A 68,491-nucleotide genomic window follows, 5' to 3' on the forward strand; every position below is an offset into this window, starting at 1 on the left:
ACCTTGTCCACTGAAAGGTTGAAGACAAATTGAATGCAGAACAAGTTAGTAATAGGAGAGTTTCTGAGCAGCATTGAGATTCAATCAAAATGACTGTAAATTGAGGGCCAGACCTGCTTACACACAACGAAGAGGCACTGTCTTTCCTCCATGCGGCCTGATTGATTTCACAGGCAAAGAAATACTTAAGAATACCAACCAACTTGATCTACAATTCTTACCAGAACTTGTGAAAAGCTTCAAATTTGCTGAAGAGGGGCTGACACTTTTCAGTTTCGAAGCTCCAGAGGTATTACGATCCGCATTCAACCACGCTGCTCTTGCTTAACTCCACATGATCACGACTAATTATTCGAAATGATTTCAGGATGAAACGTTATAAGAAATCACTTCATGAACTAAGCACTTAGAGGCCGCCTAATAAACAAGAACAATCATTTTGACCCGGCGACAAGCGAATACCATAACAGCAAACAGTATTTGGCGAACACTCTGAGGAACCGATCAAAACCGTGGGTCGGAGACGGGGGATCAAAAGAAGCCGCCTAGGGCCTAGGAGACACCGCCGAAGAAACGCAAGCACACTGCGCCGCTGAGATGCGCAAAGCTCAAAACAGACTCCAACCTGTCTGACCGCAGTGTTGCCAGACGTAATATAATTGATTCTGATAAAGTTTCCCACTCTCTCACGGCAACACGGCAAAATTATTTGGCAACGTCATCAAAGGAGAATGGAGGGAGCGGAGGGGGGATTTGTTATCAGTTTTCGTGGCCACCCTTCGAAGACCTTGAAATCTGCAGATCTGCACGTGCACGCTGTTATGGGAGATTGCAGAGCCTGACGGACACCTTCTGCCAAGGCTGATTTTTCGGGTTCTCTAGCGCCTGAAATATGCTGGGGGAAAAACCTAAGGACGTTCCTGTGAACTTACCCTCCGTGGACAATTTGGTTTTGTCGAAGGCCGTTTAGAAAAATAAGTCGGTTTCTGGTAGAGTCCACGCCATAGGTTTAAAGTACACCTTTTCGAGTGCGACTGAAGATCGGCCGTCTTGCTTCCTCCATTAACTTTCCATGGGGAAATGACGTCTAAAGACTTCTGTTGCAGTCTGAAAATGTATTAACTTGTTTGGCGTGGATTCTAGGGGGGTGGGTATGTAACTTATAATTCAAACAGAGAGGAAAAAGAGAAAGACTGATGTTGTCGAATAGGATGACTGCAGATTTCCTGGAGTGTTCGGACTTCGGAGTGGTAGGAAAATTTTGAGTGCAAAGAGGGGAGAGGAAATTACTACCACTCTGCTCTCCCTGAGTGACACCTTAGCCATGATAAGTTAGTGGGGTAGAGAACTATTCAGAATCTCTAATAAGAATTTCCTGCTGGTATAATGGGTAAAATAAAAGACTCTCAATACTGGTTAGTCTTCAATTGGTAAATAGGTACAACATGGGCAGCTTGCAACAGCGCAGTCACACATTCGACAGTGTGAGTCGGAAATCACATAGCTCGTTTGCGGTGTCTAAAAGTCTCCGCCTCCATGTTATTTTTCTAACGGGAAACAAATTGACATCATTCCTTGAAGTTTTCGCAGAATTTTCTTCGCACAGAGAAGAAAAATCACAGCAATTTTAAAGAATTGCCATTGAGTAGTTTTCCGTTTGAAAAATAAAGTATGACAGGAAGTCTGCAACGTCGCAAACCGAGTTATGTGATTGCCCACATACACCGTCGATGTACAACTTCTTTGACTTTAGACACTTAGTAAAATCAACTATAGGTCTATATACTATAGGTCCTACGGACCGATCATTGAAATTTAGTGTTTGTCGGGCGCACATAGATGACATGGGTTAAATGGTGAGGCGTGATTGGCCAGCTATGTCTTATCGCTGCTTTGCAGTGCCTGTCAGGTGGAATGGACGACATACTGTCGTAAACTTAAAAGGTACCGATAGCTTGTCGTGAGTTCAACCCGACATAGGCACGACAAAGCAGCGATAAGACATAGCCGACCAATCACGCTCCGCCCTTTAACCTATGTCATCTATGTCCGCCTAACAAACACAAAATTTCAGTAATCGGCCCGCTGGTCACCACTGTAAGAGTTCATCTAGTTATGTGGTTGGTGAGGGTGATACCACTCTCTCAATATCAGCCAACCCGTGCGAAGACATTCTAAGCTGCTATCACTCTTTGAGTCCCCATGAGGCGCATGCCAACTGACTTAGTAGTCAGCACATGGCCACTAGAAAATTTCTATTCGAACCCCTCGGGTCAAGCAAACTGTTTCACGGCAGCTCATGTGGTTATGAAACTCAATTGACGCAGGGAGGCTGAGTCGGAACGAGCATGTGCTCTCGTTCAAAATCATGCTGAAGGGAGCAAAAATGATTCCTATCAAAGCCACACTCGCATGAACACTGCAAGTACACTTCTCTGCAAGACATCCAGATATGAATATGAGACTGAGAGAATCTGTCGGATGGAAGCAATGCTCCGTGGGTATATAACAGCTGACAAGTTCCATGCCTCATCTCCCATGAAACAGAAATTAGTAGGTGCTCGGTTTTATGATAGATTTTCAGGAAATAGTATGGACAATTTGGTATTACGGCAATAGTTGGGACAGTCAGAGATGATAAAGAGGTCTGAGTTTATTGATCAAGTCAGACATGTGCTTGGGCTCAGGTTCCAACAGGTAGTTGATACACAGAAATTTTGGCTTGAAAATAGGATGATGATTAATGAGGACTCTCATTAACAGCAATAGAGCTAAAGGTAAAAGTAAATGCATCGAATCGGTTGGTTGCAGGCTAAACATCTAGAAATAACAGATACTTACACGAGATGAAACCGCAGTTGACGGCAATTAGGGGTTGTGGTGATAAAAAAAAAAAAAAATGGCGTCGGCTTTGCTATTTCTTTCCTTTTCGCCAGGCTCAAAATCCTTTATTGCAACGTTGCGCTGAAAAACTGCTGAGAGCCAATGAAAACATACGAGGAATGTAACGTAAGCGCTGATTGGCTATTTACACCAGTCTACGAACTGGCGCTCTCTAGTGGCAGAATACAAAAATAACCGCGAAGGTTCAATTTAGCGGGTGGTCCACATCCTTGCCGCAGACAATGCCCGCCGCGTATGCTGTGGATATGGAATTTCCGATGAAGTACTTACTTTCAAAATAGTTGTTTTCATCCGTGCTCAGCAACATAATTCTTTCTCAGCCGCTGGAGATGCTCTACATAGGCGATTCTTGCAAATTACAATACTTACTGGGCTTTAAAATGAGTTTCAGATAATAACTCGAGATCTGATTGTAACCATAGAACTAGCTCCTCTAGCTGAGTTCTTCCTGTTTTTGATAGTCTCTTTGATCTTGAACGGAATATGTTCTTAGGGATTAGCTAATGACAAATTCAGAAAATTTTGAAGTTTTTTTACTGAGAAAGTTGATGGATCTATTGTACACTAGCAACCAACCCGTGCTTCGCACGGTGATAAACCGTCATTAATGAAATTACACCATGTTATAACAATAACTTTTGTATTAATATATTTTACTATACCTATTATGCCCATATTTATATTTTTTAATATAATTATTCAGAAGCTACAAAATATTTTTACATGTGGGGGCTGTTGTTGTACCCATCAGCAAAAACAAAAAACATGTTTGCGAGTATCAATTTTGTAAATATGGTAGTAATTTATAGACCCAGCAGTCTTGAAATTAAAAAATAAATAACTGTTGTAAGAAGATGTATTTATTAATTTCAATAAATAAAAAAGGCAAATTTTGAGATGTTGCTCTACACTAAAAACATTAAATGAAAAATCATACAAAAGAATAAACTTAAAAAATATAAAATCATGAGTGTGACAGACATTTTGAGATCTTGCGCTAGACCTAAAAAAGTAGTTAAGTTATTTATTTTAATTGAATAGCAACTTGAATTGACAATAAATTTTGAAAGAAGATATAACATGCTCTGAAATTTTGGAAATTGGAATTGGAATTTTGAATTTATCATCATTTAATAACAATTTAAATTTATAATCTGGAAAAATTAAATTATTCCGGAAAATAATTTCGGACTTTTAAATGTGAAGTACCAGTATTGTGATGCCTTGCATTTCAAAAAAGAGGAGGTGAACGGCCATTTTAACAGATGCTGTCATAATGGTCTTCTCAGACTTGCCGAGCCTGGAATCGAAGACCAACTTCGCGACCTCTTCTCCAAACCTATTTTCATGACCAACATTTTGAGGTACAACAGTTGTATGGCTTTTGCATCTCTGTCTGCTTCCAAAGCTCATATAATTTTGAACCAAATCTTCTGCTATTGAATACGAAAAATCATGGAGAATTTAAGTTTTATGTTGACCAGCTTCTCGAAAGAAAAATAAAATTTCTAAGGAAGTCTGCAACGTCGCAAAAGAAGAAACGTCGTCTCTCATTTTGCCCAAAAATATGTATGTATAAAATTGAAGGCATTATGACTGGCCTCTCTCAACTTATATTCGTATGTAACGATAAACAATGGGACGCGTTTGCTACGGCGCCTTGATACAACTATATAACCTCGACGGATGTCCGTATTGCGTTCAAAAAATTGAAGGCGTTTTGACCCCCTGCTCATACTACCTGTAGTTGATTCGATCGACAAACGCGTTGGTCGGCGGTGACGGGGACTTGATGCATTTTTTTAAACTTGATGGATGTCCGTATCGCACCGACTGTAGTGCGAAACCACGTATCTCCGTTGCGGTGTTTCAAAATTTCCCGTTCCTAATTCATCTCTTCCATGAGAAACAATCCAAATTTACGACTATAAATTTTGAACCAAATCTTCTGCAATCGCATACGAAAAATCATGGAGAATTTAAGTTTTATGTTAACCAGCTTCTCGAAAGAAAAATAAAATTTCAAAGGAAGTCTGCAACGTCGCAAAAGAAGAAACGTCGTCTCTCATTTTGCCCAAAAATATGTATGTATAAAATTGATGGCATCATGACTGGCCTCTCTCAACTTATATTCGTCTGTAACGATAAACAATGGGACGCGTTTGCTACGGCGCCTTGATACAACTATACAACCTCGACGGATGTCCGTATTGCGTTCAAAAAATTGAAGGCGTTTAGACCCCCTGCTCATACTACCTGTAGTTGATTCGATCGACAAACGCGTTGGTCGGCGGTGACGGGGACTTGATGCATTTTTTTAAACTTGATGGATGTCCGTATCGCACGACTGAAGTGCGAAACCACGTATCTCCGTTGCGGTGTTTCAAAATTTCCGTTCTTAAATCATCTCTTCCATGAGAAACAATCCAAATTTACGACTTTAAATTTTGAACCAAATTTTCTGCTATCGAATACGAAAAATCATGGAGAATTTAAGTTTTATGATGACCAGCTTCTCGATGGAAAAATAAAATTTCAATAATTTTTCCATCACAATACTGGCACTTCACATTTAAAAGTCCGAAATTATTTTCCGGATAATCATTTTCGATAATATTATCAGTGCTCTGCCGAAATGAATTGAGGTTATTTCCCTGTTCACCCCTACGTCGTACATTATCTATCTCACTGAGATAGCCATCATGCCGCACTTTGCGTCGCGCGGATAAATTGCGAGAAACATTGCCACGCTTCGCCGGACGCCCACGTTTTCGACTCCGATCCATTCTCAATATTAAAACGAATACGCGCACTTTACTAAAAATTCGGGATTCTTCATACACGACAAATATTAACAAAATTCAAAAGACGACGCGCACGAAAATCGGATTCTCATAAACGACGATATCCATGACGACGAACGCCTCGGGCAGCCGAGTCATCAGGTGACCGAGAACGAACAATTTACAATCCTCTAATTACATCAACTTTCAAGAATGAACGCAGAACATTCTTAACACATATGAAAATATAACGTGAAATTACAGATTTCGTGATTTCGGCAACACTGCTCCGGTTCGGAATCTCCAAAATTAGACAGAAAAAACAGCTGATCGAGACGCAATAAAAGAAGGGAAACCACGACGACCAGACGACGACGATCGATCGCGGAACACCGCTCTAACACACGAGTCACCCTTTTTTAGCGTGTTTTCAACCCTTAGAATCAAAATTTCGAAAATCGGACGACGAATTGCACCCCTTCAGCACGAACCGCACATGCGTACAAAGTTTCAAGGAAATCCGCCTTCGGGAAGTCGCTGAAACATTGGGTACAAAATTGGGGCCTCTCCTTTATAGTTTTAGAAGATTGTTGTCACGATTGAGCAACTTTAATAAAAATTATTAGGTAGCAGCCTTAGCTGCATAAGAAAAACGCAATTCAATTCTTTGATTGACTGTCAGTCAAATGCAAAGAGATTGACCAGCATAAAGCTTTTAAAATGCTTAATTACTTGCAAGTAATGGAATTAATATGAAGAAGTTAACACAATCTCAGTGGTGGTTTAATACTTATACTGTTAGATCAAGTTGTGGAGGTGATTCACCTTATGCACAAAGTTAACATGCTCTGCCTGAGCAAATGTTTTAATTCCAAGAAATATGTGTCAAAAATATTTAGGAGTAACATTGTCACTCCTAAATTGCTTCATGTTTCATTGCTCCAGAAATTATTCCTGTGATTTAACTTGCAGTTTAAGGTTGACTTTTTTTTAAAACAATTGAGTACATATCCTCACAGTAAAGCTGGACCATTAATGTATGAGGGTGGATGCGTATTTTAGAGAACTGCGAACCTATATACCAACAAAGCGAGGAAGAAGATAAAAAGGATGATAAATACAACCCCAATCTCTCTTGCAAGTTTTGCTTTGATTCATAGAAAATTTATACGTTGTATGGCTAGGCCCAGAACCCAGTCAAATTGCGAAGTGGCTTATTGACTCATGAAGTGACCACGGCCCTTTGTTCACAGCTGCGGTTCTTGAAAAATTCGGCTTCTGCCCAGTCAAATTGCGATGAAATTCATGAAGGTAAAAATTTTGGTACACCAATATTGAAATATCAATGGCAAAACTGCAAAAATACATCTCTCTCTGTGCATTGCAGATTTCCTATCATACGTTATTTTCCACACAGAAAACTGCTGAACGTCATTTTTCTAAAATTTCAGTGATTTTTCTGCTCTATAAAGAGCATACTCTGTGAAAAGCCCCATTCAAGCCATAATGTTGATTCGCTCTCCTTTTAAAGAATAAAATAGGAGCCGAGATACGTTTAGTTTCACCGTTGATATATCTCGATATATAATTAGAAAGACACGAGGGAGTGTCTAAATGCAGAATTTCCAGATTTTTAAGGTCCATTACAAAATTCAGATGTATAAACGAGGCAAAAAAGGGAAGAGCGATGCTAAGAAATCAAATATTTTATATTCATGAAAAGGGAATCTGCAGAATGATAAGACTCTGATTCAAGTATAGGGAAGTATATTTATTTAGTGAACATAGGAAGGCGTTCTTTTGAAATTAAATAAAATAATGAATGTATCAGCAGAATAAATTACTCCATCAAAGAAGGATACAAATTTTGAATATTACAGCTGTAGAGTAAAATAAAATTATACAATTTGAAGTGTCAGACTGAAAAAAACCTAAATTACTTCGTCTAGAGAGGGATACAAATTTAGAGTATTACAACTGTAGAATAAAATAAAATAATACAATTTGAATTTCAGATTGAAAAAGTGCTCAAGAACCTGAATGGTAATAACCATCTACTGAGGTAACGATCGAGGAGAAACAAAGAAAATATTAATCCTGCTAATGAGGAGTTTAGGAAAAATTGAGTAGCTGAAAAACTTGATGAGAATTTTACAATATACTTAAATTTTCAAAAACTATACACATTTAATGAAAAAAAGGACCATACAGAGCAAAATCTTGATTTTACAAACCAAAAAAAAATAAAATCTATCACCTTTCACGACAAAAAGAAATAGCTATTGAGTTCGAACTATAATTGAGATAAAAGACTGATTCTTTTAAGACCTCATTCTTGACAGATAGAGGTCTTACAGAAATGAGGCCTAATAGTCTCAAAAAAGATTGAAAAAACACAGTTAAGAGAAAGTCAGTATCAGTAACCAGGCAGTAAACTATTGACGTGATTTTTCAGAATTCTAAGCATTAATGCGTGTCCTGAAAATCTTGAACCACTTGATTAGAGAATAGAAGCACTCTCCTAAGGTCTGTTTCAAGTTTTGACGGAGAGCATCCATCTAAAATTTCCAAGTCATACTCTTGAAAATTGTGAGACCCTTTCAGACATCCAGTGCAACTAGAAGAAAGTAAATTGAGGTGAGTGATTACAAATGAATCAACGTTTTACAAAGAGAAAAATAGGCAAAAAGCACAGTATTTCTTCCTTTTAAAATTAGTGAAGTTTCGTAAAAGAAAGGCTGACTTATTCCATGAAACTAAGAGTTGAAGTCACTAAAGAGGGGACAGCTAAAACATTGAATTTTTCTTCTTTTTATTAAGTTGAGATATAAACTGCATTTCTTATCTTTGCATCATTCCTCTTAACTTTCAAACTCATTCCATTACTAGTACTTGTCATTTGTAGCACTTAAAATGCTCCTGGTTCTCTGGGTCACTTAAAACTTATTTCACAATTTCAAAACCTTTGAGAAAAGATTTTCGTCGGCTATTCATAATGGTTATTATAATAATGAACTTTTGGGACACCTAACATTGTAACAATTGATTCAAGAATGAGAAAAACATGGATGAAGATAGGAGCATAGAGAAAAAAAAAGGAGGTGTTTGCATTTCGGGCATATCAGACTTTTTTTGAGGACGTAAGTCAGTACGGTGACTTTTGTCATCAATTTTCTTGGAAATGATGTATTTTATAGACAAAGTGTTTGAAATTATATCATGAGTTGATTTAAGCAAAAAAATCGGACGCTGTGGTCCGTTTTTCATACTTCGAATTCCGGATTTTGCTGACCAGGTTGTACCAACCTACGACAATCCTCAAGATGCAAAGCACCTCCTTTTTTTTCTCTATGAGACAGAAGCAGATCCGGAAGGATGGCAACACTGGCTTTTCTCTCTTTAAACCTGTGTTGAATTAGCGATTCTTATCAGAGCACTTGGGAGAGAAACAGTGCTGCCAACTTGCTAGATCCACCAGTGGACGAAGAGAAGAAATCACACCAGAAAAATAAGGTTTGTTGTTTACAGAAAGAAATACTTACAGCACAATCTGATTCGGAGACACAGGAGGTAAACTTCGGTCGAATGGATAAAATACAACCTGCAAACTCGGTGAGTTAGGTTTCAACCCTCGCACCAATAACAGAGTTTGGTATATATATCGGACTTCAGCACTTTGATAAAAACACCTGAACGTCAGAAATAGAAGAGCAGAATGAAATTAAAAAATGGGACACAAATCAATTAATGTGACTGATGCAAAATTGGAAAATCGAATGCATTCTTAGAATACTGGGGGAAGACACTTTTGAGATGGTAAAACTTTGGTGCTATACCAAAGGCTCTTTAGTTTATGCATACTATTATCGGTTTTGTCTATTTATCATTCCAATTCAAAACGTAGAGAGAGTAAAAAAGTATACAGGACAAACCTATGCATTGAATTAAAATTTCTGAAGGACTGAGACTTTTCTTGGCTGAACTCCACTTCAAGACATCTTCAACTGTGCCTAAAATTATTCGCATTGTTTCATGTTCCTAATCCAAAAAAAAAACCAAATGAGAAACAATTTGAAATTAAACTTTGGAAAAAGTTAGAGTTTTGTTTGGATGGAATTAAGTAAAAAAATCACGCCAACACTGCAAAGCTTCAAAATCTTTTACGCTTTTTCAATGGTTTGGAGGGAAATCAAACATTTTCATTCAAAAATTTTGTGCAATTACGTAAGTATAATCTTCTTATTTTAGTTGATGAAGAGGAATGTCTGTGCCTCTGTTAAAAACTTACAAGAGTTAATTTGAGCATGGAAGCTCATCTTGTGCTGATAAAGACTGATCACGTGAATATAGACTTTCATCGAAGAAAAATTTTAAATGTCGAGAGAATCTTAACTCTAACTTTTGGAAAGAAAAACTATTATAAGTATCTAACTCTTAAACTTCATTGATCTCAGACGCATTTCAAGGCCTCTTTCAAATCTATTTTCTCAAAATTAGACCACAACTCACCGAGAATGGACTTTTGATGTCACTGATTTTAATACTAAGAGAGTCGTAGAGAAGGTCTAAAAAAACGCATAGAATCGATGCAATTTGAAAAAAGTGGATTTTTTTACTGTATGAATTTGATGAAGTTAAAAACTGGAACTTACACCTCTTCCTCCTTCTTTCCTTAGAAGGAAAGATGAGCCTACATCCATTGGTACTGGAGTTTCAAGTTCTTTCTGTTTTGTATGGCTTTTAGTTTTAGACCATGCTGCACCATCTTCATGCTCGTTTTCCATCAAACTCTTAACTCTTTTATTTGAGCTTTCCATAGCATTCTGAGACACATTAGAACACTGCTGACTGCTGAGTTGATGAAATGCGAGAGGTTTTCTCAATATTATAGGATGGCATCTGTGAACATCCAGATGTGGAGGCAAAAGAAACATTTTGAGAGGCAGGAGGAATATTTTTTGGCTTTAAAGCATCCCGAGTGCTATTCTCAGTGGATGTGTTTGCAATTTCAACTCCAGGGAGATGCATATTTTCTTGATTCATAAAATTTTGGGTGCTTTGCGAGGCAGACATTCTGGACTGGTTTTGACTTAAAGGTGACATAAAGTTGAACGGTGGAAAGCTACTAGGATTGAGGGTAAAGGCAGATCCAGATTTCAATGCACTCGGGCCAGATTGAGAAGGCATTGAGTACATCATAGGATTAAAAGGCTGGCTCATCATATTTTGGAAAGGCATGAATTGCGGTGGTTATGGCGGCATGAAGGGGACATTGAACAGCCCCTGGGGCATGAACATGGGATTCATTCCAGCATGGCTTGAAAAATTCATTTCAGGTTGGTTCAAAGAACTTGAGGAGGGCTCATTATTTCCTGTAGAACTCCTGGAAGAAACAAAAAAAGAAAGCTAAAAAAATGAGAAAAATACAGCTTCCAAAATATGAGGCATGGAGAGGCACAAAGCTTTCATTTGCAATTTTAGGCAAAGTACAGAGTATATGATAAAAATGATTATTCTTTTTACTCTCAATATAAACGGATTCCTGTACCTTAAACCAGTGGGTTTCTCCGAAATGATTCAATGCCCACTATGATTTTCGCCCACGTATTCATTAATTTTTAACCGTTGCAAAAACTCAAAATGAGATACTTACTTATTTTACTTTTAGTTTGCCAAATTGACCCGAAGCTAGCTGTACAGAGCTGTAAGAGGAAGAGGAAGTAGAGGAGGAAGAGGAAGAAATGAGGAAGAAAAGAGGAAAGAAAGAGGAAAGAAAGAGGAAAGAAAGAGGGAGGAAAGAGACAGAAGGAGAGATGGAAGGAGATGAAGGAGAAGAATAGGAGGAAAAAAATAACAAAAGAAAATAGAGAAGAAGAGGAAGAAGTAGAGGAGGATATGTTTCCTTTCTCGGTAAATTTTTTTAAAATGAGGCGGCAGGCGGCTCGCGTGGCAAGCGGGGAGCGATTTGCCCGACGACCGTGACGGTTTGAATAGCGAGCTAATCAAGGCTAGTTGCTGTATAAATTCATTGAAATATGGTAAAAAATACAATACTCAAAAATATTGAGCGCGTGGTGCGCATACCATTCACACGTGTCAATACATGTATGACAGAACACGGATAACAGTTAGATTTCATGCGGCGCGCGCGTTGTGTCACGCCCGTCAATTTGAAATCTCCCGCCAATTTTTAAAACGTCCCGCACAGACTTTTGACGGCATCTCACCATTCAGCATTTCTCATTGGCGCGCTTTCTCGTGTTTTTATTTACTAAAAAATCGCCTTCGCTTTTGCTTTGTCCTCGTGGTGTGCGAAGTGCGAATTATCTGTGAAATACTCGTTTTAATTGATTTTTTAGTCATATATTCCTCTGAAACTGAATGACTAGATATTTCAGGATAAGAAGAACCTCAGTGAATTTGTGATTTTCCGTTTCCGATTCCCGTAGTCACTATGGGTATTCAGGGTTTATCGAAACTGATTCAGGATGTCGCTCCGGGTGCAGTTAAAGAAAGTGAAATTAAAACGCATTTTGGTAAGTTTCTCATGCAGCATCTGGTGAAACTTTAGCACATGGTATCTCCTCTTTTATTAAATTTAAAAATCTCTAAAACTGCCTAAGTTAAGAACTTTCTTATCAGGGGAATGACGAGGAACCTCTCATTGCGTTTATGGATTTGAAACCTGTCTATTCTTAACGTGTATCCAGAAGACGCATCTTAGACGCATTTTAATGGTATCTCAGATGCATTCATTGTAACGGATGCAATTGCAGTAAAGTGTAGCTGCTTGATTGTAAAGAGTAGAGATGCCCTCCATCAAAATATCTCTGATCACTGCCAAATCTTGAATAGGGTTTTTTTTATCTGAACTGCAGAGGATCATGGATGATCCACGTTACTTTCTATCCAGGGTTACTGTTGTGGTCCAGCCCCTTTCTTGTGTTTCAGTGGAATGCGTGGATCGTTCCTCTGAAATGGGTTACGTGCAATTCTAACCTCTTGCAGAACTGCTTGGAACGTGTAGATACATAATCCAATCTGTTGCGTTCCATAGATATAAAAGGGCCCCAGTAACTAAGTACCACCATTTACTAATTTTTTACTTTCTCCAATTTCAGGACGGAAGGTGGCAATTGATGCCTCAATGAGCCTTTACCAATTTTTAATTGCAGTGCGCAGTGAAGGAGCACAATTGACGTCTGTTGATGGTGAAACAACCAGGTAAAAACCTTTTTTTCATGAGGATGTTGATGATTTTTGCCAATGTGCGTTCAAAATGCAGTCTGAATCTGATTTCTCTTTATAGGGAGAAAAAGCTCATCCTATCACAAATTTTCTGCCAAGAGAGCTATGCCGTTTGATGCAATACTAGTCCTGACCAATCAGGAAGGCAACTTCTGATGCGTTTTGGGTCTAACAGGGCCCATCATCAGTGCAGCATAGCCCTCTGATTCTACACTTCCAAGCTTGAAGAGGTCATGAGAACTATATGAGAAGAAGTACGAACAATGGTCGAAGAGAAGGATTGCCTTTTCTCGAAAAGTGTGAAGTGGCAGGAATTCATCTTGAAGATCTCTTCTTTAAGAACCACAATATGTTTCATCTCTTACTTCCTTATCTTGAAAATATTTTCCAAAACCTCTTTTGTTCAGATGAGAACAATTTAAAATACTTACTTTTTCGTCAATGTAGAGAACTTTAATTATTAAAACTGGGCTCTGTTTCAGTCATTTGATGGGAACATTCTACCGCACAATCAGGTTGGTGGAAGCAGGTATCAAACCTGTTTACGTTTTTGATGGTAAACCACCAACACTGAAGTCAGGAGAGTTAGACAAGAGGAAGGAAAGAAGAGAAGAAGCAGAAAAAGCTCTGAAAGTAGCGGAAGATGCAGGTGGGTAACAAAATTTTCATCATCATGAAAGAAGGCAATGGAGATACATTACACCTCCACTCGTCCTCTTTAACCACTCTAAAAACAGTTGATTTCAGTCCCTGTTTGTCAATAGTCATGCACTGATGAACTGACCTATGAAAAGCTTTGAAATTCAGATCTTAAATTTTCCATTGTTTAATTTCATTAAGAAATTAAATCTTTAATGACAGTATTTCAAAAGTGCATTTAAATGTGCTTCTTAAAGAGTTGTTAGTTTTTCTCTGGATTTTATTCTGCTAAATACAGAGTTGTATACTTCTCTATACTTATAATACCAGTTTAAAAGTTGTCAACCCTTCCCAGGTACAACACTTGATTGGACTTTTACGTCTGAATTTCATAGTTTGCCATCACTTGAATCCATCTCTGTCCAGTACTTCAACTCATTTCCGTATGGTAGCCAAATGCTAAAATATGAATGGAAATCATGGTACCTTTTTTTTTCTTTTTAGAAAAGCAAAGAACTGCAGAATAACAGAGTGAATGTATCATCTCCTCATATGCAGTTTTACTGCGTCAACTTTTTTCATAATTCTTAACATTTTAAGAGCCTCATACTCATAATACAAGTAATCTTTGGAAGCATTTGCATTTGTGAAGACTTTTGAGGTGAGGTGAGATGAAATGTAAAGTGAAGATCGTCAACCTAAGTCCATAGAATCTTAATTAAATCTTATTCACAACTGTAATATTTGAGAACATCCAAGTCAACAAGCTTCCAACTCATTCCTTGAGCATTTTCTACCCAAACATCAGTAAAATCATACATCGTCTAAACATTTTACTCCCTTGACGTCATTTGAAAAAATAACAAAAATATAAAAAACTTTATAGAAAAGGATTTTATTGTTTGCAACTTGTACATTTCCAAGAATTTGATCTGAACTGAAAATGATTTTGATAGGTGATTTGGAGCAGATTGACAAGTTCAACCGAAGACTTGTGAAGGTAACATCAACCCACAACCAAGAATGCAAGGAGCTACTAAAATTGATGGGGATTCCTTTTATCACTGTATGTATTATCGTTTTTAAGCTTAAGGTTTCAAATAGATCTTTATATTCTGTTTTCTTTTTATAAAAACAGTCATTAGGAGCTCTTTAGATGGCATGGTCGTCGATAGGTGACAAGGCAGAAATAATTTTTAAGCAAATATCCTAAAAATTCATTTTGATCCGGTCATCAAACCTTAAAACCAAACAATTGATTTAAGGATTCAAAAGAAAAGATTGCCGGAGGAGGAGAGTCGACCACAGTAATTTATAAAATCAATCTAACAGAGAGCATAAAGAATACCCTTCTTTGTAAATTTTTTGTGAATATTTAAGGGCAGCCAATAAAACACAAACCAAACCATTTTTTTTTTGTTTTTGTCAAGAACAGGCTTGTCTTCTTTACAAAAATCTCATTCTCATTTGTTTTTGTTTTTTTTCAGGCCCCCTGTGAAGCAGAGGCCCAGTGTGCTGCCTTGGTGAAGGATGGCAAAGTATATGCTACAGCAACAGAGGATATGGATGCGCTAACTTTTGGCTCAACAGTTCTTCTCAGGCATTTAACATTCAGTGAAGCACGGAAAATGCCTGTCCAAGAATTTCACTTCCAAAAAGTTCTTGATGGACTCGAATTGAATCGAGAAGAGGTTTGACTCCCCACTAAATTTTTAACTACTCAATTTCACTGTATTTTTTAAAGCTAACTGAATGATGGAAAATTAATGTCTAATTCCAGAATTTTCCCATCTCTGGCATGCTGGCTTTGTTTCTAATTTTCCTGAGTGTCTTTTTGAAAAGAAATTGATCATATTGGAGCAAATGCCGCACCTCTTTTAATGGTATATTAAATGCAAGTGAGCCTTAGAAAAAAAAAGAGGCTGCTTATGAAACAGGGAATCTTGGAAATGACTAATGTAAGTACAACAGTGGTGAAATCGTGCGCATAAAACTTAATTTTTTTAACAGAACACAGTTAGACATTTTTGCACAAAGATCTAGAAAGCACACAAATCTCCCGACCAGCCACATCAATTGCAGAAAAATTTGGATTTTTAATTCGGCTTCTGTTCGGCAACATCTCAAAACAAATTAAAAAAGTATGGAAATTCTCTAATCAATTTATCCTCTGAAGAACAGGTTTGATTACCAAAGTGCGCAGCCTTACCTGTAGTTTTATCATGGAGACATACTTTGAACTTTTCGATGATTTTGTAGGCTTTGTAACCTTCTAATCCGACCATGATTTTCTTGACAAAAAGAATTAACCAGCATTATGTGTGCATGTTCCAGTTCATTGACCTATGCATTCTTCTTGGTTGTGATTACTGTGATAGTATTCGTGGAATTGGTCCCAAAAGAGCCATTGATCTCATCAAACAGCATCGCAACATTGAAACAATCCTCAAAAACATTGACACCGAAAAATACGCTGTTCCTGAAAACTGGTTATACAAGGAGGCCCGCCAACTTTTCGTGAATCCTGAAGTTGCAGACCCAACTACAATTGAGGTTTGACTTTTTCTGCTCTATAAATCTGGAATTTGTTGCACAGGAACGAACTTGACAAGGAAATTTTTTACTCACTTGCACTTTTTTGTTTGCTATGGTCAGAACAGGGATAACCATCAGCAACTTTGATGATTGTCACCTAGAATTACAGATGAAACGCACTTGAACATAACCAATTAAAAAGTGCTCGCAAGTAAAATAACTTCTTATTATTTTTTGTCATTTTCAGTCATTCAGCCCAAAGTAAATATTTCTGGAGGGTCTTTCTTAACTGTTGGTAAAATCAGAAGACACATGGTATCAAAGAGAAGTGTAAAAATGACAAAGAAAAAACTGAATGCCCAAATGCTCAATCTTGGCTTTGATGTCTAGGGTATGACGCTACTTTACTGTACCAAGTCATCGAGGATCTATAATTCTATAAACTCTGCTTTTAACTTTAAACTTTCCAAACTTCTTTATTTTATCAAAGGAGGACTAACCAACGCTATTGCTTGAAATTTTCTTAGAATAATGTTTACACAGATAGAAAAATTCAGGGAAGTTTCCAGAAATAATGTTGATTAGTTTTTCATTCAGGAAATAAATTCTATCAGGAATGGACCACTAGACAAGGTACGAATTTCAGCATTCTGATACATGTTTCGTAACTAAAATTTCACGTAAAACACGATGTGCACGATCAAAATTGCCGAAATTAAGTCCTTACGAAAATATTTAATGATTCCTGATGCGTGAATTCAAACCACCCGCTCATGATAGCTCAATGCTCTACGTGATTCACATCGCGCGCTAAACGTTATCATGACAGTCTCTGCGATATAAAAATCTGGCAACCTCACTCTTGAAGCTTTGCTTAGCTATAGCAAATTGTAATAGTGTGAACAACACATGGTGGGAAATGAACATTGCTCGATTGAGAAGCTTGCTGAAACCGTTGTAGTGCGCGATTTGACTCACGTAGAGCTTTGAGTTTCTTGTGAGCGGGCAGTTCAAATTCCTCGTAACCAATGTGAAATAAAAACGTTAATATCTTCGTTAGGAGTTGGTTTCAGTAATTTTAGTTGTACGAATCGTGTTCGACGTGAAATTCTGGTTAAGAAACATGTATCAGATTGCTTAAATTCTTACCTTGTCTAGTGGTCCATTCTGCAATATTGCAAACGGAAATACTAGTTCCTGCAGTTTCTCTGTTGATATGAGCTTGAGTGCAGTATCAATAAAACTGTCACTTTTACCTGCGAATTTACTCTAAGTGGAGGAAACCTAATTTCAACAGAGATGACTCAATGATTGTTGTAGTAATTTCACTTATTTTACATGTCCCCTGGATATTTAAGTTAATTTATCGATGTGGTTTTTTAGTATCAAATCATTTTTAATCAAGTTCTTTCTTTATTCCTAGATTATTGTGAATAATTGTGTTTTCTTTTTATCATATTTACAGTTGAAATGGACAGATCCTGATGAAGAAGGCCTAGTTAAATACTTATGCGGAGATAAAGCGTTCAGTGAAGATCGTGTCCGAAGTGGGGCAAAAAAATTATTAAAAGCTAGGTCAACTACAACGCAAGGAAGGCTGGACTCATTTTTCAAAGTTATCCCAAGTGAAAACAACACACAGAAAAGAAAGGTTAGTGCTTCTTGTCTCATCTTTCACTTTACACCTAATGAGCCATCATTTTTGTGCCGGTTTGTCACTGATCATTTTTCGATCTTCGGAAAAATTAATATTTTCATTCAATAAGTTCCACTAGGTACCACTAAAAAATGTCATGCAATTCTTTTTTTTTTATGCAATTTTCAATAGATTATAGTCACTGGGGTTTACTAAAATTTTTACTGTTGACACCTATTCAGTTTGAATGGGTTTTTGTAACCATAGATCGTATTCGATACATCAAACGGGTGAGATTGTATCGATATCGATTGGTTCAAAACATAAACATAGCCTCAAAAGTAAATTCAGAAATCTGAGGGAACGGGTCTTTTGTAACAGATTTTTTATTCTTTTGCGTACCAAATGCCAACGTAATGTGAAATTGTTAGAAATTTTCTCGTTTTCAGCTTTTCCAACTTTAAACCCTTTCCGGTCCAATGTCGGATATATTCGCCGTGAAAAATAACGCGTTTAGGTCCGATGTCGGATATAGTCGCCCAAAAGTTTGAACTTCTGTGCAGGCCCGATATCGGGTATATTCGACTGCTCCAGCAAGTGGCGGCCTCTGGTGGAGCCTTTGGAAACCACTGTCTTTGTTGACAACATCGCTGCTACCTTAACCTCACTTAACGACGGCCGTGGAAAACTGCCGCGGACCGGAAAGGGTTAATCCTTTTAGTTTGGTTTGAGGTTATGTTCCATTGTTTTGAACCAAACGATACATCGAACCGTTATCGAATACGGTCTATAGTAGAGGGTTCTTTTCATGGCTCAAGGCTTTGAATTGGTTAATTGGTCATTCTACATATTCTCCATCCTACCAAGAGCTATAAATTTCAACTACTTCATTGACGTGTGAGAATTTCTTCTCTCGCAAGATATAATTCTCTGTTGTGCGTCATTGGTGGAATTCATATGATCGGTTTGAATTATTTCTAAAAAGGCATACTTCATCGCATGTTTTTAGCTAGTGCAGTTATTTGGATAGCTACTGATAATGAGTTGTTGAAGGCATAATTTCAAGTTGAAATAGCATGTTATTCGGTGCGGTTTGTGCAAATAATGATGTTTGAAGTGACCTAGTTGTTACAATGATTTGAAAATTTATTCAGAAAAAAGTTTAAATTCTAATACTTTTGGACTTAAACCTGAACAAAATAATAATTTCAACTCACAATCGAGTATTGGAGAGATTGAAGGTTTTATTACATGCATGCTAATTGAAAATTGGTGGTCTGGTTGTTCAATGAGACTCTACTCCCAGGAGATTGCAGTCAAATTGGTATTTCTGCAGCCAAATACAGCTTAGTGTTTTAAAATTTACTGTTGACTCTAAAGTGTGCATCATTTGTGGTTTGAAAGGAACCTGGAAACAGCATAGTTCTCTATTGAATGTAATGGAATTAAGTCAGTCAAAATATTAAATCTTCCGGAATTTCGGCTTTGACGATTTTTTTTCTTTCTTTTTTTATGGTAGTGCCTCACCGTAGTTGCAAGTTTATCATGGTTGATCTGATTGCTTATTTTTTAGATACATAGACATTTTTATTGAACATGAAAATGTCCATCTTAATCTTTGTTTTGCACTTTTCCTGAATCTTTGCATATTGACTATCTATTAGGTGTGGTTAGCTATTCAACAAGGATTGTTTTGAATAGAACAGGCTTTATGTTTGAATTATGCTCAATAACTCAAAAGTGTTTCTTATTTGCTAGTTTTGAGACCTCTCTATTTCTGATGCATCCGGTGTGTTCTTTTGATTAAATCTAAAAGTTTAACTTGTCTTCCTACTTCTCCACTCTCATATTTTTGAAAATTGGTAAGTCAATACCTATTTCTAAGTTGGTGTTTTGTCTCTCAAGCTCTTTATCCATCTGTTTTTGAGGTTGGAATTGACTATTACTCGTAATTGAATAATTTTGGTTCCGTGTGTGGGCGTTGATTGTATGTTCGTGGATCTCACTTGCTGCTTTTGATGTTTCAGAGCGAAGATAATAAAAAAGGCCCTGCCAAAAAAGTCGCGAAAAAGGGAGGCACACCATACCGAGGCAAACCAAAGTAATCGCGCCAACTTTAACTATGTTTTATTCTATTTTATGCATCTGCAACAATTAGTTTGGATTCCTATCCGTTTTGTGTCTTTTCTCTCATCCTTTGTAACTAGAAGTTCGTTTCTCAGCGGATTAGAAATAAAGTATTTTCTCTTTTGATTGTTAAATAACTGGTTAGCCCGGTGATCGAATTTGAAGCTGCTTATTGGTCATGTGTGTGTCTCATACTAATCATAGTAATTTAAAGTTGTCTCATCAAATTTTTGATGTAGTGTCTCTTTGCCAGAAAATCGAGTCCTTACAGACGAAAGTCTGCTCTGATCCAAAAATGTTCCTTCCTTAAACTTAATTTTTAGAACAATATTGCACTCATTTCCTTCTATTTAAAATTTTTTTATCACATTTTTTAAATAACTACTAGAGTCTAAGGTGATTAGTTACATTTTTTATCGGTAAAAGGTACTTTCCTACAAAATCAGGGCTCGTGTATTATGGTGAAAGTACCTCAGGAAGATAGAGAAAAATCTGCCTAACATCTCCAGGGAAATTTTGTAATTTTTGTCATATATATACCTCTGCAATGCTCTGCAGCAGGGAAGAAACATGCATTTACTAATATGGTTGTCAGTTTCATTCCTGTTATATTATTTCATGATTATGACATATTTATTTTCAATACATAAATTATTCACAATCACTTAATTCTTACTTCATCGTTCCTGACTTAACTTTTGTTCTTACCTCTTTTCAACCCTGTTTACTTAACTGGAATTTCACTAATGGAAGGAATTCCTCATATTTTGCATTGAGGTATGAGCTATCTCTATAATGCTGAAACTTAAAATATACACTCCTAAATTGAATGAAAGTCAAAGAAAAAAAGGAGAAGTAACAAATTTTAATTTTTTTCTTTAAATGTGAGCTCATTGAGATTTTTTGTGTTTCTGAGAGAAATAAAGGCAAATAATTTAATAAAATTTACACGAGGAGGGAGGAAACACAGATTTTTCAAGCCGTTCAAACTTTTCTAAAAAAACACTGTTTTATTTTAATGCTTACGAGTGGATTTTTTTATAGAGATGTTCAATTTCATGAAATGATTTATTTTTATTTTAAAAAGAAAAACAGGTTAGAAAGTTTCAAGAGTGGTTGATTAGTTTAGATAACTGACTCTGAAAAAATAGAACTCTGCTCAGTCTTCTCTGCCAGTCAAAGGGAACTTTTGAATTTTCGATCGTACCTGTATTTCTTAGATGCTAAGATATCTTTTTCTTCTCCACTTCTGAGCACGGCCAAAATTGTGTACTGTTCGAAAATATAGTCATCTTAAAATAATATTACATCATCAATAGCTGGCACAACACAGTTTAAGTTGATACAAATATTGCAGGTTGCATAAGCCGGCATATGAAGGCATTTCAAAATCCCTATCATATTGGCTGTCATTCTGTCCTTTAAGTTCATACGTCATACAGATTGCAATATCATATTGAATCTTCAGCCCTGATTAATACTTGGGTACGGACAATGTTGGATATAATTGATATAAGATCCTTTTTAAGTGGAAATTCGAAAAATATGTGGCATCTTGGAAATCCTGTTTTCCCCTCCCCCCTAACCTAAGAAAAGTTTTCCTGTTGGATCAACTGAATTCCTCTTAACTATGCTATGACAGGAATTTCTCTTCCAAACAAAAGGAAATCTCCTTTTTTCAAAGAGTATTTGGTATTCCTTCCAAGTGATGTCCTGTTGCTTTGAAGAGATTTCTGGTCGAGTCATTGAAAATTCCTGCATTATTCCTGATTTTGATGAGTTTCCATAAATGTTGGAGCATTTTGGATGCAGTTTTTTTGCCCCTAATTGAGTTGCCATTGCCAATCTTATTTCTTACAATCTTTTTGCAAACGTTTCATCACTTACTTTTAATTTTGTAGGTTTTTCACCGATTTTGAGTAGTAGTATACTTGCTATTTTTACCCCAAATCCAATAACGTCATTAAGGAGAGATAGCGTCTAATAGAATTTTACACATTTTCATCTTACATTTTCACAATTTTCGAAGAGGGAAGGGCACCCTGATCACCTTTGAGGTAAGGAATATTCTATATCGCCCAGACCTCTCTGACCTTCCCCTGAATCTGTCAAAATTTTTAAAAGTAGGCTAAAGTTTCATCGTATGTAACAAAAAGTTCAGGGTAGGATTCGTTATCGGGAACTGCTAAATTTTGCATGAGAACAGCCTCAAGATGCATATCAGAAGGTTCAATTTTCCAAAAATTTTCTTGGAAAACTCCCCAAGATCCCTGTTTGTACTGGAATAACCCCCTTGGAAAAACCTGGGGTAACAACCCCCCGCATAATTGCTTCAGCTACATTTATGGACTCGTTATTGGACACTGCTTAATGCTGCATGAGAGCAGCCTCAAGATGCATTTCAGAGAGTTCAATCTTCCACAAATTTTCTAGGGAAACCCCCCAAGATCCCTCTTTGTACCGGGAAAACCCCCCTGGAAAAACCTTGGGTAACAACTCCCCGGATAATTGCTTCAGCTACATCTATAGACTCGTTATTGGACAGTACTTAATGTTGCATGAGAACAGCCTCCAGATGCATATCAACGGGTTCAATTTTCCACAAATTTTCTAGGAAAACCCTCCAAGACCCCTCTTTGTACCGGGAAAAACCTGGGGTAAAAACCCCCCGGATAATAGCTTCAGCTACATTTACGAATCCCGAGTCTGTCGTAAGAAGCAACCATGACGAAACTCCCGACGACCTCTAGCGGATTCAACCGGTGACAAGACCGTCGAGTCCCACCATGGTCCAACCTAGGAGAACCGAGTTTTGACTGTCAGTCGAACACCGCGAGGGTCCGAGATCCACTTGTCTCGTGGCTCAAAGAAACGGAGTAAAAAACCGCCGCGGCACCCGGAGCCGCCGCTCCGCGCCGAGTGACTTTCACTTGTAGTCGCCGAGTCGGCCGGCAGAGCGCGCGCGGATCGCCGCCCGCCGTAACTTTCCCCTGTGCAAATGAAATCTAAGTCAGTAACTTTTGTAATGGCCATGTTGCCAGGTGCCAAACAGCTGTTCTGTGTTGTGATTTGGACCGTGTTCTCGCTTTTCATCCTCGGCAGCTATGCTGGTAAGCCTTTTTCCGGCTTTTCCGCATGTTTTCTCGCCAGACATCCTAGTTTTGCCACATCTTAGGTGGCTCGGGAAGGAAGTCGATGTTTCTAAATCTGATCTTCGAGCTCCTAGAACTGATGCAATTGCTCGCGATTCCAATCTTACTCGTACTACCAACCTATTTAGCATTGAGTGTCGACCCTTTCATCTATGTGCACCTCATAGGATTTTTGTTACCTTTTTTATAAGCGGACTTTCGGTGTCGAGTTTATAGAACGCCTCATAGAAGTGGATCTTTCCCTCTGTTTTATTTAGAAAAAAATTCTTAAGATTTAAATTTTTTGGACCCTCATCAACTAGGCAATATTCAGAGGGAAAGGGAACCTAGTAGGTATTTTGGAAAAAATGGGTCTGCGTCTTACTCGGTTGACAGAATCCTCGGTAAGGTAGGTAGGCGTATAAATTTGAGCCTGGTTCCTTGCAAGAATTGAGTTTCACTATGAAGCAGTTATAAAGGAGTCTACCAATATTTTAGACTCTGTACTTTAATGTAGGTCCTCATCCAGCAAAGAGAGGAACCAACTAAAGCAACTACAACACTAACAATACAATCATGTTCTGGCGAGGCTGAATTTTTCTCTTTCTTAATTAAATGCGATAAAAATGTTTTTTGAATAATTAAAATTAAAATTCTGGTACTTAAAGTAGTTGTCATGACAATTGCTATGAAATTTTGATGCTACCATCATTAGATTACTAAAGTCTGCATCTGTAGATTAATTTGATAGCTTCTCGTCAAATATTATGATCTTATTTGCGGTCAGCAACAAAACTTAGAACGAGATAATTCCTCTGTAACGAAAGAATCTATAATACGTATATTTTCCTTCAATATTGAGTCGAAGTCGAAGTTAATGGCAAAAAATTCCACCTGTAATAAACGACAGTCATAAACAGTCGCTTTGTTTTTATCAGATTCTCACGCTTTATTGGCAATTTTATATTATTTTTTTATTAACACTCAAATGTCAACTATTCGACATGGGTCTTATTTCTTAGAAACCCTTCTCACATCTTTTTGTAAAATATAACTTGAAAACTCCGTGCGATGATTGCCAAATACCAGTCGATGGTGAAATTAGATTCGCAAAATCACGAATCGTCCCATTTTATTTTTATGGGCGAAAACAAACAAACCATTTTCATGTTTATTTTTATTTTTTATTTTTTTCATGAGCGTGCTCTTTTTCGCCCTTTTTTGAGACTTTCCTCATTATTAAATTAAATATGAAATAAAACATTGAGGAAGTCTCAAATACCTCAACCGAGAAACATTTCAAGTTCCGTCTTCAACGCACCGTCTTTAACACGTAAACCGTAATCCATTCAGGAATGGCATATATAAACAAGCCTTCCTTAACTTGGTCGCGACATTAATGAAGCAAGGAACTCAATCTGAGTTTATTTCCGACTTCGAGATGATGAGAGGAGTGTACCCTCTTTTATCGTCCAGCTTTAGATACATTTTTGGTGAAGGTCGAAGTAAAATATCGAAAGAAACTTAACGTAAAAATTGGGCTTTTTTGTTGGTCCAGCGTTAAAGTCACCGCGTCATTTCCATGATAAAGAGTGCGGGTGATAATGTCGCCGATAAATCCCCTATCCGCCCGCCATGAGACAATCGTACTCGTCATATCTATTGTAGTTTTGTCGCTTTGCTTTAGGAGGGGAGGGGGCATAGAAGGTGAAGGAGGAGGGGGGGGGGGCACTGTTCAATCGCACCCAATCGTTTATGAAATTCTCATGGGTTGAAATAAAGGTTTAGGAAAGTCAAAGCTGCAATTAGAAGTTTCGTTCTTTTCCGAATATATTTTCATCATGTGTGCCTGGTGTCCACCCTCCTTCCTGATGTCTTCCTTGCCTCCAGGACAAACCACGAGGACTCCTTGAAATCCCTTGAACAATTTTAAGTAATTTGCTTAAGAGCTGTTGAAATGCGCCGCTATAAAGTTCAGAACCCATATGGAAAAAACCCTATAGCTAGTATGAAAAACCGAAGTCTACTCTGTATATGAACTTGGACACGTTTATTTCAACTTAGTTGACCGTAATAATTACGGTCAACTAAGTTGAAATAAACGCATCACAACAATTATTGTGAAGCTGTTTGTCTCCAGATCTTTATCTAAGATACCGAGGGAAAGCTCTGAAGATAATAAGAGAAAATTCAGGATGGTCTGAAATTATTAACGCCGCAAAATGAAAAGACGTTTATCTTGGACTAAAATAGGAGTTTTTCCTCCCTAAATTTTCTAGAAATCCCCCCCTCCTTCTAGTACAAATTAAAACCAATTCTGTGAGAAAAGTGTTAATATACCTATATCTTATTCTGCTCCCAAGGTGGCTTTACTTGAAACCATTTGAAGTAGATCATATTGACGGTGTAAGTCGGCAATCACATAACTCGGTTTGCGACGTCGGAGACTTCCTGTCATACTTCATTATTTAAACGGAAAACTAATCAACGGAAATTCTTTACAACTGCCGTGATTTTTCTCCTCTGGACGAAGAAAATTCTGCGAAAACTTCAAGGAATGATGCCAATTAGTTCTCCTTTAAAAAGATAACATAGTGGCGGGGATTTACAGACACCGCAAACGAGATGTGTGATTGCGGACTTACGCCGTCGATATGGCTCTTTCATCGAACCTGCATTTATTGGCTTGAATTCAGGATTTCACCTCTTTTAAGGAGGGCTCAGAGTGATTTTTCATACGAAGTACATCGACCCGGTCTGTGCAAGGTTTACTTCTTCAAGAATATTCGAAGGCTCTCTTTTTTTTAAAAAATTTAGGGGCTGTTCCGAGAATGTTGAAATTTTTCAATACTCGTGCGAGGGAAGTCAGAAACAAATAAGGCAATTTTGATGTTTGAATTCGTCTGCCTCTCTATTTTGCCAGCCTAGGAAAATGCCCAATGAGTGGTCGGACGCGGGTTTTGCAAAGTTTTCATTGATAAGAAATCCATTTTTTAGAAAAATCACAATATTTCTCCTTCAAATTCTCAGCCATAGAATAATTCGTGAATTGAAATCCCTGAAAAAAAATCCAAGAAAATTACATCGCATTAATTCTTATGGTGGGGTCTATACAACGGAGGATTCCTATTGTGTCTTGACCGCCAAAACTATTCGTAATGTTGCAGACGCGCTCTCGACGGATAAGACAGGGTTTTCACAATCAGGGAAATCGGGAAATGTTAGGAAATTTTAAAAAGCCAAGGCAAACCTTGAAATGTCATGGGAAAAATAGTTACGTCACCTTTATTTGCCCTGAAGAATTGATTTGATGTTTCGAACAATATATTTTCCGTAACAAATATTGCAAATGATGTCTTTTTAACCATCTGGCATATCGACGGCGAAATTACCAAACTCGGCTTATCTCGTTTGCGGTGTTTGAAAATCTCCGCTTCCATTTTATTTTTTGAAGGGAGAACAAATCATTACCCGTCCTTTGACGTTTCCTTAAAGTTTTCATCGCACAGAGAAGAAAAATCACGGTGATTTTTAAGAATTGACGTTGAGCAGTTTTTCATTTAAAATTTCAAATATGAAAGGAAGGTTGCAACGTCGCAAACCGGGATACGTGGTCTGGTAGTTTCACCGTTGATGTCTTCAGTTGCAAGGGAATTTTACCAAAATTTATCAGGAAAATGTCAGGGAATTTCATTTTCTAAATTCTGTGGCAACCCTGATGAGAGCGTAAGCCGGCGTCTGATTTTACCGTTCTGTTGGTCAAGTCTGCTTGGACGCAGGTGCAATGCGCGGTGTATAGGTGCGTATGACGTAGCCAAGGATGAGTCCGATGCAGAGATGCAGTGATGCAGCGACGATGCCGCCGCGACGCGCGCGCCCCGGAGGTGGGAGGCATCCTCCGTCCCGATTTTGAAACGGATCTCGCGGGCCTTGAAGTCGTGAAGACTCCTTTGGAAGTTAGTGCGGGCTCCCGGCTCCCCGCTTATCACTTTGCTGCACCGCGTCCACACCTGAGTGCATCGAAGCGATGGCGCGACCTGATGTCATCCGTCTAGCCGCCCAATCTCAGATTCCTCAATCTATCGGTGATAGAGCTCCTCAGCAACGACCACGATGTTAAAAGACCCAAAATATGAACACGGTGTCATGTAGTGTCATACATATAGTGTCATGCACTGAAAAAAAAAAAAAAAAAAAAAAAAAAAAAAAAAAAAAAAAAAAAAAACACATTGGATCGAGAGTCCAGACTCTTAAGAACATCGACGATAAAAAATACTCTTTATTCAATCGGATTTTTGCTTAAATCAAGAACCAAGCCTCTTAATTTGAGCGGATTTCCTTTTGATCCAAGCAAACATCTTATTGAATCAAGAGTATTTTTTCTTGTCAATGTTTTCAAGAGTCTGGACTCTAGATCCAATGTGTTTTTTTTTTTTTTCCAGTATGTGTCATTCCCAATCCAAGTACTGTTAGATTGGGTTAGGTTAGATTATGTTAGAGAGGTATATTTACAAATGAAGTTCGAAGATCAGCGCTATTTTTTGCCTAATGATAATTGATGAGCAACTTGTTGAGGATATAATTCACTGAAGGGTGATCGGTAAATCTCGAGGTGAGTGCTTCGCTTCATTAGCGCCTGGCGGATCCAGCAAATTAGCAACAGGGTTTTTTCCATTTAAACCCATGGAAATGTATATCGATTCTTGAGGGGCTAGGTGCACCGACAAGAATCGATTTTTTTAACAGGCTTAAATGGAGGCAATCCGGTTTTGCCAAATTGCTGGATCCGCCTCTGCTTTGCTTTGCTGTAGGCGAGTTTTTGCAGATTAGGCTATAAGTTTGAAAAATATATCGACCAATACATCCGTTATCTTCATATCTATCTATTCTTGCTTATCAAAAAAAAAAAAAAAAAAAAAAAAAGTTGGAACTGGAAAAAATGGGCTTAGGCGGTTTTCGCACTGAGCAGGTTCAGCCGTACCCTGAATTTTAGGGCTGCAATTTTCTCTTGGCCTAAACCGCACGATAAATTGGGAAGTTAGTGATGTCGATCCTCAGATGAGGAAATATAGGCTTGGAGCATTGCCATCAAAGAATGAGATGGGAGCGGAGATCCGACAATCGAACCGTATATTTACAAAATTAGCTAAGCAACGATTACCCATAAACCTCGGAACTCATGTCTCGTGAATAGAACCCCGGTTCATGAGCTTATGGCGCGTAGACCATTTCTTCATTGAACTGTTCAATCCGAGTCCCATTGTGCTGTGCGTCTTCTTTGACGGCTCGAGCCACGGTCTCACAAGCCACGGGCGGCGCGGAATCAACCGTGCAGCTTGTTCGCGCAAAGTGCAGTGCTTTTAAACCGTTACGCTAGACGTTGACGAAGCAAATCGTCTTTTTAGTGGCAAGCACGGGCCAAAGTAGGAAATTTTAATAGGATGCAGGCTAAAAGGGCATATGTTCAAGGGAGGTGTGGGGGTTCTAAAAGATAACCCACTGAGGGGGGTCTGAGGGGACTTTCCTAGTTCCAAAGGAGGATTGGTGGGTGTCTCTTGTTTTGATGGAGCTCTCGCATGTGTCAGGAATTTGTGATGAAAGTACTGAGTTTTTTGTAAAATTTTGCGAGAAACACGATGGTGCCACTGGTTTTCTTTGAAACGAACTCGAAGGCTCAAAAAAAGCTCTCTAGGTTGAGGCCGTAATGAAGGGGATATCGCACGCTATCGAGTCAAACTCGCTCCATGCAAAGATAGGTAGCAAATACATTAACAGGGTTGCTACTTTTTACGGGGACTCCAAAACTGATCGTGAATGTATTTTCTCCCTATCTTTGCATGGAATTTTTTCTTCGAGAGCTTTTTTTGCGCTTTGGAGGTCGTTTCAGAGAAAACCAGTTTTGAATCCACTATCGTGTTTTTCGTGAAATGTTACGCAAGAAAAAGTACTTAAATCACAAATCCCCTACGTATGTAAGAGCTCCATTGGGGGTCCGAAGGGCCATCCCCGGAAACTAAACAAAAATATAGTCGTCTCGGGAGTGATTTTGAGACATTCTCATCGAAAAATCGATCCAATTTCAAGTGCTCACGTACTCAGCAAAGTTCCTCAAATTTCTTTAGAAGAATTTGGGGGGCTACCCCCCTCCTCCCCCCGGGCTACCACCTCAGTGACAAAAGCTAGGTTTAAAATCATTGCACCCAGTCGCGCGGTTAATATCGCGCCGCTTCGCCGGCGGCTTGTAGAACCGTAGCTTAAGTTTCACGTTTCGAGCGTTCCAAGGCGCGCTGAACAATTAACCGAGTTCCACGACCCAACCGCATCCATACACATTCACTTACACATTCCCAGCAGCACCCAGTCTGCTCATCGTCAGTCTACTCTCTACTGGCCGCGATATTTAGTCTGTCCCCTGACGGAAAGGCACGTTAAGAGATGAGCCCTATTGTTCACATATCCTATTGAGTCCAAGAACTCAAGTTAGAGAAAATTTACGCCTTTACGTCAGAGGGACGAAAATTTTTACCCTACGAATATGGCTAGTGACGGATCGATTCTCTATCTCAACGATTATCCACTTTTAGACAACCAGTATAGGTACACCGAACGTCGTAAGACCTCTCGCCACACATCCGGTGACAGGTGAGAATGTCCTATATGATTGTCTCTCTAAATTTTTCTCAAAAACTGCTCTTATGCGCCTTGTCCTCCAAGCCCCTCATTTGTTTTTGGCTCTTTTTAGCGTAACTATGAGTCCAATTTCCTGAGTTCCCCGGAAAAGTCGAATGCTGGGACTAGGAAAGGAAATCGAAATCCATATGTGTATGCGGACGTTCCTGGTGGCTTTTCACTTTTCAGTGAGCACCGCGTTAGGGTTTATAAGTGTGTGTTCTTCAATGAAAGTCTCCCGGGAAAGTAGATTGTAGCCGACAGGAAAGTTTTCATCCCGACCCACAGTCCAACGAAAAGCCGCTTGAAAGTTCTGAATGCACACAACGTGTATTGTACCTTAACAAATATTTAACGCACCAAAAAGATGTGCATTGCTCGTAAATGCCTACATTTGACTCTTTAGGGACGCACAACTTCAACCGTGTCTCACTATCCGGCGTTTTTGGCTCTTTGTCCAAGTTTTTAAGTTGGTTTACGGAAAAATGTCGGATTTCTCGGCAAAATGCCGATCTCACAAGAAAACATTGCTAAAAACGGTCGTAACTTTTGTGAATTTCCTCCGGGCTAAAGTTTAGTCTTACACAGAGGAAAAAAAATCGTTGCACACTCACAGTGTTCATAATAAATTTCAGGCTCCACCTATTTTTCTTGTGGTATAGTTGCGGCAGTTACCACGTTACCGATATTACCTTTGTGGCAACAATTTTTTAGGTCCCGGGACCGGAATGATTCTTACCTTGACAGGACTACGTTTTGCAATCAGAAACTACATTTCTGGCTCATTTCTGGAACATCATTAGTGCCATTAGGTCCCCCATCTATGGTCGAGCCAGAAATTTTAGTTCCCTATTACAAAATGATGTCCAAAAGTTACATTTTAGATACGATTATAACGTAAGGAGGACCTGGAATCCACTATGTATACATTTTAAGAACAACGCTCACTTTTTCTCGCGGAGATCCGTGGCATTTTTTACCCCTAGGGCATCTCTTCTGAGCGCTGTCAAAGTGACGGCCATTCCCAGACTAGCTCCTTGAATGTCTCTATGGATGTAGCTCCGTTTTCTGCCGTATTCGGGGATCCTCAATTAGCTTTCTGGGGGAACCTGGGGGAGTTATGGGCGATGTGGCAGACGCGAGCGTGCGATGCGATGCGAGCCGAGTTCCATTCACATTCTCGGTTGCATAATGGAATCGTTCTTGAGGAGGTCACTTAAGCCCGCTTGCGCCGTCGTCGGTGTGCTCACCCAGACCCAGACCTCAGCGCATCTTCTCGCCGCCAGCCCAACACTTGTTTTTCACTTCACGTCCCCGTTTTACGATTTTATGAACAACGAACAGGAGGAGGAGGGGGGCGGACCTTCAGTATGAGAAATGATGTTCCTAAAATAAGAAATATAATTCTGGGTATCGGATTTCTGCCCGTTTGTTTAAGGACGGCATCAACCATAATACCGCCGTCATCAGTAAAAACGCCCAAACTCCAGCCTTAGATCTTAGCCTTAGAACTTAGATCTTCTCAGCTTTTTACTGACAAAATGTTTTATTACCGTTACGACCATTTGGACGTATTTCTGCCAAACGAAACTATGTGCATTATGACGTGAGCCCTCTTATGCATGCAATCTTATGGGTCTCAGGGCTCATGTCTTGATGCACATAGTGGCGTCGCAGAAATACGTCCATTCATCCTTCTTACTTCTAAAATAACTGCGGCATGCCATTTAGAATTCAAATCTACAAGATGGAGCTTTATAGTACTCAGGTTGGATCAATCTTTTAATAGAACAGTATGTGTGGAAAAAACATGCAGAGTATTTACTGGAGTTACGGCGTTCTTCCTGTGGACGGCAGAATAAGCCTAACTACATTAGACGTTGCCTATAATCGCATGTATCAAACCAAAATTAGGGTGACTGCATTTTAAGTTGTCTCGTCTCTTCCCACGTCTCATTTTTTAAACAGAGGGTTAAAAAATTATGATACCTTGAAATTTTTGTGAATTTCTGCTAGATAATGAAAAATATACTCACAAAAGTCCTAGCCTTTTGCTAGCCAGCTTTATGCCAAATCAACGAAAGAAAGTATTACTTACCGAAGTCGTCTCTAGAGGACGCTTCCGGCATGGAGAATGCAAGACAAAATAATGTAAAAACTAAGATTAAGAAATGGTGGTTAATGTGTAACAATTTACGTCAGTGAAAAGAGAGAGCATTACTAGGCTTTTTTTGTAAAAAAAAACTTAGCAGATAATCATTTAAAGGATGGGTATGAATCGTACTACATTCTATACTCGATGGCATTGATCAGTCATTCTTCAAAAAGTAAATTGAGACAAGAGATTCGCAATACATATTGCAAACTGAGGTACGTGGTTTCATATTTCTAGGTTTTGGATTTCGGCCGTATATCGACGCTGATGGAGCTATAAAAACTTTCATCTCGATTGCGATGCTGCAAAACTTTCATAGTATTATTCAGTTTTTCTTGTATGAAATTTGCAGAGAATCCTCGGAGGAGCAAATGAAAATCACACAAAATTTATTCCGTAAAATTCATTGATCATTTAGAGAGTAGCTGAGACGCTAGATAATGTATTTTGTTACATAGTTTCACCGTCAATATGCAAGATACCAGTGAATTAATACAACAGCTTAAAATTCAGATAGAAAAGGACAAGATTAAAGTACTGATTATTTTGCCTTTAATGTGAATAGACACTTTTACTTTCGTTAAAACATGGTAGAAACAGGCACATCAGGTACACTAAGGAGAGCGCGTAGTGAAATCCGTGACCTTAGTTGGGTTTAGATCGGTCCGGCAACTAAACTAACTCCGTAACGAAGCGTAGAGTATCACAAAAAATGAAGGCGCTCCGAGCCGAAATCGTGCCATACTGAAGGTTTCCACCCATCAAACCTTCATAATGCTGATGCAGATTTTTGCGATTATCGAAGCAACATGTGAATGGCTTGCAAATTGCCGTCGATCGCTAATTGCTTGCGACAGACGTACAAGTGACTGCGTCAGGGGAAATGAGAGTTCGACTGGAAAATTTTAAAAACTTACCGCACTTCTTCATGGAGGGAGCAATCTGCATACTCAGATCAGTAAAAAGAAAAAAAAAATGTCATAATTACTTCATAATACACCTTCTAATTTTCTAGCACCACTCCCCCCCCCCCCCCAATTCAGCAGCATTTTCGGTATGCCTGCTTGTTAACTGAAGTTAGCAAAGTTCCCCATACGTTAATGTCAATCCTTGTGCTTTTGGATTATTCAGGGTCTTTCATTCCTCACCTACGCTAAATCAAAATAAATCAAACTAGGGGCTTATGGGGCTGCTTCGCAGCCCCTTATTTTTCCTGTACACTTTTCACTTTCACATGTTTTTTCTTTTTTTTTATTTATTTTCATTTAATTTTCTGTTTTGTCTTTGAATCGGGATAACAAATGTTTTCAAAAATTGTAATTTTATTTAGTAAACTTTAAACTAAAATTTTGTTTTAATCTTCATACAAAATTATTTTTTAGGTTTTACATTTGTTTTCAAACTAATTTTAAAGAAGATCTTTTTTTATTTTTTAAATACTTTGCTTTTTTTTTTCGATTAAATTGTTGATTCTTCTTTTGCCATTTCTGTCCTGCTTTTCTTCCTATATTTCCTACAACTTTGCTCTTCTTCTTTCCTCCTTTTGTCTTTTCTTTTTTTGCTTCTTCTTTTTCTTCTTCAGTAGCTGTTCCTTCTGGTTCTTCTTCTTTTTCTGCTCCTGTTTTAACTTCATCTAATTTTTCCGCTTTTTCTTCTTCGTTTTTTCCATGTTCAGTCTGCTTTCTGGTTTCCGGGGAATGCAGCTGCATTCCGGATGCGTTAAGGGGTGGGAAGGAGGGAGGGACGGACTGAGAAACTGAAAAAAGTACGTTACGTAACGGTAAATATTAAATAAACTTACCTATATATGGATCCTTGAACTTTAAAGCAATAAGGTCCATCACCCGGAATATCAATTCGATTTACAGAGAAAGAGGCAAAAGCAACAGCACTATTATAATTTCTGATACGCTTTATGAAATTTGGAGAATATAAATACTCGGTAAAGAAATTAAGCCATTTTGGCAGCAGTTATTAAAATGACCATTGGACATTTCACCCTGAAAATGGCGAGCATCACAATGATGACAAATTATATTCATTGAACCGACTGAAAATTTGGTAACAAAATTTTCATCAAAGTTCTGATCATCAATTTTATACTTCCGAAATGAAGAAATGAAACTTTGATTTTCTATACTAATAACAGAGTTAAGTTCTTGCTTCACTAAACGAACATGCGAAGAATTCTGGAAAACGCGACCACGTTTTGGAGGACGACCGCCTCGGTCATTGAAAATTTCACTCATAACAACTGTTAAATTTAAAATTAAAATTAGTAAAAATTATTATTATTTTAACAAAATCATAACTGAAAAGTTCAATTTTTAAATTAAAAAAAATAAATCAGAAGAAAAAGGATGAAATGAAAATGGAAATTAATAATAAACATATTCATACACATTGAAAAGAAACAGCGTGAAAAGTTCTGATCGGAATTTTTTTTTTTTTTTTTTTTTTTTTTTTTTTTTTTGTATGTTAAAATGAGAAAAAAACTTGGAGGTTATTGACTTAATGAGGAAAAATTGGCAATAGGAAAAAGATGGAAGCAATCCAACGAACTACACCTCTAGAATGGCTGACCAGTGTTAGAGACCCGGAACGTTTTGAAGTTGATATAGGTTAGGTTTACTTGGGCTCACACAGCAGGCTGCCATCTAAACCCATGTCAGACGCTGCCCACACTTTGCCGAATATTGTTGAATAAAGTGATAGCAATGAAAAGATTGCTGAACAATCGCACCTCAAAAGGTTTTCTTTACTCAAAAAATAGGAACTTTGAAAGAAAACCTCAAAAATATGAAAGTTTACAAAGGTTGAAATTTTCACATGTAATCCTTACGGGCAAGACGCAGCAGAAATGGAGATTGAGGTTAGCTATACTTGGGCTCCCACCCCCCTCCTGCCTTCAAAAACCGGCCCATGCGCGTTACGCAGGTTTGCTATCTCGCGGCCATTCTAGAGGTGTAGTTCGTTGAAGCAATCATGAAAAACCGTAAAAAAAAAAAAAAAAAAAAAAAAAAAAAAAAAAAAAAAACGCGGGAAAAGAAAAATGTAAGTTGATGGCAGTTGAGTGTTGGAAGTAACCTCACTTAATGATGATTGTTGAATGAAAACAGCTGATAAAAAGACAGCAAACAGTAAAGTAAGATGCGTAGCAACAAAACTTTTCCGAAAAACAAAAAACAAAAAACCCCCACTTCCCCTCATCCAATTTATGAGTTTTTAGGGATTTAAAAATCGGGGACGAACCCCAGAAAATAATTTATAGTTTTCCCGAAGCATTGAGAACAACACCTTTCAAATGAACCAACGCCCCTCGCAATTAGTACAGTGGTTGATTCACAATTTCATTCTATTTTTCAAATTAAATATTAAGATATCACATGGATATGGGATTCATTTTGGTTCTAGCAGGTAGAATCCTTATTAGAATAAATATCAAACGTTTATGTTCTGATATCATTTTTGCCTAATTAAATTTTTTGGATCAAAAGTAATCAAACACACGCCTGCAGTTACTTTAAATTACCAATGTACTATTCCGTGAAAGTTTGTCCAGCAGCGCAACGTGGAGGTACCTGGGATTTAAGGTGTACAACCACCTTAAACTTGCACTGAGAAAAAAAAACACAGTTATTCTACCGTTACAACGGTTGTAATGTCACACGGAATTCCAGGGTAGTAGAACCGTGGATTTCTATTCTTGTAACGATGAGCACGGTGATATGACTGTTCACCGTAATATTACTGTGGGCACAGACATACTATTATGAGCATGTGTCACTTTATTACCGTGGTAACCGTCGAATAACCGTGTTCTTTTTCGCCGTGAGGAATTATTTGGGTGGCAGCGGCCCGAAGCTGTCGCCATGAACGCCACCCATCAAGTTCAATAATGTCGATGGACGAGGATGACATTGAGACGAGATTCGTTTTGGCGATCCGCGGGACTCGCAATAATTATTTTGCCGGTTGATTAGCACTTGATCAGCCACACGGAAGTATAATTTGAGAGTGATTAGAATACTCAAGTGAGCGGCTATCCGCGGAATGCGCAAAGCGCATCGACACTTGTTAACGGCGCCGCGCGCGCATCTCGTGAGGAGGTGCGCGGGGGCGGGGCATGCGCGATGAGATGACAAACCGGCACAGGGAAAACGCGAGCCCACATAATTCAGCCGCGATAAATCATTTTTAACTGCTGCAGATTTAATCCCACCCGGGGTGTCGTCAGAGACATCAATTGAATTGGTCATTCTCACAAAGGTTCAAGCATTAAAAACGAAAATTCGAGAAAATCAGATAAAGCTGTTAGGATCAACCCATTTTTTAAATCTCAGAGCGCAGAAAAATTAATGTGTAAAATAGGCACTTTAAAATTAGATTATACTTATTTCAGAAACTGTCTTGTCATTTGAACGGGATAAGAACAAGAAAGAGAACTAGCGCGTGAGCCTTATTCAGAATAAGCGGACAAGTTTAAACATTTCTGTCGTTTAAACATTCAAACATCGATAGACGTGATTTCTTTATTGTGAATACTAACGGAGTCATCGTTTCTCAAATAACGCGGTAATCATTGTCACAAACCCGTGTCACTAGCGCTTGTTCTAATAGAGTGAAATGCGAAAGTTTGAAAATCCTGCATTTCGATAGCTATGCAATTTGAGCTACTTCGAAGTTAATATAGTTGTATTTCTCATTTTTACCGCTGTACATTGTTAAAAACAGACAACGAGTGGTTTGCCAGTGTGAGGGGGAGAAAGTTACAAGCTTATAATGTTTAGTATGAACATCTGCTACGCGTATTTTAAGTAATATCTTCATTTTTATCATCTTTCTACTTTAACAGCTTAAACACAGTGGGCAGTGATAAAAAATTGTTGGAGCCTCGCTTTATCACTACATGCAGACTTCTCATCGTGTAATAGTTCCTTATAGGAAATCATTACTATTTTACTATTTATGTCGCCTATTTCCGATTGACGATGGATCCCTGGTAAAAATTGGCAGTAGAATCTGTGTTCCAAAATACCATAGACCTACAGCCGGCTGTAATATTACCAATAGCTTCTAAGGCCGGCTACACAATTTCTTTTAGCCTTTTATAGCCGATGGCGAATAAGCAACACCCAGGCGATAAAGTGTATATGCTCTTCGTTACTGATTCGGATGTTAGGACTTAGTGAGTTTTTGGAATACTGCTCTCTTTTTGGGCCGTAGTATCTTGATGTATTTTGCGAGGAAAGCTCCGTACTTTTGATGGATGCCTGCCATTACTAATATATTAGAGCGCCTTCAGTTTCGTATGATGCTGTGCAATACCTCTGGTGTGAAATAGTTGCTTCAAGCGCCGTGGCACGCTGCGGCGCGGCAGGCGGGCAGAGAGCGCGAAACGCGCATTGGCGCCTACAAACCTAACAGGGATACTTCACGCGTTGCGCAATGCGTGAAGTATCCCTGTTAGGTTTGTAGGCGCCAGTGCGTCGCCGCTCCGCTTTGTGCTAGGCTCTAATATTTAATCTGGCGGAGTCAGCGTTATTCAACTCATGATTTTGAAATGTTTGCACATCCTGTATGGATTATTCTCGTTTTAATTGATGAAAAAAATATGTATTAAAGGAAAATATAACGTGTGTTTTATAAATATTAAGGTGATTCCGTACAAACTTAATGATTTCCAAAGCACACGAATTTCTACACAATTTCTTGTAGCCTTTTATAATCGATGGCGAACAAGCAACAGCCAGGCGATAAAGTGTGAAGCCCGGCGATAGGAACTATAGCCCGCCTGCATAATTTTTTATCGCTTCGTATAGCCCGGCCGTACGATTTTCTCCGCATTCTACAGCCAGCTATATGATTTTCTGTAGCCCTCTTTAGCCGGCTATAAGAATTCCTATGGTATTTTGAAACGCAGCTCTTATCGCCAATTTTTACCAGACCTACTGAGCCGTACATAACCCAATCTTCATTCTCTTCTTGTTTTCCTCTTCTTTCTCCCTGTATTCTGATCACTAGTGCGTCTTTATCTGTCATATTAGAGTAGTCCTCAACTATTTCACATATGTGTTTTTCAAAACTCCCCGTGTACGTCTGACTTCATTCCGTAAGCCTATTAAATGATACCAAGCTCCAAGTCCGAAAGACCCTCGTGTACGAGACTTAACAAACTTTTACGCTCTTACGCATCTCCAGAGTAGGTAGGAGTGTGAAGTCTCCAAAAGTCCAAAATATGTTGTCCCTGATGAACAACCTGTCCAAACACCATGGGAAAATGAAGGTTAGAGACGGCCCCTCCTTGAGCGTGTGTGCCGATGTGTTTTTTTGTGGCGCGCGTAGTCTACGGCGCGTTTTGCAAGCGGTAAGACCCTGAGCGCCAGCGCTTGATGAGATATTGGGTGCATTTGAGCCAACTGTCGAGGTATTCAAATGAAGCTGTAGATCATGGCACATTTGGCCGGGAGTCGGAGTTGAAGAATGCGTCCGATTTGAGAGTATTTCCACCGATAAGATCGTATCTCAGCGTGTTCACGTCACAACTTTGGATTCGGCTGCGTAGCGTCATAGCGTGGAATACCGCATACCTGTTCGCTGTTTGCCAACTGTGTTCGGTTCGGCCAAGGGACCGAATCCATGGTCCAAACTTGCCCCAGGCGTGGACGCGTCGTCTTGTTCTGCCCCGCTAAGGAAAAAAGCCGCACGAGCGTTCGAATGTTGCCAAATCCCCTCTCAGAAAATATTTATTCTTAAGGAAAGTTATGAATATTCTGCCTCGAAATTTTCTGACTGTTTACATCAAGTTACAATAAAAATTGTCTCAAAAATTGAAAGAACAATATTTAAAACATTTTCCGGAAATTCGTGAATTTTCAACGGAAATTTGGCAACGTCTGAAGGCTCTTACGGCGTTTTTCCTTACCACGGGAGTGTTCTTGTCAGGTGGACCCAACATTGTTGTCGCTTGTCTCTTTACTCTTGCTTTACAAGCCTCTGATGTTGTGCTTGCTGTCAGTGAAAAAGACCTTTCTGAATGTAACCAATAACCAGCCGCGGTAAGGGATTTTCGTCCACGGAGGTACATTTTCCCGGAAAGCGATTCATAATTAGAACTATCCACTATTTTGAAAGACAGAAAAATAAGATACCTAGATTTAAAGGGATCATGTTACGGTTTTCTTTCGCAGAGAATATTTCCAGTATTTAACGGACGAAAATAGAAAGTTTCAAATTTAAAATGACTGCTGGTGAAACCCTATCTTAGCAAAAGTTAATTTTTTACGATTTTCTTATGAACACGCGACTGGCTCCACCGAGTCTCAACCAGACTTTCGTCGTAAACCAGACGGCCCGGGTCCATGTAACAGGATGTCTACAAGTAGAGACAAAAGACTCTCCATTGGTATCTTGACAATGGTGGCAGCTTTTACTTTCGGGACGTCAACTTTCAACTTTTGACTTAAATCTACCAGATGGATGGTTAAAAACGTGTTGAGAATTTCGCTTTTCAAACATCCTGAAGTTTGGGAAATTTATTTGGCTCATTACGTCACCCGAAACTCGCATTCACCTAGTAGGCAAGGTAGTGTGACCGTTGTTCCCTTATAAGTGTCCATAAGGATGTGTTCAATCAACGAAAGGAAAAGCTTCCACCTGTAGCCAAGAGGCCAGTGGAGGATCTTTTGTCTATGTCTACAACCATACAATTTTAACAATAATGCCACACAATATTGTCATAATTCTATTTCAGCCACATAACCAAGGGAAAGCTCTTTGTAAGTGTCTTATCATAAAATAATGCCGAAGTTGAACCGTTTTGTGTAAGATGCAGTCGCGGCTTCCCTCTCGGAGGAGGATCTTCTAGGCTTGACGGGGTCGCTACCACTCCTTTACTAATTTTATAACTACATAGTACGTCGCAATATGAGGTGACTCTAGTTGAAACGGCCAATCAATCACATAACTCTATACTTCCCTAGTTTTGTCTTGTCCAGCCAAGTAACATAAAATTTCAACAACACAATCAGGTTGTTGCTGGTCCATTCTCTGAAAGCTTCAGCTTCGGACTTACTGCTCTCCTCATTAGAACGACCAAATTCTTAAGCACTTACAGATTCCTCCTTAATTTTGTATTGCGCAGCCAATAAAATTTAAAAAATCAGGTTGCTGGTCCATTCTCTGAAAGCTTCAGCTTTGAACTTACTGCTCTCTTTATTTGGACGACCAAATTCTCAATCACCTTCTGATTCCTTCTTAGTTTTGCTCTGTCCAGCCAAGTAACATACAATTCCAACAATCAGGTTACTTGTCCATTCTCTGAAAGCTCCAGCTTCGGACTTACTGCTCTCCTCAGTAGGACGACCAAATTCTCAATCACCCTCTGATTCCTCGTTAGTTTTGTCAATTCCAGCCAAGTAAGACAAAATTTCAAGAAAATCAGGTTGCTGGTCCATTCTCTGAAAGCTTCAGCGTCAGACTTACTGCTCTCCTCATTAGGACGACCAAATCCATAAGCACCCACTGATTCCTCCTTTATTTTTTCTTGCGCAGCCCATAAAATTACAAAAATCATGTTGTTTGTCCATTCTTTGAAAGCCTCAGCTTTGGACTTACTGCTCTCTTTATTAGGTTGACCAAATTCTCAATCACTGTCTCCTCCCTAGTTTTATCTTGTCCAGCCAAGCAACATAAAATTTCAACAATCAGGTTGCTATTCCATTCTCTGAAAGCCTCAGCTTCGGACTTACTGCTCTCCTCATTAGAACGACCAAATTCTCAATCACCCTCTGATTCCTCCTCAGTTTTGTCTTATTCAGCCAAGTAACATAAAATCTCAACAATCAGGTCGCTGGTCAATCCTCTGAAAGCCTCAGCTTTAGACGTACTGCTCTCCTCATTAGGACAACCAAATTCTCAATCACCCTCTGATTCCTCCTAATTTCAAAAATCCGGCTGTTGGTCCATTCTCTGAAAGCCTCTGCTTTGGACTCACTGCCCTTCTCAATAGGACGACCAAATTCTTAATCACCTTCTGTTTTATCTGCATGGAAGTCGAGGAACATGTCATGATCGTCAAGCACTTCCCACACGGACGTCGCGAGCGAAAGTTTACCTTTATGACCCTTGCAATTAGCGGCGTCGACTCGGGAACCGCAGATCGATCTGCGAGAGCGGCGAGCGGCAACAACGCCGGATGTCGCCTTATTCAAACAACGGAGCGATCCGCGCTCATAATTTGCGCGGTTTCGCTAAGTGGTTTACTTTGTTACAATTTTAATGTCGGTCAGGTTCACCGGTTGTCGTCCGCCGGTTCGGCTCTTGTGTCTTGTCTTGTCTTGTCCGCCTCCCACCCTCGGTCGGTCGTCAGTCGTCGCTCTGCGCATGCCCATACCGTCCTGATTACACTCTAAATCATTTCGATCCTATTTTTATCTGGATCTGTGTCAGGCGCGGCATCTGCATCTCAAACGCCGCGGTCCGGCCGAGTGTCCTCCTCCTCTTTGCGTGACCCAGTTCTCCCCACCGGAAACCGGCGACCTCCCACAATTTTTACTCCTTTTCGGTTTCGGGAGTTGCTCCAAGCGAAAAATCAAAAAATCTTGGTGGACTTTGGTTTTTCCTAGGCGAATTTTCGCTTCAATCCGATCAATTCATCTGGGATCAGATGGTTTTGCTTACATCGGTGCCATCAGGGGGCGTCAGACCCATCCATCACCACGGATCAATCGTAGTGCCTCCCGCCAAATTCACCAAGTCTCTAGAGGCCTGGATACACGCTCAAATTTCCGTCACTTTCCGATCAAATTAATGATGACAAAAATTGGAGTCAAATTTTTGCAGGCCGCAAAAATTCGATGGTGGATAGTGCGCACCAGTCACCATTTGATCGGAAATTGATGGAAATTTGAGCGTGTATCCAGGCCCTAGTATTTCACGGGATACAGGTAAGATCCTAACGATGACCCCGACGAGTACCAGCCATCCGTTTGATGAGCCCCGAAAACGAGGATCGGGCTCACGAGAAAATACGGATTCAGACGATCTGTCTTATCCAACGCTAAAATACGCTTCAGAGGTGGTCATCAGAATTTTCACTTTTGTATAGACCTAGAGAGAATCTGGAAAACTCAGGGAATGAATTGAAATGCGTTGGCCCTCTACGTTTTCTACCAGGGAGGAATTCTGCTGCCAGTCTAGGACTGTTGTAGACCTATTATTCGGCATCTTTTACCGAACAATACGAGACAAGCTTTTCGTTAAAAAGGAATACACAGTCATTTTTTTGGTGCCCATAATGGCATGCGCCCACTATCGTTTACCTGCCTTTTTTGAAAACACTCAAAACAGACAAACTTCTTTTGTTGTTATGCGTCGAAATATCGACGGAATGCCCATACAAGTCAAGGACTCGAATCAAAGTGCAGAAGTAAGCTTTCGTGAAGCGAACTTTTCTAGAAGCAGAAGCGCTTCGAGAGGCGCTCGCAGTGGTGTGGCGGGGGAAGCAAGGAACGCGCCGTTTCGAATTCCGTCGACCTGAGAATGGAAGCGTTATTTACTCACCAGCACGGTGATGCGCGTTTAATTCAACTTTTAATTATTCTTTTGTTTTTATGGGTTTATGGCTCTCGTATTCACCCGCGAACACTCGAGCTGGACGCTCGCGCCTCGAGATTTTCAGCACAACGTACGAGTTCCGACACCGAGGAGGATGAGTTGCGTTGCTCCGTGCCGCCGCCGCGCCTCTTTATGGAGCCCCTCGAGTTTGTTCACCGACAACTGCAAGGAAAACTCACCTAAAATACTAATCGAGAAAATGCAGTCGAAGAGTGGAAATTCAAAACCCTACCTGAGCTCCATCATAGGTGCTACACTGGAAAAAAAAACACATCGGATCTAGAGTCCAGACTCTTGAAAATATTGACAAGAAAAAGGACTCTTCATTTTATCAGATTTAAGCTTAAATCAAAAGAAAATCCGCTCAAATTAAGAGGCTTGGTTCTTGGTTTAAGCTTAAATCTGATTGAATCAAGAGTATTTTTTCTTGTCGATGTTTTTAAGAGTCTGGACTCTAGATCCAATGTGTTTTTTTTTTCCAGTGTAGTGATATCTCGCAAGTGCCTCCAAGCTTGAATGGGAATAGGTGAGGCATATAGTAATGCGTGTCCTCAATAAGAAACTTAAGACTTAGAGAACATTTTCAATTGAAAAGTTCTAGATGCTTGGGCATTTTATTTTCCTTACAACAAAAGCACAATCCAAGCAAGCCCTTTTATCGCTCGAAAGGTTTTGATTTTTCTTCAGTTGATGGTCTCATCCTTCGATTTGGTCAGCTCTTAATCAGGGAAAATCAGGAATCATCCAGAAGAAAGGACGTAACTCAATTTTAACATTTTGAAAAATCCACTCTCAACTTGCAGTTTTACCAAGGAATCATTGGGCATTTCTAATTTAAATTTCACCAAATTTTCTTTTGATTCTACGTCAAAATTAGAAAATTTTGAACAGAAACTGCGCAGTCATATTTTTGCACAAGATTGAGTCAATTTTTCAATCTCGAAATGGAGTTCTGTTCTTTCGACTTGACAACGACGATTTACCCTATTTTTGGCAACTTTTGCTTCCTTCCGTATTTTGAATTTCCAAAATTTGTCTCCTCTTTTTCCACTCCAGTTTTTTTTTCTTGTGTGGAAAAGTACGCACAATCCTAGCAGCAGCTGATGGCTCTTATGTTGTTTCGAATTTCCACTCTCGATGACGAGGTTCGTTCGAAGCAGTGCCCGGGATTTGCGAAGTGCCACCGTTGGTAATTGGATTGCAATAGTTCAAGGCAGCGACGATCTCTCCTGGCTCGACCTCTAGCCAGCGTTGTCAGATCAGAATGGGCACGGTAGCGATTCTTGCTAGTTGGCAACACTGTTTTTTCTCCATTTAAATGTAGTATTGACCGTAATGATGCTTAAGGAGTTCTTTCAAGTAAATCAACGAGCAGACCGCTTCTTTGCCGACGAACTTGGTCCCGTTCTGCTAAACTCAGGTCATTATTCCATGAAAACTCTTGGTTCGGTGATTTTCCCTCATCGCAAAAAGCCTGACAGAAGAGTGCCCCCCCCCCCCCTCCTTTTTTTAGAATACTCGGGCATTTCGTTGAAATGTGGCCTAAACGGAAATGATAAGGCAATCCTCCTATGAAAGTTTTTAGCTTGAAAAATAATCGATCCCGTCTTATCTGCTGAGACATAGTAACGTCAAGTAATGACTGAAATGATGTGCCTCTGAAAATAGAAAGGGATTTACCAATGCTGTTTTTAAACCAACGAACTTCAAGATATATAAGCATTTTTCAATGGTAAAAAATGCAAATTTTGCATCGGTACATTACCAGAACGCGCATCGAACACAAACTAAAACTTTCAGTGGAGGATTGTCTTACTTTAGGGTTTCGTACATCGGTCACATTAGAACAAAATCCCCCCAAAAATCTCCTTTTTTGGATTCCCTCCAAAAAAGGCGGCTTTTTTTCTTTTTCATAAGCAGTAACAGGCTGAAATTTTTAAGCACCTAAACGGGCCATGCTAATAATTTGTACCCTATTTTCCCCCGATGATACTTTAATGCATTTTGCGAAGTCCGATGTGTGCATGATGTCCACTCCGTGAATTTATCATGAAGTGAGAGAGGATTCAAAAGACTGGAGCGAAAGATGCATTTGTCATTCGGTCTTGCTCCATGAATCGTTCCAATTTAAGTCGTGTTGAGACAACTTTAAAAGCCAAGGTTGGCGCCTGCGATCTCCCCTTTTCCACGGTTTCTTCTTCTTTTGACAAAGCGGGATGCACGATCCTCCGTTCTCCTGCATATGTCAACGTTCAGGAGCGCTTGACGAATGGCTTAGTTTCACGTGTGTCGAGAATCGTGTTCTGATGTTAATTTGCAAAAAATGAAACGTATGTGTGTGGTGTGGATGCTTCCTATTGGTTCTCTTTTTGGAAAACTCTGTGGATGACGTCATCCAGCGAGGTCGTGGATACCGTTGGTTTCATTCAAAGAAATAAAGACTCTCCATTGCATGACTTTTTGGCGACAGGTGGGAACTTTTACTTTCAGGGACTCAACACTTCCCTATGGACAATTACAAGAAAGTAACAGTCTTCACCTTTTTCCGACTGTTGAACTACACCGGAAGTAAAAGTTTCACCATTGCCAAATATGACAGTGGTGGGTCTCTTTGTCTCTATGGTCTCTGGTTTTATCCCTCGTAGATTTTACAAAGTGTCGTGCATACATTTACAATGTTTCCTCCAAGTTTATCCCTGCTAAAAAAGGGTTCGTGTGGCTCAAAAAATCGCGCACAACTTTTATAGTTTCTTCAAGAGATTGTTCTTCAATGTTGACGCCCTCTAGCTCTCTTTTTCGTGGTTTATTGTTAAATAAACCCGTAGAATCCACAGTCCTCCATTTGTTCCCATTATTTAACGCTCAGCATCGGATGACGAATTGGTCAATTTTAAACGCAACCAAACTAAAAACCTCAATATTTTCAACACGCCCCGCACTGCGTAACTGCGCCCACTGAAACGGGACTATTTTGAGTCGGCGCCTAAAGACAAGGTTCAAAAACTCTATATCAAACTATCGGTAAAATAAATCGGTCGATTTCAAAACCTGACCTGCCAATTTTCTCATAAGCCCTGAAATATAAACATTCTGAGGAGTTTAGAGGTCACCAGGAAACAAACATATTGGGTTTTGACGTCAGTCGATTCAGTCGATTCATCATCGACCCGCAACCCGGCTGCGAGGGCTGAGCTTTCACCGAAACTCACGCCCTCTCGATCGAGGTAGGCCACGCAGTCGTGCCAAGGGAAAACGTCGTATGAACCATCAGACGCCGCCGAATGTCTTCTTATAAAATACGGATTTTTTTAAAATTTTGTAAATTTGTCTGTACAAAATTTTATGAGAAGCGACCTTTCATGAAGTATGTGACGCTTTTTGGAAGAGAGGGTCTTAGTATGCGTTAAAAAGGGAGGAAGAGGGGTCCGTTCTCTTTAAATTTTATCATGTAAAAATGTTTGGACCATTTATTATTCCTTCATTTTCTACTATTATATTTCCCCTTACCAAAATATAAACTTAAAAGAAGGAAGAGAAAAGCAGGTTTATTAGTGATCATTATAATTTTTCTTAGGAGGGTAGATCAAAGGTAGCGACTCTTATTTTTTTAGAGGGGATAAATACCTGCGTTAGGTTCTAACCTGTGTTCCGGAAGAGAAGAAAGGAAAAATTATGTTCTCAGTGTTTTGTATTGTATGAACGGGTCCAAAGAGGTAGTATTCATAACCTAATCAATGATACGTGAAAATTTCAAGGAAAAAAAGCACAACTTTTCTCCGAAATTATTACAGTCGCATCCTATCAAAACGTTTCTCGAAATAACAGCTTTGCGGAAACAAAGTCCATTTCTAAAGTCCCAGCCAGGTGCTTTGTCTTTATAGCATTTTTCCGCAACAACAATGCTTCTCTTTTAATTCCTCTGCGAAAATGTGGTATCAAGGTACGACTTTATTCAATCGAGGAGAAATGTAGCAACATTCAAATGTTGATACGGCGTTTTCGGGCCCGAATTTCGCGCGGCGGCGACGGCGCTCCCGATCTCGATCAATAGGTTATTAATCAACAATAGAGGCATTAATTCGGGCGGAATCCCCCGACCCGGGCCCGGGCCCTGGCCCCAAGGAGATTTTGCACTTAATTTTTGTCAAGGCCCCGTCGGCGTCGGGCACCGGGCCACATAGCTTAGGCGCGGAGCTTTCGTCGTGAGTCGCGCCGCTTGCGTCATTTCCCAGTTTGCTCCTTTTAAGTACTCGCTTAACCTCCACTTTCCGCCCTCCGCCTCGGTCCGCCGATATTCGGCCAATAAGAGCGACGATCCTCAATCCTCAAGCTTAAACGATCAAGGTGGTTGCTCAGCTGAGGAAGAACGCCGTATGAAACTCCAAACGTTGCCAAATTTCCCCGAGTAAAATGTTAACATACTTCTCGGCAACCGGAAATACTTGCAAAATACCCGAGCTAACCCGAAAAAGACATGTAATTAGATTGCATTTTGCAAAAAGGAACCACTAGCATTGCAATGTTGCTAAGATTGTGCAACAGTCTTTGTCCTGGAGGAAAACCCCGATTATCCCTTAATAGTTTCTATTTTACTCGCTAAAAATTGTAAATTTAAGACAAAAATTACCATCTAAATTTCATAGTTTTTCACAATTTCCGCAATTTTATTGCAAAGGATGAAGTTGCACAATCTTAGCATCATTGCAATGCTAGTGGTTCCTTTTTGCAAAATGCAATCCAATTATGGTATATTATAGTACCATAGTACCAACTGTTGAGTATTTTAAGTCTTGGCTGTGTAAATGATTTTATTGCTGCTCTCAACCTTTACTTATCCATTTCTAACGCCGGAACAACCAAGAAAAAACACGGGGAATTTTGAACTTTGAATGCATCCATAAACCCTGACGCCTGACATCCACTTATTAGGAAATTGTGCATTTTTATCGAAATGTCCACGTAGGTAGATCATATTGAACTGTACAAAACAAATTTCTCTGAATAATTCGAAGGCTATATTAATAATTTTACTGGCTTGTACTTTCTAGATATTAATCTCGTTTCCTGTCTGGAAAATTATCTCGTTGTCTCTTTCCTGTGCTTCATTGTGTCAGTTACTTTATAGGTTGTAATGTAATTGAAGTAATATCAAGCATGTATATTTACAAGCGAATTAAACACGGCGGCAATGCTCGGTAACTCGAATGCGCAACGGACGACAATAGAGATGAATAGTAACTTCTAGATGCAACTATTCGAGCTCTACGGATGTCCGTGTTACATACACGAAATATTGAAGGCGTTTTAGATTCTTTCTCCCACGCGGTAACGCTTGTGTTTATCGGCCTTTACGCACTTATCCATATTGCCGTGTTCTTAGTTCCTCATTTCTTCATCGATATGGTTTATATTGGGATTAAAGAAGATATATAGACACCTCCAACGGAATAACAGAAGCCGGACTTGACTAGTTTTGAATAATTTACAGCTACATTCATTCAAATAATCTCTCGCGAGTCCCCCTGAATCATTCCGAAAATATGGTCAAATTATACTATACTAACTACTTCTACTATATTCTACTTTACTAACAAATTTTAAAATTGTGATGGATCTGCTGGAAAATTTAGTTAACTAACTACAAGCTCCTCGCCCCAAGAATCAGGACGGATATCGAACAATATACTCCCATTCGCAACTTCCCCCGATCCCATTGCGACCTCTCTGTCAATTCGAGCTTGCGTTCTAAGAATCCTCAGTCATCCAAAGCCGCGTATAGTTGCTTACTACTTGTCAAATAATGAAAACATGTAGATGAATCCACGACCCTTCGTGAGCGAAACATGAATGAGACGAGCGGTATTTTTTCATAGTCGATCGTTTAAGTCTCCTAGCATACGAATCATTCATATTGAAGAAGCTACTATGGATCTACGCTTTGAGCGACAAAATTTCAGAGTTATAGAATCATTCTATGGTACACTCAATTGAAAATCAGTTGGCGATTCAGATCACAAGAGGAAGGGAGTATTTCCGAATTATAAGTTTTTGATGTCCATTTGGACTTCACATTTTGCAATTAGGAACTAAGATTCCAGGCTCATGTTAAAAACAGTGTATGTGCTTTCAATGTTTTTATTGGAACAAGTGGCACTTTTCTCTCTTCTTTTTCATCTTCTTCTTTTTTACTCTTTTTATTTATCAGCCTCATCTTCCTCCCCTTTCTCTTCTCGCTTTTCCTCATCTTCCTCCCTCTTTTCTCTTTTTCCCTCCTCGTTGTCCTCTTTTTTCCTCTCCCTAGAGAAAATATTACCTTGCGGTGAGCTCACCATCACCTTGCGGCAAGGTATCGGCCTTGCCACCCTCTCCGAGCCCTATCCGAGGCCTCGCCGGGTCAGTTCGTGGAACTTAACGACTGGGAATAATTATGCATGGCAACGTTGGAGACGAAAAGCATACCCAACACGGGGTATTTCCCGATGCTGTGTCGCCTTTTTCGCGCCCTGCGTCTGGATTTGGGTCTACAGTGTTGTCATGCGGTTTTATTCCCGGTCGTCGAGTTCCATGAACTAGCTCGGTGAGGGCTCGGATAGGGCTCGGAGAGGGCGGCAAGGCCGATACCTTGCCGCAAGGTGATGGTTAGCTCACCGCAAGGTAATATTTACACTAGGGCTTCCTCTATTTCTTATTCTTTCCCTTCTCGTTTCCCTCCTCCTTCTTCTTGTTTCGTTCTCATTTTTATTTTAATTCCTTTTCTCCTCTTTCCATTTTCATCGCCTCTCTTTTTCCTTTTTCTTTTTTATTATCTCCCTCTTTCTCCTCCTTGTCGGTTATTTTTTCTGCTCTCTCTTTGTGCGTTCTCTCCTTTTCCTCTCTCTCCACGTTTCCTCTTATTTCTCTTCCCCTTATCCCTCTCCTTTTTTTCTCCTCCCCTTCAACGCGATTTTCCCTCCGCAGTTAGTAGTTCCTCGCAATTGCCTCCCCTCTCGTAGATGAACCAGATATTGGATTGCGTTTTGCAAAAAGGAACCAGAATCATTGCAATGATGCTAAAATTGTGAATTTTCATCCTTCGCAATAAAATTACTGAATCATGAAAAAATGTGAAATTCACGTGGTAATTTTTGTCTTAAAACAACTTTTAGCGAGTAAGATAGAAACTGTCCATGGATAATCTGGTTTTTCTTCCAAGACAAAAGAAGTTGCACAATCTTTGCAGCATTGGTTCCTTTTTACAAACTTCAATCGAATTGTAATCCTTAATTGCAAAATGAAGATCATTTAATCCTAGCGAATATGAGATGTGGTGCGACGCGTGCTGATCCGGGAAGAGTATGGGAGGATTATGATGTTGGAAGTTAGGACGTTGACAGCGATGGAGCGGTCCTGTCTTGGGCCCGGTCGTAGCCTGCAGGTCGTCCATCATTTGTGACGCGCTCCGACGACGTGATGTGCGTTCTTCATATGGGGGCGCCGTCGCTGAGCCGCGCTCGCTGATCCCATTGGTTGCAGCCGTTGGAGGTGTATAGAGTCCCTTTATACTGAGAGTCAAGACAATGTGAATCATTCCGAAAATCCGATTCAGGCCTTCACAGACGTCCTCACGCGAATAAAGTTAGGCTCAGCAATTGCAGCAACGTATGAATTTCAATGTATCCAGAGCGATTTATTAATACAACTGATACGAACCATCGTTATAAAGCACGTATTGACTAGTATTTGCATAAATTTACTCAATTTTGTGGAAGAACGCTCATTTATGTACTTTCTTAGCCATCTCGTTAGAATGGAATCTACAGATGCAGTGAAATTTGTGCGTTGACGTTGGTTAGAAGGGTGGCTGCACTTTTGGGCCTAAGCCTCCATGAAGCGATCTGTCCATACTCTCGCTATACAGGTCCCTATTTTCCCATAACGGTCACGTTGAGTAGCGCTCACCCCACCAACATCCCCATTCACTTGTAGAAAACTGATCATCGGAATGGATCAGCAAGTTGATTAATGAAATTGATAGGCAAAGCTACAGTGGAAAAAAACACATTGGATCTAATGTCCAGACTCTTGAAAACGTTGACAAGAAAAAGGACTCTTGATTCAAACAGATTTAAGCTTAAATCAAAAGGAAATCCGCTCAAATTAAGAGGCCTGGTTCTTGATTTAAGCTTAAGTCTGATTGAATCAAGAGTATTTTTTCTTGTCAATGTTTTTAAGAGTCTGGACTCTAGATCCAATGAGTTCTTTTCCAGTGTATAGACAAAAAAGACAAGGGGAAATAGAGCGATCCTTAAGCGAAACCTGGTACACTAAAGAGAGGAATGATGGATTAACTATGTGGTCTCGTGGGTTGTCGTTGGTTAGTCTATTACTGACCTCCTTTGTCCATTGCAACCATACCCGCTTGCACCAATAAGATTCCTTTCCTTTGTCTATAGCTTCGTCCATCAAAATCAGTGATCAACCTGCGGGTTGAAATTGATAGACAAAGCTGTAGACCAAGAAGACAAAAGGGATATGGAGGGATCCAGTTGGTGGAAGCAGGTGGTTGCAATGGAAAAGGAGGTAGGTAATAGACTAACTAACAGCAACACACGAGAGAACCTTTAGTTAGTCCTTCATGTATCCCCTTAGTCTGTAAGAATCACCCATATCAACCAATAGGATAGCTCGATACCCTATATATATCTTCTTTGGCTATCGCTTTGTCTATCACTTTCAACAATCAACCCGCTAGAGTTGCACTAGTCACGGAATCGTGTTTTAATACTATCTAGATCAGCAAAAAGAACAAGATCTGATCACTCAGCAATGCCAAAGTTTCTACGTCCAATATTTACGGAGATATAACTCATCAAAAAATACGATGTATTACGTCATCCGCACCGGCTAGTGTATACCATGGTTCATCTTACAAATCTCATCCGCACAGATTCAATATTTTTTTTATATTTTGTGGAAAATAATCGGAAAGTATTAAAGTTTTAAAGTGTGAAAAAATTACAGAAAAAACTTGATAAAATGATAAGACAAACCCGCTTGTCAGCCTCGTGTGCGGTGACATTCTATCCCGATCGGTGTCTAAAAGCTCGTCGTAAAAGCGCTATCGTTTTCGTCCTCTCTTCCTTATTTACACCGTGCAAAAAGTGGGACTATTAGTTTATTTTGTCTCAGTTTACGTGGTCGTTTACGATCAAATATTTTTGATGGACTTATGACGAGGTTCTTTTTTTGAAGTAAACACGTCGGCAAAAAACTACTTTGCAAATAAATTCGTTTCTAACTGAGACTGGAATTTTAAGAAAACAAATTGAAGTTGAAGTGTCGGTTTTCGCAACCTACATGAATGGCTCTTATCTTTTTTCGGACCATCATCGTTTATGAGCATTAGAATGTGGTCCAAACTCATTCACTACCGCTCGTGACTTTGCATCTGATGGTGAGCGTTTTTTTAAATATCTGAGTTCATTTTTTCTGGTATTGTGTATTTTGTTTGCTTTTATTTCTGTGTATTCATCCATATTTTTATTCTGTTACAGGTAAGTTATGAAATTTCTAAGGCTCTCTCATTCTTAATTTTCTCAGCTCGTTGGTAAGACGCCCTAATTTTTTATTAGTTTCTCAAAATATAGGTAGATACATATATTGCGCAAAAGGGGACTTCTGACTCTTTCGGATTTCCGGGCGGGGTAAAAATAAAGAAGTTCATTCATGTATCTGCATGTCTTGTTTGAAAAAGACCCATACCTTCATAAGGTCAATTGCAGATCAGCTCGAACTTGGCTCCTCTTTCTAAATTTAGTTGACCTCCCCTTGCAAAGTAAATTTTAATACCTCCCATGGACCTATTCCCAAAGTTTTGCCGTAGAATTGTACCGGAGGTTCTTGAGATTGTCTTTTTGATGCTGAGTCAAAGACACCATCGAACCGCCCTTAAAGGACCTCTCCCAAGGGAAATGAGCCGATTAAGGATCGACTTTCATTATGACCCTAAAAAAAAGCAACCTGATCGACAGGTATCGATTGTTTTACTTGAATGTAAATGAACGAAACCAATGTTACGAAACGGAATCGATTCAGTTCTCCTGTGCGAAATGTTCGAATCGTGAATGGGAGGCCTTTACGGTGCCCCTACTACCTTTTCGTATTCTAACGCACGTCAATGAATTTAAATCGTCACTTTTAAGACTCGGAACGAGAAAGCTCAACGGATGAATTGGACGTATTTCTGCTAAACGGAACTATGTGCATTATGACGTGAGCCCTATTATGGATGTATTCTTATGGGTCTCAGGGCTCATGCCTTGGCAGAAATACGTCCAATTGCTGGTGGATTTCGCCCGAAGCGAAACACCGCCCGGTGGCGTGGCGGTGCGGTGTGGTGGCTGGCTACCACGCGTCGCGTTCAGCGCCCAAACAGGTTGAACGTCGAATTCGAATCACATTATGCAGATAGTCTGAGACGGACTAATAGTTACACCTAGTAATCCAATTCTATCGCGAGCTTCCTCTACATTCCTCTCTGATGTTTATTCCGCCTTTATTTTTATTGCGTCATCATTTCCCCTCATTTTTTTTCAATCTATTATTATCCAAACACACATCAACGTCTTTCGAATATGTATTCAGTTCACATTTCATCGACCGATGTATCACCGATCAACTTTTTTTCTTTTTCTTGTTTCGCTTTTTTTATCGCAAACCTTCGAAGTTTAAACATCCAGCGGTGCCTAACAATTAATCACTCGGGTGCGCGGGGGAAAAAATGGATTATATTGCTCCTTTGTCTCCTAATATTGACTAGTTGAGACCTTTGTGACTGAAAGGATTGAATGAAAATTTTGGAAGATTTGAGGTATTGACAATTCGAAACAAGACTCGTTTAATGATTTTTTTTATTTTACATTAAGACCTTTCGTAGAACTGACAAACAACTGGACGCTGTAAACCTATTGACAGGCAGCGCCCACGTAAGATTCTCCTTCAATTTAGCCGAATAGGCAACAAATCTACCGCGGAGTTCGAATAGTTGTATGTTCGAAAAACACACATTCACCTCGTTTCAAGAACTTTGATTGAGCCGACAAACGCTGCAACGTTGTAAACCAAGTGACAGATAGCGTTTACGCGGGTTTCAGGACATTTTGCGCGTACACCTCGCTGCAGCACAATAAAAGCACAAAATGTAAAAGAAAAAATTAAAGTGCTTTGGCAATCATTAAATTTGACACGGAACCACCAATATTTAAAAAACACACATTATATTATTATTCTCCTTTGATAAATTGATACATATTTTTTCCCCATCAATTTAAATGAGAATAATCAATGCAGAGTGTGCTAACATTTCAAAATCATGAGTTAAAAAACGCTGACTATGCGATTATAAATATTAAAGCCGAACAGAGTGGAGCGGCGTGCTGCCAGCGCGAGAGGCTCACTGGCGCCTACAAACTTAAGTGGATACTTCACGCACTGCACAATGCTTGAAGTATCAACCTAGGTTTGTAGGCGCCAATGCGCGTTTCGCGCTGGCCGCTCGCCCGCCGTGCGGCGAGGCCTGAAGCAACTATTTCACAATAGAGTTGTTGCACAGTATTTTACGAAATTGAACGTATTAAGAATGAAAGGCATCCTTTAAAAAGGAAAGATCTTTCCTCGCAAAATAAATCAAGATACTCATCGTACACAGGAAAAATCTAAGAGCCTTTAGCTGAGGCAAATATAAAGATTTATCCGGTTCAGGTATAACAAGGTGGGAATTTCTTGAAAGATAATTAAGTCTTGTTACACCAAAGAGGTGTAGAGAGTTTTAGTGAATTTTGTCTCATGGAATTGATGCTCCCCCATTTTTAAAAAAACTCTCAACTATATATTATTCTCCGTTGGACCAAACAAACAAAACAAAAAACAAGCAATTTATATGTGAGCTAGTTAACTTTGGGTCCGTGGGCCAAAACTCCCGTGCCGAAAAAACGCGTGGACGTTAATCACTGGAAAAAAACAGGTGCGCGGACAAAATATCGTTGACGAAATGTCCTATAACCTTTACGCGAGTTCCTCCTTCAATTTTGCCGCATAGTCAACGAACTTACCGCGGAGTTCGAATAGTTGTATGTCTGAAAAACACACAATTTTATTTCTCCATTAGCTTAGATTAAACCGACAAACGATGCTATGAACCGTTGGGTAAATATCGTCCTAAATTTTGTGCCTTACTTACCTTTTCTCTGGTAGCATACGTCTTTTTCGAAGTTACTTCCATTCTGGATACTACTTGGGCAATAATTTATCACTCAAAGTAGCAAAATCGCAATTTGACAAATATCCTTTTGCATAAATTACAAATTTTGTCGGTAGTTCTTGCCGACTCAACGTTATTCAATATATATGGATGGATTTATTTTATTGGACTGGCTGGTCCAATTTTTGGTAGTAAGTAAAGTGAATTTAATTTTAGAAAACCCGAAATAATGATCATTTTAGAATTGTTAAAATGCAGCCATTTAAATGTAAGAGTGTAGAAAGAATCAACTGCTAACCTCAGAAAACGAGAGAATGTGTGAATTCTTTTCTTTGATTTTCATTTTTCTTTTATTAAACAATAGAACATAAGCTGCTGCTATACTTGAGACTATATTGTATATATTGAGACTATAATTTTTTAAAATTTTTGTCGGTCCTCTCACCGTGTCCCCATTTAACTTTAAAATGTTCATTAAACCCATACTTACGCGCGTCTGAAACCAATCACGTACCAGGTAGCACAATTTATAAATGCGGTCCTGATGCAAGTCACCTAATTTTTATCAGTCCGGTTCAATGTAATAAATCCATCACACGAATCGAACGTTCAGTTTGACGAATCAGAAGTTCGGGCTAACAAACCGAATGCATCGATCGATATAGATCACCGAACTCAGCTTTCGTGATCGGACTTTTCAACATTTAACAGTATGTGCGTGCGATCTGTCTCTCAACGTTGCAACAGGGAATACATCGAAGTCAGTGGAGATAGGTTGTTTTTACGCCTGATTTACAAGCGCCGACGAATGCCAACAAGTCTCTTTAACATGACGAACGAGCACGCGCTCCTTTCACCCAATATCCCACCCCCTCCATATCTTTCGGCCAGTGGCGTGGCGTGCTTTGCAATATATCGATTGATCTACCATTTAAACCTACAGGAAAGGATCGAAAAACAGGGTGTTCGCAGCGGACGCCTTAATAATCGATTCCTCACCACAGCTTCAAATGGGGGAACTATCGATAATCGATCAATCACGCCTCGCCATTGCTTTCGGCGTGTTCCCAGCCGCACCTTCCTAGCTCAAACCTGCGGCACAAGGAATGAACCCACTTCAGCACGTATCAGAGTAGCTCGAAAATTCTCACTCTCAATTCACCAGCCTCAATTATACACAGTTTCACACGGAGGAGTGTATCTAACAATTTTGCAATGTTCATATTTCAGCCTTATGGGATTTTTGATTGGTTTTCTTTCTGGCTAGGATACGTTTTGACTCTTGATCCATAATTAATTGAACGCCTTTATTAAAAAATAAATCTGATCTAACTAAAGATTTAAAAAAAAAACACATATGCTCAAGAAATGGATTCGATTTTAGGATTGGAATTTGAAAGCTGGAAGAGGGCTTTTCTGTAACTTTTCGGTTTGGTTAAGTTCCCTGTGGCATAAATACATCCCGTTACAGACCAAAAATCTTCTAGTGAAAAAGAAAACTTTTTGCACTCAAAAATGGCCAAATTATGAAAATGCTAGTATTTCAGGCGCTCTTCATTTCATATTGTTAAACTATATCCGATTGATGTAATTGGCCTTCGACATCACTCCTTACTTATTAGACCCATTCAAACTTTCAATAGCTTTTCCCTTAAACTAATGTCGGAGTTTAAGAGCTCAATCCGTCCTAACTACGACAACCTTCAGTAGAATGCCTATACAATAGGGAGAAAACGAAGTCCAGTGGCGTGCGATGTATCGATTGATCTGGCATTTAAACCTATGGAACAGGATCGATAAACAGGGCGTTCTCCACGAACACTTTAATAATCGATTCCCTATCACAGCTTCAAACGGGGAAATATCGATAATCGACCATTTACGCCTCGCCACTGTGCGAACATGTTGGATCCAAAAGGGCAGCCAACCTTCTAACACAAAAAATGTCGCTGTCGATCTTCAGATTCCAATACCAAACCAAGATGGCCAAGGAATGTTCATAAATAAGTGTTCATCCGCAAAATGAGTAAATTTATGCAAAAACTAAGTCAAATGCGTGCTTTACAAACGACGGGTCGTGAGAATTGTATTAATAAATCACTTTGGTCAATTTGAATTGATAGGTTCACTGCCTTTTTGTTTCCAAAAATTTCATGACCTAACCTCAAAATTAGCGAAAAGTCCGCCCTCTCTCTATACACGGAGAAAAAAACTTCGTGCGTGGGACCCGAAGTTTAGGTCATATGGATCTCTGAAGTTTTCTGGATTGAGCATCTGAACACTTTAGGTCCAGCTGCTGAGGTTTGGATCACGCATCTGAAACTTCAGTTCATACATCTGAAGTACTTCGGTTTTCACATCCGAAAAACTTCCGTTCTCACATCTGAAGTCCTTCAGATGTAAGAACTGAAGTTTCAGATGTGTGATCCGAACCTCGACAGCTAGACTTTAAGTGTTCAGATGCTCAATCCGAAAACCTCAGAGATCCATATGACCTAAACTTCGGGTCCCACGCACGAGGTTTTTTTCTGCGTGTACAAGCACTCCAATCTTCAGAGTGTCTCCTTTTACTCAAAGAACACCGCAATAAATATAATTTTTTTTTATTTACTGTTAGTTTACTGGCTATAAATATTATTTAACCGCAGCATCCTCGAGAAATCTAGGACGAGGAACGTTTTGCAGATGTTCCGAAGTAGTCGTCGATGCGTTACTGCAGCAGTGGTGCATCCTATGATAAGGCTTAAGATGAAGGTAGTAGGCCCTGTTCGGGGAGTGCGAAGGCCAGCGATGGAAATGACCGCGGCTACGGGTCCTGCATCAGTCAACAACAAGATAAATGGGATCTTGAGGGCTTTGCGCTAATGATGATGACGGTGTGCTCTGTGCTTGAGCGACAAGTGTCGCCCAGCCGAGCAGCCAGGGCAGCGCATCACCTGCTCGCACTACACTTCAGCATCCACTCCTCTAGTTTCTAGCCAGGAGCCACTCCTCCATGAATACTCGTCAAGGCAATCGCGAGGCTGCCCAAGTTTACGAATTTGCTTCATCAATGGTTCAATAAGTTGGAAAATAACCAGGCTTTCAACTAACCATAAAAAACCCCAATACAAGACAATCTATATCATCTCATAAAACCTCATTACTATCCCTTTATCTCCTACAGAATACTAACATAAATCCCTAGACCTATTATGATACCTACCCTTACCCTTTCATCCCAGCTTTAATTAAAACCTAAATTTCTTTCCAATTTCAGATCCCTTCCAAGGCCGCAGTATCCCCCGGATATAAAGCCTAAAACAACATACAAAAAAAAAAAAAATAAGTTGGAAAATGTGTTGGTACGTCGATTGCAACGTTTCAAATTTTCCGATGTTTTATTTTTGGGGGAAAAAACTCAACCGAAATTTCTTCTTGAAGTTTCTTGCGAATTTCGATGAATGAGTGGAGGAATTCGCGGGAAACTTCAAGAAAAACTGCTTGTCGACTCTCTTCTGAAGAAGTGGAACAAGTTCTGAAATTTGCATCGTCACAACTTGGAGATACTTATTTTCCGATTTGAGCCATCGATGTATGATACTCCCAGAAAAAGATTCATTGGTGTTAAAAAAAAATTCAAAATCATGAGCGGATTTGGGGGAGGGGGCGTAAGGGGCGAGTGCCTCCCCCTCCTCACCCCTGTTGCCTCAAAAAAGGAGGAAGACAAAGGGAACAAAGTTCTAGACGTGATTTTGGAAGTGATAGACATTTTTTTAAAGATCAACTTCTGAATTGAGTTCGGATCGATCTTCAATGGATATTTTTGCCGAAAATCAACCTTTGAGTGTGATTTTTATTCATTTCTCAGCCGATAATACGTATTCCTCTGAGTCGGGTTTGTTTACATTGGGCCAATTTTGGAGCTCCATGATATCCTAAAACTGATGAATCAATCAGAGAGCGGCACAGAGATGGCACTACTCTCCCGTGTACAGGTACTCTACTACCTTCCACATCCATTGCAACCACCCCCTCCCCCCAATAGGAGCCATCCATACCCTTTTGTCTTCTTTGTCTATCGATTTCAACGATCAGCCCGCTGGACTTGACCTACGCTAGAGCAGAGAATCGGGGTCGATTTTCGAGGCAGTGGCAGTCGGTCGGGGTCACGGGACGAGGTGGATGCAAGAGGCAAGAGGCGAGGCCCTGGCTCGACTAGAACATCTCATCGATTGGGAGGATTTGAGGTTACGACCGGCGGGCGCTAATGTTCTGTTGTCGCGGCGTTGTCGGCGGCAATGAATTACGCCCGACTGACAGATGCAACCGGCTGCAACTGCGATGTGACTCTTAACTGCTGTTAATCAGCCGCTCGGCGTCTTCGGCCTGGCGTTAATGAGCCGATCCCATTGTTCTGCCGCGGCCGCCCGCCTCTGGACCCCCGCTGCACCGGCTTGTAAACTTGTAATCCGTACCCGAGTTCCCGAGCCCGATGCCGTTTTCCCGAGTCGCTGCGCTTGCGCAGGCCGCTCGCGTTTGATGCCTTAATCCAGTTCGGCCCTTGCCCTTGCACGCCTCCTGACTCGCTAATCACGCGCCAAGGCTCCGAGCCGGACCATCCTGGCTTTTCCAGCCGGAGACAAAGAGAGGCCCTCCGCTGGTATCTTGTCAATGGTAGGAGCTTTTACTTTCGGGACAGCAACATTCATCTGTTGACCTACCTTATTGCTGGCTGTTGAGCGACGTGGCGAGTGATTCGTTTCGCAAAAAAGCCGATGTTTGATCGACGTGTTTAGTGCACTGCAACGCCAGAGGGTCATCAGCTGACAATAAGGTAGTCAGCCAACAAAGGTGACCTATGACTGTTACTGACTTAATTTCTTGTCTATGAAGTAATGTTGATCCCCCGAGGGTAAAAGTTTGCACCTGTCGCCAAGAGGTCAGTGAAGAGTCTCTCTTTGTCTCTGTTCTGGAGAATCAACTCTTTCCGAAGATATTTAATGATTCTTGGCGCTTGAATTGAATCCACCCGCTCATGAAAACTGAATGCTCTACGTGATTCACATCGCGCGCTAAACGTTATCATGAACGTCTCTGCGATAAAAAAATCTGGTAACCGCAATCTTGACGCTTTGGCTCAGCTATAGCAAATTATTTATAGTTTGAAAAACGCATATGTGTGAAATGAACATTACTCGATTGAGAAGATTTCTGAAACCGTTGTAGTGCGCGATTTGACTCACGTAGAGCTCTGAGTTTCTTTTTAGCGGGAAGTTCAAATTCCTTGTGACCAATGTGAAATACAAATGTGAATATCTCCATTAGGAGTTGGTCTCAGTAATTTTCGTTGCGCGAATCGTGCTCTACGTGAAATTCTGGTTAAGAAACATGTATCAGAATGTTTAAATTCGTACCTTGTCTAGTGGTCCATTCCTTACAGGGGGGGGGGGGGGGGGGGGGGGCTCAAAAATTCCGGAAAAGTGCGTTGCGTGATTGAGGGACGGCCCTTTGGTGGGAGTACGTGGAAGCCGATTATAAGGGGTTGTTGCCAATTCCTGATGTTTATCATGTACTCCACCTGTTACCAACTTTGTTATTGTAGAAGTTCAAGATTAATTTTGACTATAAGTGACTTTTTTCGATTACTTAAACCCCGTTTAATCTTCGGATCTGTTTTTACACCGCCCTACTTCATGAGTTGTTATATACTTGCAGAAAGTTCATTTTCCCCGACTTCATTTCATCGAAAAAGGAAGCAAGCAAAGGCTGCTACCAGTCAAGGCGATCGTAAAAATATTTCTGAGACGAACAGTCAATGATCATTTTAATAACTGGATTCCGCAGCAGCTTAACGTCATATTACCAATCAAACGGTGCAATTATCGGATTCCGAATAGCTCACGACATAGTGTCGCAGTTCCCACGCCACAATCATGCCGCCTTCGTTCTTGCAAACGTTTTAATCCACCGCCTTTTTCTTACAGGCGTCAGCTCTCATTGATCCAAATTTTTGCACATCGAAAGATCATGCCTCCGGGCACTGTTAGAGTGTACTCCGTAAAAATTGTAGATTCCTCTCCGCACTCATATACTCAGTTTAATCAACATGAATGAGTCAAAATGCCGGGAGACTTAAACGATCGACCAAGAAAAAAAACCGCTTGACTTATTCATCTTTTGCTCACGGAGGGTCGTGGATTTATCTTTATCTTTTCAATTATTTGACAAGTAGTAAGCAACTACACTCGGCTTTGGATTTTGGACTTTTAGAAAAGAACTTGAATTGACAGAGAGGTCGCAAGCACTGAAATTAAATACAAGATTTAAGATGATGGATTTTCTGTCTCGCTCTAGAAGTGCGTAAAGTTTGGCGTGGACGGGTGCTGCACCTGTTCAAAATGGTTTGCACCACGAGCATGGCTGAACAAATCAAGGTAGAATAAACAAGTTTACGCGTGAATCAGAGCCGAATAAAGACCTTGCGGAACTATCCCGTCGGTAGAGGAAACTTTAATTTTCGAGAGATTCAACATTTCTTTATGGCTGCGACAGTCATGGCATCTTCTTGTTGGCTCTTGATCTGCGTGTTAAGCGCTGTGTTGAATAAATTTTACTAATTGGCGACACTTTCACTAAACAGATCGCTAAACTTGTTGCTAAGCAGCCATCAAGGAGGTAATTTCAAGGGCTAAGGGTTGGAGCATCGAAACAAGTTTAAGTTTCTGCCTGAAGCTATGCTGATCTCAGTTTGACTCTGACCTAGAAGCGATGGTTATCATTTTGTGTTTCGAAAAATGATATCCCCGCTATTATTAATGGACGTAGAAATTTCTGTATCGACGAATCAGATCTCATCATGCTTCGCTCTGCTACAACCATCAAAATCCTATTCTGACACAGCGTAACCTTGACCCATTCACTAATTTGTTGTTGTTTAAATATTTCGAGTTTAGCTTGTTCTGAAGCTCGGTTGCTGGGGTATTGTTGTCCTCGTAGCAAGATCATCCTCTTGTGAGTAGGAGCACGACAAACGTTGCCATTTTTTCAGAATTTATCGTGGTTTTTCTGCAAAAAGAACGCAAGTCCATTCTTTAATGAGCCCTAAGAACCAATGGGAAATGTGTACAATAGGGCTAATCTCATAATATAATCAAGCCCTTGTGCCAACTTTGCAACGAATCATCCATTTTTTTACGAGAGGGAATGAGAATTAGATGAATTTTACCTTTCCATTGGCAACAATGAGCTGCATGTCGCGCGAACAATGTCTGCCTACTAGTCCAACCTCGTGCCTATGCCTCCTACCTTAACTACCGTCGCACTTACTCGCCAGATCAATATTAGCTCCTCAAACAATCCACCGCAAAGACCAAACATCCCAAGCTGACGTGATTTTTTGCTCCTGTAAACAAATGACTGGAAGACTTGAGACGGTTCATCATCGGGATGACTAGCGTTGTAATTTTACCCCATCTTCTGCAGTACACTGGAAAAAAAACACATTGGATCTAGAGTTCTGAATCTTGAAAACATTGACAAGAAAAAATACTCTTGATTCAATCAGATTTTTGCTTAAATCAAAAGGAAATCCGCTCAAATTAAGAGGCTTGGTTCTTGATCTAAGCAAAAATCCGATTGAGTCAAGAGTATTTTTTCTTATCGATGTTTTTAAGAGTCTGGACTCTAGATCCAATGTGTTTTTTTTCCAGTGTAGAGTTTTTGAACGGGTGCGAGCTTATTCCTATAATTCTATTGAAAGATTATTCGAATAAAATAGCCGTGCCCACATTTTAAAATAATGCTTCGATGAAGGGCGAATACTCTTTAGAGCCTCCTATGGTGTAGTGGTTGTAGCGCTTGCTCTATAATCGGGAGGTCCCGGGTTCGATTCCCGGCCAGGCGACCCGAGTTTGATGGTCTGGTTGCCTGGGACTGGTTCAGTGGGACGGAGGGGGATGGGACTTAAAGCGTGGGATAGCTTGTGGGCATTTGAAGTCGAGCTAATTCCTATATAATTCTATTGAAAGATTATTCGGATAAAATAGCTGTGCCCATATTTTAAAACAATGCTTCGAAAAAGGTCGAATACTCTTTAGAGCGCGTGGTAAAATTATGGAAATAAGCGGGACTTTAAGTATTTCCACTTAGCTTTAGCATTTTTTATGGATAGCCTAGCAACGGAAAAAAAATCTCAAAATAATGTAATTTACTCTCTCTTCAAAGTATAAAAATCTGCAGGCGGATTAAATTTTTTACAGAACGCGATGGAAAATGACGAACAGGAGAGTAAACTCAACCTGTTTCCCATAGCTCAACTTAAAGGAGTTCATCTAGGTTGCTACTCGATTTGGTGCCATTAGGTTCATTCATGCAAGTAATTCTACCAACAAGTAACTGACAAAGTATAGGTATAGCTGACTGTGACTGTTTTATGAACCACAATGAACGACGAACAGAGTTTATTATCCGGGGAGCACTCACTTGAAGTGAGGAAAGGGGTTGTTTGTCACTCCATAACTTGACCTAAAATTAAAGCTATGTAGTGATTATCAGGTGCTAGGATCTAGTGCTTTACCTTATCACAAATAAGAGAGTCACGCAAATATTTTTTTTAAAGTAATTGACATGTTCTTTTTATGAGAAGCTCTGGCATTATCGCCTATAGCCATAGTTGTATCTCTAATTGAACGTTGTCGTGAACGCTATACAGCGTTAGGTTGTCGGCTTTTTTTCAGTTTTTTCCTCTTAGGTGTCTCGAAGTACTTCACAATCAGCTTCACCTCCTTTGTTCCGTATTGACATGAACTAATTGTAAGAAGTTTTAGAGTTCATAGGATTTCTCTAATAATTAATTATCCCCAGACACGTTTAGCAGGTGCTCGTTGGCAGATATGTAGAATGAAGTTTTAATTGAGGACAAATAGTCGGATAATTTTATGGCCCAATTTAAAACAAATAACCAAAAGCAGTCTTTATCCGCCAGAGAATCAACGCAAGTCGCCTAGCCGAACTCTCAATTGCCGTCATTTCAATCTCGCCGCCTGGGTTTCTTCTGTTGCTCAGCGCATGATGTCTGAAATCGGGCCGTTGCACGTTTTGATGAAGCATTCTCACGATGTAATTGGCTCTCCGCGTGTACTTTGCCATCGGTTCGACTCATCTCAGAACCGATAAAATTCGTTTCTTCGTTACTTGAAATTCGATAAACTTGTCATAATTAAGTATTTAAGCACTGGGGAAAAAAACACATGGGATCTAGAGTCCAGACTCTTGAAAACATTGACAAGAAAAAATACTCTTGATTCAATCAGATTTTTGCTTAAATCAAAGGGAAATCCGCTCAAATTAAGAGGCTTGGTTCTTGATTTAAGCAAAAATCCGATTGAATCAAGAGTATTTTTTCTTGTCGATGTTTTCAAGAGTCTGGACTCTAGATCCAATGTGTTTTTTTTTTCCAGTGAGGTGTTAACCCCGGATACACTAAAGCAGTTATAGAATACTTAAAATTTTGAGCGGAAATTGAGGGATAGTGCACTGCATTGGCGGATCCAGCAAATCGGCAACGTCGTTTTTCTCCATCTAAACCTTCGGAAATGTATCGATTCTTGGAGAGGCCATGTGGGTCGACAAGAATCGATTATTATTTAACACAGGGTTAAATGGAAGGAATTCGGTGTTGCCAAATTGCTGGATCCGCATCTGGTGCACTGTCTTTTTCCTCTTGCGTGATCACACGCGTAGCGTGGTGTTATTTCTGCCGTGCTAAAGAAAAACGCCGTATGAACACCCGAATGATACCAAATTTCGCCAGTTAACAAAAATATATTTTGGAAGAAAGTTACGAGCATTTTCCTTTGAAATTTTCAGAAATTTAAGATCAAATCGCGAACAAAATCGGAAGAATGATATTTACAACTTTCCCAAGAAATTTGTACTTAATCAAAGGAAATTTGACGACGCCTGGAGGTTCATACGGCCTTTTCCCTTAGCACGGCACGGCAGTATTAGGCCGAGCCACGGTTAGTTTCAAATTACTTTTGACTTTTGGGGAATCGTGAGAGATTCGCAAACCTTGAACCCAATCAAGAATAAGAGATCGCTCGTTCTCGGTTCCTCAATGGCCCAACACCAGAAACCGGAGAGCCGCAAAATTATTTTTATCGCTATCGTCTATCAGGCTCCCGCCCTGTGATTCAATCCATTCATCTCACCAGTTGTACCCTAATCACTCGAATACTTATTACTCTCAGAGATATAGATTTGGATCATTTAAACTTACATTGTTGATAAGTCACAGAGAATTAGCAAGTAATGCCAATTTACGAGCGGTTTGTCGGTTACTTGCCGAGGCAAATCGCGAGCCGGGCAATTGATTTTGCATTACTGCCGTGTTAAGGAAAAACGCCGTATGAACATTCGAGTGTTGCAAAATTTCCCTCGAGAAAATGTTAACTTTTGAGGAACGTTACGAATATTTTTCCTTGAAATTTTCGGACACTTTAGATCAAATACCGAACAACATTATCTACGAATTTGGAGGAAAAATATCCACAAATTTTCTTGAAAATTAGTGCTTCGTAAAAGGAAATTTGGCAACGCCTGGCGGCTCATACGGTGTTTTTCCTCAGCACGGCAGCGTACACTTATTACTCATACAATTTGCGAGCTGCTAATGACAAATGGAAATTATATCATACGGGAATGACAGAACACGGAGCTATAGGTATTTCTATCAATTACTCTGCATTACGTTTCCTGGGGTGTAATATTATCTGGTGCACACGCATTCGCTCACGCATGAGCACTCGATTTCACTTATTTTACAGTTTTTGATGTAGAGTGACTCAATAATGACGAGGATCATCATTCTATGTACTTATTATAAGTAATTAGTGCACCGTGGAAGGTTTTAGTGGTACTGCAAGGATGAAAGAGCACGATCCAGAGCGCCTTCATTTTTGAGTGATACTCCACGGTTTACCGGAGAGTTAGTTTAGTTGCCTATCTGATCTAAACCCAACCAAGCGCATTTATGTGAAGATCTGGAATATTTTTTTTTCTCGCAATAGTTTTCGAGTTTTCGTCTTGCGACGTAGTCAGTTCAGATTCCCAACATTCAACTCGAATTGAAATAAAGTAATCAGTACATACTTCATGTTTCCTCATTCAGGAATGTTAGTTTTTTATTTGTCGCAAGCGCCTTACTCGCAACTTACGAACTGCTGACTATTCTCAACATTTGTCTGCCTATTGTTTGCAACAGATAAAATAAGTTGTATTTGCGCCTTTTGCGCAGTGTCGAAATCATGTCTAAATAATTTAATCAATTACAAATATTTCCCCGCTAAGTTTTTCCAGAACTTTAATTCTTATATTCGCTGATACTACCTTATACTTGTAAACAAGCTAGCAATTTTGAAGCTGCATTTTAACAAAAGTCTTCTATCTGAAAGCATGCCGGGCTCAGTTAGGTAGCGATTTGATTTTGTTATAAAAGTTGATTTTCTCTGCAAACGAGGTGGCACGTTCAAATTGATGGAAGGAGACATGAAAAACGTTTACTTCCATGTATGTTTAGGAAGTTTTAATTTGGTCCTATGCTCTGGGTATTTCATGTATTTTAAGTTCCTTCATCGCATACAAAACAAGGTAGAATACATGTGCATATTAATGGCCAAACTTCGAAACCATGTATTTCAAGTTTTCAACAACTCCAAACTTTGGCGCGCAAATTATTTTTTAGGAAGAAAGTAAACAATAGGCTGGCCTAAAAATTATGCACTATGGTCGTGTAGAATGTTTAAACAAATTCAGGGATGGTTCTTGCCATAATTTTAATTTGATTGAAAGATGGTGCACGCGCAAAAATTTTCAAGTGTCGCGATTGAAATACATGGTTTCAGAGTTAATCGTTGGTAGTGTAAGTTTATTCTCAAGAACGACGTGTTTTGTGTCGATTTGCACGACCAAATGTTGCAAAACTTCGCATGTCAATTACGTCCGACTCGTCTCATTTATCTTATTTTAATGAACACCCATTGGTTTTTTTGTTTTTCAGGTGAGTTGTTTTCTTTTAATGGTCTCAATTTTATCACCAAGGATTCGGTGAGTTTCTTCCAATTATTCACATTCTCGCGCACCTTCAAATCACCCACAGACGCCCCCCTCCCCCGTCGCGAAACGGTTCAAGGCATTCCGGAAGCCTTTCAGTTTTCAAGTTTGCAACAGTATTTTGCATTTCACAGTCCTTACGAGAGACGCCTTACAAGTGAGTAAAATAGGTATTTTGATGCACACAAGAGATTACAGACAACATTGTACTTTTTTATTACGAACTAGTGCACGAAAATCGTGGTGCGTATCATAAAAAACTAGGTCACACTCCAAAAATCAGAATTTTCCCTTATCTTATCACGTATTTTCAAATTTACCGCCAAAGCAGGAAATGTTTAATGGTCTTTAGCAATTAGGTTTGTCCAGAGAGAGATGTAAGATTACCCACTTATCTTAATGAAACAAAATAATCTCTAAAGCTTTTATTATCTCGTGTATGATTTCAATTGTCTCACAGAGTTTGTATTTTAAAGTTCCTAAACAGAAACGTTTTAAATTATGATAAGGAAAATTGATAAGTTTGTTAATTAGGTTTAGTTTTCTTATACCTCTTTCTGGATTGTTTGAAGGACGACAAACAGTCGGTCCGGCCTAGAAAAAGAGTTCGATTTTTGATTTGTGTCTTCCGGGAGAAGGCAGCGTGGACGTCCAGTAAGAAGTTGACGTCAGAAGATGGGAGACATTAAAAGGTATCATATTTTTGATGAACTAAAGGGAGGAAAGTTGGACCGCTTTAAGCAGAAAGGGACCAAGCCATATCAGCTATTGTCAAATTTAGTTGGGCAATTCAATTTATCCTTGAAAACGGTTGTTGGATTGTGTGAAAATTTCAGTGAATTCTCTGCAAAGTACGATACAAATTCCTTAAAATTTTCAAAGGAATCCGCACAAACGTTCTTTTGTAAAAAATTAAATTGCCCAGTTAAATTTGGCAATTGCTGATGTGCCTTGATTCCTTTCTATTAAACGCCGTCCAGTTTTGATGGCGATTTGAAGTCGCAAAGCGCCCGAGTGCGCCAGTTGAGCGACTTGAATTTATGTATCAATTCGCTAAATATCCATAATTTTCTTCCTCCTCAAAAAAAGCCTGTTGTAAATATATCTCTGTCACTCAGTTTTATCTACACTGAAAAAAAAGTTACGGGTTATGTGGGCATACCGTCCATCCGGGCTCAGAGGCCGAAAGTTCCGGATGCTACGCCCGGAACTTTTTCAAATGTATGGGGGGAGGGGAAGTATCACAAGCCAACGCTATACGCCGGTTGAAGTTTCAACTCGAACAACCGTGCCTAAGCTTCAATAATTGATGTTGTAAAAGATTCGTCCACGTGTTATGCGTCAGATTACAGCAGCATGGTCTGAAAGCATCCGTATTTTAGCGGCCACGCTTCCATTCATCATTTTCGCGCTCCTTGCGCCACACGCATCCTCACCATTCCTCCTCGATATTCAGCCGCGCCTCTCTCCGCCTCTGAAATCATCGCCCACCACCCACGGCTCCTGTTCATCGATCGCAGACCTCTCATCGGTGCATCAGTGTTTAGCAATCAGGAATGCATTAATTTAAATATTTTTGACCATCCGCGGAGAACTGGGGAACTGCAAGGGACCTCGGGGCTATCAGAAGGATTCATGAACGAAGTTCTTAATTTCAGGCTTTTTCCAAAAACTCCTCTGTTGTACCATAGAATAAGATCTGAACCTTCAAGTTCC

At 39.7% G+C, this 68,491-nt stretch overlaps 1 protein-coding gene and 1 long non-coding RNA gene across 2 annotated transcripts; one reads left to right on the top strand and one right to left on the bottom strand.

Moving 5' to 3' along the window:
- Window positions 1-6,474: 6,474 nt before the first annotated feature.
- Window positions 6,475-11,070, bottom strand: LOC109040716 (uncharacterized). The gene is made up of 3 exons (XR_011900725.1): window positions 10,340-11,070; window positions 9,230-9,725; window positions 6,475-8,304 (listed from the first exon to the last, which is right to left on the bottom strand). It is a non-coding gene; the product is annotated as an uncharacterized lncRNA (long non-coding RNA).
- Window positions 11,071-11,947: 877 nt separating this feature from the next.
- Window positions 11,948-20,536, top strand: LOC109040856 (Flap structure-specific endonuclease 1). Its single transcript, XM_019056944.2, has 8 exons — window positions 11,948-12,223; window positions 12,809-12,911; window positions 13,418-13,584; window positions 14,531-14,640; window positions 15,062-15,265; window positions 15,909-16,127; window positions 17,575-17,760; window positions 19,773-20,536. Exons 1-8 carry the CDS (start codon window positions 12,142-12,144, stop codon window positions 19,848-19,850), a joined length of 1,149 nt encoding a protein of 382 aa, XP_018912489.1. The 5' UTR covers window positions 11,948-12,141; the 3' UTR covers window positions 19,851-20,536.
- Window positions 20,537-68,491: the final 47,955 nt, after the last annotated feature.

The sequence above is a fragment of the Bemisia tabaci genome, unplaced genomic scaffold (genome assembly GCF_918797505.1).
Source record: "Bemisia tabaci unplaced genomic scaffold, PGI_BMITA_v3".
NCBI classification, from domain to species: domain Eukaryota; kingdom Metazoa; phylum Arthropoda; class Insecta; order Hemiptera; family Aleyrodidae; genus Bemisia; species Bemisia tabaci.

Bases quoted from the DNA above. Each gene is read 5' to 3' on its own strand.
- LOC109040856 (XM_019056944.2), top strand. From the start codon at position 12,142: ATGGGTATTCAGGGTTTATCGAAACTGATTCAGGATGTCGCTCCGGGT. The intron at 13,585-14,530 runs GTGGGTAACAAA...TGATTTTGATAG, and splicing joins GAAAGTAGCGGAAGATGCAG to GTGATTTGGAGCAGATTGAC. The intron at 15,266-15,908 runs GTTTGACTCCCC...TGCATGTTCCAG, and splicing joins TCGAATTGAATCGAGAAGAG to TTCATTGACCTATGCATTCT.